The sequence below is a fragment of the Aythya fuligula genome, chromosome 5 (genome assembly GCF_009819795.1).
Source record: "Aythya fuligula isolate bAytFul2 chromosome 5, bAytFul2.pri, whole genome shotgun sequence".
In the NCBI taxonomy this organism is placed as follows: Eukaryota; Metazoa; Chordata; class Aves; order Anseriformes; family Anatidae; genus Aythya; species Aythya fuligula.
Window position 1 is genome coordinate 9184960 of NC_045563.1, and position 71371 is coordinate 9256330.

At 44.9% G+C, this 71371-nt stretch overlaps 1 protein-coding gene across 6 annotated transcripts; it reads right to left on the reverse strand.

The window, feature by feature from the left end:
- Positions 1–11249: 11249 nt before the first annotated feature.
- On the reverse strand, positions 11250–49813 carry INF2 (inverted formin 2). 6 transcript variants are annotated; one of them, XM_032187578.1, is made up of 23 exons: positions 49748–49813; positions 32432–32840; positions 30961–31076; positions 30265–30424; positions 29726–29759; positions 28567–28708; positions 28310–28451; positions 26897–27808; positions 25872–26017; positions 25726–25787; positions 24981–25083; positions 24810–24895; positions 24155–24255; positions 23021–23091; positions 22793–22900; positions 21696–21766; positions 20925–21045; positions 20213–20377; positions 19540–19642; positions 18405–18563; positions 17007–17732; positions 15730–15786; positions 11250–12526 (listed from the first exon to the last, which is right to left on the reverse strand). In XM_032187578.1, exons 2-22 carry the CDS (start codon positions 32826–32828, stop codon positions 15731–15733), a joined length of 3981 nt encoding a protein of 1326 aa, XP_032043469.1. In that variant the 5' UTR covers positions 32829–32840; positions 49748–49813; the 3' UTR covers positions 11250–12526; position 15730. The 6 variants fall into 6 exon arrangements, with proteins under 6 accessions (XP_032043469.1, XP_032043466.1, XP_032043468.1 ...); XM_032187575.1 differs by having other exon boundaries at positions 15730–15789; XM_032187577.1 differs by lacking the exon at positions 49748–49813 and adding an exon at positions 48363–48370 and having other exon boundaries at positions 15730–15789.
- Positions 49814–71371: the final 21558 nt, after the last annotated feature.

Here is a 71371-nt window from a genome sequence, read left to right on the forward strand (position 1 = left end):
TACTCCTGGATATCTTTCACTGCTTTCTGCAAAACTAAGGCTAAACCTGACATCTCTCCTCCCACTGAGAGGTATTTATGGCTATCTCAGAGAGTTTTACCCCAGATCGTTGCCTGTAACTTTGGCAGACAACATGTCTTTGAAATGAATCCAGTCTGCTCTGCTTTGGGCTCTGGAGAGCTCAGCTCTGGGCAGTGACCAGTGCTGACAGAGGCAGCACCCAGCTACAGAGCAGCCCCATCCATCACCTCGCTGATCCCACAACCACTTACTGCTCTCAGGAGAGCTTAACCACTGCCCAGGGAATCAGAGAAAGTAGATAGCAGCTGGATTAGGTTATTCACAGCTCTTCACCACTGGAAAGCAGAGTTCACAATGGAAAAAGTTTTAAAAATCCCTCAGGTTGATTATGATTTATTCTTAACATAAAGGAACTTCTAGGCTCAGTTTCTTTTCGAAGCCCTTGTAACTTGGTCATTGCACAAAAAGGCAAAGACAAAGCAGAAAATCCATCTTCATCCTACAGTGGTTTCATGCAATCTGAAAACAAAGATATTTTGCTAAAATTTAATACAGATTCTTTTATTCTGCTTCATTTCATTCCTCTGTAAGGCCTGTGACTTAGCAGATTCCCGTTTGCTTAATTATAGAAACCATTTCCTATTTATAATAAAAAATAAAAATATATATATGATTTTGGACCTGAACTCCTTGAGACATCTCCTAAAATTTAGTAATTGGGAACATCCAATCAGGAATCTTCACTAACAGTTCCTGCCAGGAATTAATGTTTGTATCAATAACACCAAATAAAGAGATGCTTCTCTGTGATTTTGTTAATATTGACTATTTAGGAATTAGTGAAGTTCTGTTTTAGGTTCAATGCCAGTTTGAGACATGGTGTTACTTGTCTGGAAAGAGACTGCCACATCTCTCTCTTTTTTTTTTTTTTTTTTTAAATGCTGACTCCTTGCTAAAGAGAGATAGAGGTTAGACAATATTCCTGTTAAATCTATTTTATGTAATATCTGAAAAACACATTCATCAAATGAATACACTGATCTCCAAATCTTACCACTTAAATTGCTTCAGAAATATACTCAGGAGGAGGCTTTTCTTTGGACCTATGAATGTGATCTGTCAAAAACAAACAAACAAACAAAACCAGAAAAATAAAGTAATTTGCTTTAATTTTAACCAAAATTTTAAAGAATTTGTTGGGCCAGATTTATTCTTCTGTAGTAATAACATTATTAACACTCTTAACTGATCAAACTCACAGCAATTTACAAAAGCATATGTAATAAGATCTATTTGAGAAATGTTTAACATCCACAAATACATACAGAAGGGAGATGATTTGTTTAGAATATTCTAATTTTTAAGAATTAGTACTGTAATTCCCAAGTCCTCCCCTTCTAATGTTAAGCATTAGAAGATGTTAATGTTAATGTTAAGCAGCATCCTCAGCAGCATTGCTTCACCAAGTTTAATGCTAAACCTCTCCTATATCATTTTAAGGTGGTATTAGTCAAAGGGTAGCAAAATATCCCAGACTTTATACCTTATTATAAAAGGCTGCCAACAATAAAAAGTGAACAATCTTTTCACATACAATAATTTTGTCAGGATCTACAAAAAGTGAGCAGTCTCAGTACCTCTTTTGACTTCTTTTTTGGCCTTGTTTTCTCCTTGGGTGGTGTTGGTGGGACACAGAAAAGCATCTCCAAGCTTGCGTAGTCAGGCTCTATGAGCTCCTTGCTGCCACTTGGTACAACGGCCCACATGGAATGGCTTTCTAGAAGAGAACCACTCTTCAAGATGGGCTACAGAGAGAGGAGCACTTTCAAGGCAGCGTGATTTGTGGAAAGAAACTTTCCACACAAAACCACTTCAGAAGGTGAATCAAATATGACCCTGAAGGTATTTAAGAGATGTGGATGTGGCACTAAGGGACATGGTTTAGTGATGGGACTTGGTAGGTCATGTTGATGGTTGGACTCAAAGACCTTGAAGGTCTCATCCAACCTAGATGATTCTATGATGCTCATTAGTTCTGGACTAATGTTAATTATTGAAGAGTGGCAGATCCCAGAGACAACATTCCTGAGTTCTGAAGGCTAATTAAATCTGGAAGATCATCTCCACGTGTGAAACTCTGAACTGGATGTAGCAGATGAATCCAAGGGGCTGCTCTAAATTCTTGTTACTATTGCTGATTGGCTAATCAATGCAGAATTGTGGGATCCACACAGGGGATGTACTGTCCAATTAGATAAATGTCTCCCCTTGCAGGAAGGACTCCCAAGCCCTGCATTACTGCCAGAATCATCAGAAGCCATCTGAATAACACACAGTACTTAAAAGTACGAACTGATCTACAACACCAGAATCTTTAACAAAGGGTCTCACCTCCTTTTCTTCAGAGGAGATTGCGATAGTGTCACTGAAGTCATTGGGGTTGTCTGGATTTGCAGCACTGTCCGAGAAAGTAGGCTGTGCCCCAAACAGTTTTTAGCATGTGTATTTATGTATTTTATCATAGCAGCAAATCCTTACCTCCCTGCTGTCTCCCTTTCTGTGTGATAAGGACAATGGAGCAATTTTACAAGATGTCTTGTATGACATGAACTTTAAACCTGCAGCATAAATGGGAACTGAGTTCACACTCTGCTTGCTGAAGGCTGAACAGGCCATGCAAACCCCTTTGGCAGACCATGTTAACCACAGATCTTAGTGTTACTTTTTGTGGAAAAAAAAAATAAAATATTATGTAGCCATGGTCAGTACACAATGAATACGGAGGCTACATCCTGCCTTGAGCATACATGTTCCCCAGCCCCTACTGACAATGGTTTTCAGCCTTAGATCTTGGCTGATGCATGATCTGGCTGTGCAAGAAGGGGGGGGAGAAAACAAAATTGCTTCAGCTGAGAAGACACTCCCGTATAGTGTGCCAGGAGTTCATTAGAAAGAACCTCAGGGCATCGCATTTCCACACGTCTTTACACCTAATATACTTCAGAGTGTTTTGTAAAACATTAAGTGATCTTTTAAATGTTAAGCTAATTAAGGTCTACAACATCACTTAGTGATGACTAAGAGAAATTAAAAGTTAAATTTTAGTGGCCACAGAGCCACAGTTCAGTGCTTTACTCAAACGATTATTTCCTCCATTTATTAGCAAATATTCTGGCTTTCCATATTTGTTTGTGATTACTGATTTTTATTTTTTATAGAAGTGAGGGTAAGAAATGGGTCTTCCTGTGTGACCTGACTTAATGAGCCAAGGCCTAGTTCCCCAGCATTTTTTTTTTAGATGTGAGGGAATTGGACCGATCAGCTTGGTCTTTACAAACAGGCACGTACGTCTCACCACATCAGAGGGGAGCTTCTGCCAGTGAAACACCTTCATCCTCAATGTTGGTGTCTTCTGTAGGTTGGGCTGCCCTCTGTATCCACAGGTGAGATGGTTGCACGCAGGATTACCGCATGGTGGAGGCGGTGGGAGCGATGGGGCATACATGCCAGGCACAGGAAGGGGTGTGAGAGGTACCTTATGCCCAGGAGGAAGGGACGGAGGGGGTGGCAGCAGTGGTAGCAGAGCTGGCACAGCAGGCTGTCCTTGGGAGGATGAGGAAATACCTTGCTGGGATGGTGATGTGTTCCCTAGACATTGCTGAGGCTTCTTAGAAAGGCAGGTTGTTGGAGAAAGTCTTAGATCTGCACTGGAGTTCTCCTCTTCCAAGTCTAGGTCAACCTGAATACATTTGTTTGCCTTCTGGACAGATCTTCTGGATGATGATTTGCGATGATTCAAGCACTGCCTGGTTGGTAGCAGGTTCTCTGTGGTTTCCCCTGGTCCCCTGTTGCTGCTCTACAAGACAATGAGGAGGTGCATGAGTTAGCAAGGTTCCCCATAGCTGCTGGCTACTGCTAACTCCCACAGAAAAATGCAGAAATAACAGCCACCTTCCCATTTAGATAAAAATGTTTTTGCTGTTAATCTGCTTCACAAGTGACATTTTCCAGTGTCTTTAGCTGTGTTATTCAGGAGCAAGGCAGTACTACTGGCCATAAGACTCATTCAAATATTTTTTTCCTTCTACCTCCTTGTTGTAGCATATAAAGGAAGGGCAAATTCTATCAGCATTATAAATCTCTACCTGATTGCTTTTTTGCTCCTGTTGCTCAGCCATTCAGTAGGATTTCTCTTTTGAAGAGATAGATGAATTCTTCCTATGACAGTAGCTGCAGATTCTATATGCAGGGGACTTCTCAAGCAGCAGGGACACAGTCACTCATTCCTGAGAAACCACATCTTACATCAAATGCAGAAGGGTGGGGGTTTTAAGAGAAACGCCAGCCTAATAAATTAAACAAGCTGCAGCTGAGGATGACTTGAGCTGAACTGCTTAGGGACTTGTGACCACCCAGGGAAATGACTTATAAGCAAAAGTATGAGTAAGATGGTCTTGCTTTGTCCTTTCACCAAATTTTAATCTAGAACAAATCTTTATTTTTGCCCTGAGGCTGTAGAATTTCTTTAAAACCTTCTTGCAAAACGGCATGCAGATGTCCCCGTTTGGATTTATGCTCAATTTTAAACATGGAACTGGACCTACCAAAGTCAACCAGAGATAGTCAGTCCTGGCTGGCTCAGGACTTGGTCTTAATTGCTTGACTGAATGAAGCTTTCTTTTGTAAACAGTTATTTTTTTTTATGGATGAACTGTGTCCTAGGACACTGAGACCCAGTATCTCTAGTTAGCTTGCGACTCTTAACTTGCGTTAAGACACCAAATGTTGAACAGGGAATGAGGAGCGAACTATCAATGTTCCAGAAGCAGAGCCGTCAGGGATTGCATGTAGACAGAAAACAAGGCTCCCATTATCCCAGCCTTTGCATGAGTCTTTAATAAAGCATATATCAATAGCACATGTGGTTCTCATGGAGTTAACTGGATGAATACTTTCATTTTTGTGTTTAGCACAGCATCAGAGACTTGTTGTATATATACTATGTTTATGTTCCCAAAGGACCAGATTAATATTTACGAATGACCATTTTTCCTGTAGCACAGCAATTTTAAGTAATGACTTGCACAAACAAAACTCTTTAAGGGAACCATATTAAAACCTTCCACTGAGGCATCATCATTCTATAGTGTTCCTCTACAGCAGTTTCTAATTTGAAATAGTTTGTCTTTAAAACCTTGCTGTTTGTACTAATGACAGTGTCCAGATCTAATGACAGCCTCAGTAAAATTGTGAGCCAGGGAATCCAATGCAAAAGAAAGGCATAAATGTTTTGATTCATGTTTTAATCACAATTTAGTAAGAAATTACTTACATTAAAAGACACTAAATTTTAAATAAAATCTTTATTTACATATAAAATGGAAGCAGTTAAAATAGCTAAGTTGAAGACATATAATAGAAAATGAATATTAAATATATTTGCTGTTTACTTGAATTAATTTTTGGTTGCCTTTCATATTTTTTTTTTTTTTTTTCCACAGATAAGCACTAACACATTCCCAAAGGCAAAGTAGACTTACTTTAATTTATGTAAATGACTTAATGTATCCCCTTTAGGATCTCCCAGTCTTTGTGATGAACTTGTACAGATGTTTGTAATTACCTTAGCGGGACAAGAAAGGGATTTGGCACTGTGAAAGAACCTAATGAGGAGTAATCTATTTTCTGCTAGAAATATTAGGAGTAAAATAAGCTGATAAAAAGTCTTATTAGAAATAATCAAGTTAAAATTCTGATGCTTATTTATGTTAATTAAGCTATTGAAAGAGTCGGTAAAACACTATTAATTAGGAAGCTCCTTTTTCTTTTCTTCTTTTTCCCCTGCCTAATCAGATAGCTCTTCTAAATTGCTACAGGGCTTGTATACAGGAAGGGTTTTGTTTTTTTTTTTAAAACCTAATAAAATACGAATATTACACAAGAAACATCTAATATACTTTGAAAGATAAATAGGTTTATAATAATATAAATCCAAAGATTATACTTTTGAGACTGCGTAGAGAGCTCCATGCTGTTAGGAAGATAAGAGCTTCAGTATAACTTCAAGATAGCTGTAACTTAAATTACTGATACTGTTCAAATAAGCTTGTGGGTATATTTAAGAAAAATCTCTGCATGAAATTTCTTCTGGGAAAAATACAAACATCTACCTCTGGTAAATATATGCACGTATCTCAGTGCAACCAAGCAAAGACTGGCTTGCTCATGAAAACAAGCTAATTTGCTGGTACCATTTAGGCAAGTCAGGGAATGGAGATTGATTTAATGCACCAGCTCAACTCTGATGATCAATTGAAATCAATTAATTTGCAATTAACTTTGAAGTTGTTTTTAGTACTTTGCTATTCTACCTTTTGTTTTATTGGAAAAGCTACTGATATTTGAGGTCTGCCACAGTACATGTTTTTGTTTTTATCTGCCTACTGATGCACAGAAAGTATGTTTCTCGTTAGCCTGGAAAGGTGAGTTGTATTTTGATGGCATGGAATATAGATTTAAAGTTAGATCCCCAAAACATCTTATTTCTATGTCTTGGGCTGTGTAAGCATTCTCTCTCTCTCTCTCTCTTTTTTTTTTTTTTTTTTTTTTCTTTTCTTCCTCACTTCTAGCATTGCTTTGGGGCTGATACAGGGCTATGTTATCAAGTAAGACTCAACTTTCTTTGTATTTAGAAATTCGTTTAGTAGTCATTATTATATTGATGGCAGAGATTTTATTGACTACTTCAGAAAACCTGGTATTTCCTCTTTTGTATTATATTCTCAAATGTTTATTTTTATTTTTTTTCAAGTTGCTTAAAAACAGTATTCTTACAAACATTTAAGGTAACCGCTAAGAGTGACAGCGCAGGAATCAATTTCTGTAGTGTGAGATATCTTAGAGGCAAGAAGATGTGCTTGCAAAATAGTTAGAACTGAACCACAGTTTGTATAACCCAGATGGGAATAGTGCTAATTGCTCAGTTATGCAGTTAAGGCCCTACAGAGTTATTGTTCACTGTCTCCCAATGGGACACGCTTGCTGTGGTTTGGATTCAGGGTCCTGCTTGCATTAAGAGGTTTGTTACGCGGTACCCTTCACTGCTGACTTTTCAACAGATGTGATTTATCCCTGGTATTTACCATTCCTGCAAGAACAAAAATAAAAAGTTGAAGAAATCAGAGATCATAATCCTTTATTGAACAAGCGATGTTTATTTATTTTCTTGTTATCATAAGATTTATCCTCTTCCTTTCACCTACATTCCTAGGATTTTCAGAGATTTTCTGCAGAAAGGTCTTAGGGGAACAATAGCACTCTGAAAACTACAGTCTTCCTTTCGTTTTGACTCTATTATAACAACATGTGTTTTGATGTTACTGATATTATTTGCTTATTATTGAAATTATTTATTTTGTTGGGTTTTTCATCAACTGTTTTCAAAGTGTTTCAGGGGATACTATTGCAACTGTTTTATGGGTGGGGAAATTCAGGCACTAATATGGTCATGGCTGCAAAGTCTACGTGCTTGATGCTTGTAGGCTTGATCCTAGTGATGGAATTAACAACAACAAAAAAAGTTCTTTAAGGGAACTGGCTGCACTTTTTGGCAGCTGTCAGGAAGGCAGGAGCGTTGGGATCTGCTGCAGGTGGATCCCGGGCCGGCAGCAGCTGTAGATGACTAAAACTGGGTGAAGATATTATGAAGACCCCTGAGCTGCTCCTTGTGCTCTGTGACAGGGCAGTGAGGCACTTCAACCAAGGAAATGTGTGGTGGTGTATATAAATGGTGGGAAAGGTGTGAGAAGATGTATTGTAGGATTAACAGGATTTGGTGGAGAGTAGGGATTAACTTTTCAAAATGAAAAATAATTTTAGCAGTTGCTTTAGTATCAGAAGAGATTATTGTCAGGGCATAATAAATTTAACCTTGAGAGGTTTGCTAGGTTTGGGATAGGGGTCATGGTTCAGAAGACATTACCATGTTAGCTGTCAATAGATCTAGATGCTGTTGTATTGTGGCCTGTACCCAGACCTCTGCAGGTATCTAGACCTTTGCAGGTAGGTGTCACAGAACCTGGCTTGTAGAGGTAAGGGTTTCTCCTTTATCCTCCAAACTTCTGCAAGAAAAGTAGAGCCAATGACAGTAACTGAATGGACAAAAATCTTTCTTTTGTTCTCTTTGGACTCTTTCCAATTATGCTGGTATTTTAGAGAAACAAACCCTTTGTTCCATACTGTCTGGGATTCAGTATAGCTTGTGAACTGCTGATACAGTGAATGTAATGCTATTTTGGAGGTATATCATTCCAAGCATTATCACACTGTTTCACCAAGGAGGATTAAAGTACAGACCACCTGAAAGGGTTTCTAGGTGACTCCTCTTCCTCCTCTCTTTTCCTGAAGTACTGTATTTCTCATATCTAGTTCTTGCTAAACCAATAATTTTACAAATTTCTTTTTTGGGGCTACACTGAACATCATTTGTCAATGCTCTCATTCAAAGGACTATCACTACCACCACTGTAGACCAAATCAGCTCTGGTTTTTAATAGTTGAGCAATGAAAACATTGAAGAATGGAGGTTACAAAATATTGCAAAGTGTATAAGAAAGGTTGGTTGACCTTACAGAATAGCTCTCAAAAATCATTCTATAATGGGCTTCATTTAGATTACAAAATAGACTTGTGGGTTCCAAATGATCACGGCAGCAGCAGATGTAGTAAGTCTGTTGCTCTTTTTGCTTTTGCAGCTCCTCCTTTGGGCAAAATCTTTCTGTCTATTCTCCATCTATTCTGACTGCTGGATTTGGTAATTACTTGTCGCCAACTCATGGCAGATTATGTACTATGAAGCTGCTTAAGTACTGAACAAACACATCAGGTTCTGCATGCCGAGAACTAGGCAAACCAACTCTAACAGTGATGTGGGTGTCATCAGCAGACTGTTGATGCTAGGAAAGAACCTGCTTTGACAGGCTGGGAATCTATCTAAACTGACTTGATAGGAGCTGACTGTCACAGACTGATCCTTCATGACTTTGAGCAATGTATGCCGAGTCTGCTTAAGGTCTCTATTAGGGAAGAGCAGAGGTCCTGCTAATTCCTACTGACACCTGGCTATGTGTGAGTTGTCACACTGAATTCCTGCAGAAGTCATTCATGCCACAGCAAAGCTAGTGTTAGAGAGTCCTTAATGTGAATTAAGTGCTGGTTCAGCATGGATGACAGTGAGTTGTACTTACAGTGCTGAATATGCTGATTAACTTGCAGTGATCAAATTCTCCACAGGCATTTAAAGTCTGGTACCTGCTCTACATTAAATAGTTGGAAATCATTTTATTTGCACTCACATTATCGTTTGCAGGATTTGCAGTGGCATAGATATTCTGCAAGATTGTCACTATATCATAATTAGAAATAATCACTAATAAGAAGGGACCTAGATTTGACCTATCACTATCAGTGCCCAGTTTTTAACCCTCTGTAACCAAGTTTCTAAACATTGTAAAGCTCTTTTTCATATCCTGCCCATACCTTAGTCATGGGGTGAGTAAAAAAACATGGTTCATGATGGAGTTTGTTCATGATTGTATTCATTTTTGGATGCATTAGGTGAACATAACCCCATGATTAACATGTTCACTCATATGTCATGGTTGTTACTACTACCACATATACAGATAGGGTGCTGGCTTTTATTATCAGAAAGCTTCTATATTGAACTTTGTATGTTGGATGAATTCTGGTGAATGATAAGCTCCTCCCACCCCCATAGAAGAAAAGAGACTTGTCAAGTACTTTGACTTCTTTTATTCTAAATTTTGAAATATTTTCAGTATTGAAATTAAAAAACAATCAAACCCTGAAGTTCCATCCCCTTTAACATATCCAAATTCTGACGCGAAGTACTTAGAAAAAACTTCTGCTGATTTCTTCCATAGCTTCATTTTCATCATGTAGCCAATGCCTATTTAAGGAATATGCAGTTATTTGACAGCTAGAAACCACAAGTTTCTAGAATGGTAAAACATTCACAGGCTGGTTTAGATAATGGACTCTGTCCAGTTGCTGCAATATACCATACAAATTCTTTTTTTGAGATCCAAACTTACCGTTGGCTTAAATGAGCACAGACCTGTTGAAATGGCTGCAAAAGTAAATGCTTTTATCAGCATTTAATTTGGCCTTGCAAACACTGAGAAAAATCTTCAGGATCAAGAACTCTATTTAAAAGTCACAACTGGAACAAAACTGCAAGTGCCAGTCAAACATCTTTCTTTGACCTGTTCTGACTCCATCCCCCTGTTCTTGTTAAATAATCACTGTAATGGTAACAGAGCTGCTCTGCAGTAATACATTATAAATGCTGCACTTTGTCCTGTTTTTATTGGGATCTGATTGTGTAGATAATTTTATATAATTTTCACGGATGACTACAGAACAAAGGACAAGCAGTGGCTCAAAATAACCAATTTCTCTGTAAAATCTTGAGGAGAGTGGAAAGGTAATGCCAAATGTCCTCTCCTTGAAGGTCCTCTTTTGAATGCTCTCTCTTTCTATTCAGAGCAATAAAAACTCTGTGTGATACGTTTTTCTCTCTGGGTGGAAATGGGGGTAGCTGAAAGACCCAGATGAAGGAGTGGATGAATACTGCAGTATCTGAAGAAATAAGCCTGCCAGGGGTATCAGCAGATAATGTTCCCTAAGTAACACCAAGAAAGCTTGTTTGCTCCCAAATCCTGAATATCAGTGATTTTTTTTTTTTTCCCTATTGATAAAACAACAAGGTGGGGGCTGGAGGAGGCTGGCTGCTCACTGCCAGCCTGGGCTGCAGGCTCCTGCTGGAAACTTGGAGGTTGCAAAGGTGCTTGAGAAAATCTGAGATACTCAGATTTTTGTAGGCTGGGGTCTAATCTGAGAGCAGAGAAATTGGATTAATGAGAGCAAGAAAGACTGACATGGGTGACGTGCTCTGAGACTAGAAGGGGGAGGAAGGGAAGAGAGAACTGTAAATGTGACAGTCACGCAAGTTATAGCTGGGGCGGGTTAGCCAGTTTTGCAGGAAAGGGTGGAGGAGTTCAGCCTGCTTCTGCCAGCCGCGAACCGGATTTGAGCTGCAACACGGTTGTGCTGCTCCATGGGGCTTCCTGACCTGAGTCTGCCCATGCATCTACTCTAAATTCACCTTTGCTTTTGTTAACTGTTTTCCAGTAACAATGCTTAGATTAAAATAAACAAGTGATTTAATTCTTGGCGTAACTTCTAAATTAGTCCAGCAAAGTGTTCAGTATTACAAGGATGTTACAAGTCCTATTCAGCAAAGCATAATAAGCTTTAGCCTGAACATTAGTCTAAACACAGTGGTTACCATACAAAGGCATAGTTCTTAAATGTAACAATCTCTTCCACTTGATTCATGTTTCAGCACGCTATCACATCATAAATTCAATAAACATCGATAATTTTAAATCGACAGCTATGTACAAAACTATGATACAATGTTATTACAAAACTTAAGAAATAAAGCTCTGACTCTTTAAAACACAATACTGCACATTCCCAGTTTCAAAGCAAAAGTAACATGAACGCACATGTTCTGCAGCTCGAATGCGAAGGCTTCTGAGTGCAAGCAGCTGACAACAGTATTAAAACCTGGAGATTTACTAAATAAGCTTAAAATACATCTAACCAAGCACCCTGAAAAAACTCTTTCTGTTGCTTTAATAACAGGAGCTTGAGCCCTGATTCTCCGAAAATTTATGCACGTACCTGTGTGTGTGAGAAGACTACTGCAAGGCTACAGATGTGCTTCAACTTCATTGCACATAAGCACTATCTGGGAGCCAGACACTGTTTATATGGACGTTTACTAAAATGCATTTTTCGTTTTGTTCCTATAACTGATTTTCCTTGCTTTAAATGATTGAGAGTGCAAATGCATATGTCTGATCTGGGTTTTGGATCTAGTCGAATATAAATTGACAGTAGGCAATGAGAAGGGGGAGTAACACGCTTCTCCCTGTGAGGGTACTGCCACTGCTGAATTTATACCCTTCATTTAGTCGAGGCACTGCTATTTTTAAAATTCCTCCGAGGGCTGAACGATGCAGTCCTTTCTTGGGCCACACTCAGCTGGCACATCAAGAAGAGTTTGGCCTAAGAGCAGGCAGGGGAATTTGGCTTTGGGGATGGAGGCCGAGAGACCCGTGCCTTCCCCACCGCCGCGCATCGACCAGGCCCGTGTCCCTGCAGGTGCCAGGGCGCAGCGCAGGTCGTGTAAGGCACGGGCTGAATGTGCTGATGTCTCCGGGGCAGCTTGTTGGGTCTTCGGGCAAAGGGTGGAAGGCAGCTTGAGGGGGAGCATGACATCTGGTCAGGGCAGAGGTGGCTGTGGGAGGCGTTTCAGTGACACAGAGCCTGGCTTCCGAACGGCTGGCAGTGCTCTGGGGACGAGCTAGCACGTGTCCAGGCCTCCGTTATTTCTTCTGCCTTGCTGTGACGCCTGCAGGAGGAGGGGAAGATGAGAAATGTTTGCAACTTGAAAATGAGAGAGATCTAGGGAAACTGGTTTCATGTCCCTTGGATAACTTAAACTGGTCATGCTAAAACTTTATGTACATGATAAAAGCCTCTCTTATATTTCTAGAACTGGCACTGATGTTCAAGGGTCTGGGCAACTCTGCTTTTAAGCTAGGTACTGGTTTGGTCCAACAATGTGAGTTTTGTGTTTTCCAAGCAGAATAGTGGATATGCTTCTAGATATTAAATTGTTGAACTAATAAATCTGGGGACTCACCTTTTTTGTCCAAAGGACATTTTGTCCAGTACTTTAGTCCTGGGCTCCACTGTCAAACTGTTGTGAAACAAAGTCTGTGTCTGGCATTTCATGCAGATGAAGGATCTCCCACCTTGTGTGAGGGGTGCTAACGGGGACCAGAGCTGCGTCCTGGCCATGAGGAGGGGCACTCAGAGGGCGCGAACGTAATTTTTGTCAGAGCACGATGCAGCAAAACGTGTATGCTCCCTGACCTGCAGGCAGGCTCCCATCTAATCAGAGGTGTTTCTTGAGGGCGTTTGGGCTGTCAGAAGGACAGAGCTGTGCACTGTCATTTTTAAGCACACGTCCCACTCAGGGACTGAAGAATTTGTAACATGAAGGAAAATGTAATACAGGAAAACAACCATTAGCTTAATTATACTATTCTGGTTCCATACAAGGAAACCCAAATGGCTCTGAGTCCAGGCCTTTGTACAGCATCCTCTGACTGTCAGTTTTTGTAAAATGTGCCTTCTTCAAATTCTTTTTCAAATGTGGTTGGAAACGAGTTCAGATGTTACCAGTACACGCACAAACACAGGGTGATCACCAGTACCTTGATCCCATGGGAAATGGGCTAAACTATTTCCTTCAGGAATATGGAGATAGCATGAGATGCCACTCTTTGGCTGTGAAAGCTGACATTTAAAGAGTAATGATGGTAATACAGAAACTGCTGTATAACAAGTTATAGTCAAAAGGCAAGAGCTGAATAGCTGATTACAGCTGTCCTTTTACAGCTCTGAAGTATTACTTCATAGAGTCACAGGCTGTTCCTGGTAGGCCCTTTCTCTGATGTTACAGAAGCTGTGAAGATTTAGGGAAAAAGGAGACTGAGTCTTGATCACTACAACTGGATCTGCACAAGAAGGAAGATTCCTGCAGCTTCACTTCAACCCGGCAAGTTCCAGCTCCAGCAAGTCAGCCAGAGAAATATCCTGTACCAAGAGAACTGGTGCTGTGACCTGAACAGACTGTGTGTTTGGGCCAAGAGATCAAAGGTGATCTGAACAAAGATAGGTAGGGTTAAAAATCAGGTGATCACCCTGGGAAAAAATATTTAATTTCTTTTCCTGGGTTTCCCTATCACTTGATGGGGAGCACTTCAGTTTTGCTGAGGCTGTCATATCAAGAGGCAGACTTAAGTTGCATTTGGGGGAGGACACACTGCAGCTGGAGACTAAGAGAAGCAAATGGAGTTTGTTTCTAATAACCTTGCCAAATGACATAACAATGGGAGGAGGGGAAAAGGGAAATTACAGGTTTTAAGGTGCTGCTTGCTACTGCCTTTGCAGCAGCAAGCACTTGCGGTTGCTGTTGGCCTTTTGAGGAAGTACTTGAACAGTTGCCTGACTTGGTCACTTCCTAAAGGTGCTGGTTTTCCATGCCTTCCTCTATATTGCTTTCCTACATCTTCAAAGGAGACTACAAAGCTGTCTGCATATCCTTTTTTTTTTTTTTTTTTTTTTTTTAATATGACTTTTTTAAGCCTGTGTGCTGGAGTACCTGTGTTTAAAACATACATGTACATAATCTGAGTTACACAGCTCCTGGTTTCAGCTGCCCTCCCTGTGCAGCAAAACCAGTGGTCCTCTCGTGTTTCTTACCCAAGCCTCACTGCTACTATTTCTTGCTCTTGCTGTAAATCTTCATTAGGACTCTTAAACTTACAGTGCTACTTCCCTTTTGCCCTTGATATAATCCAGTGGTGCAGTACAGAAGGGGACAAGAGGAGTGGGCAGGAATAGTCAGGAGTGTAACTACACCAATATATGTCTCATTTTCTCTTGTTTGCAGCGATGCTTCAGGTGCAGAAACAAAAGTAACCATATGTGGAAATCCCGCAGAGCTTCCTCTGTTCCATGCCCCTGGGGCCTTGGGCTGGGCAGGAGCAGGGCTCCCAGCCCCCCAGGCACAGGGGATGCTGAAGAATAAACACATTTCTTTCAAGAAATGAGAGAGTGAGATTTGGCATCATTGATTCAGTTTATAAGAGACACTCATCAGCACGGAAACGACAACAAGTAACTATGCAATTTCAGTACAAGGCATGTTTTGACTGCTCCTTTTTCTGGCATTTCTTTCTACCTGCTATAAAAACAGGCAAACTTTCACAAATGAAAGTCTCAGTCTGAAGTTTTCTTATAATGAGCAACTGTGCTGACAGTATCAGTGAAAGATGCAGGGAACTTGGTTTGCATTTTTGTTAGAAATAGGGTTTACCTGTGTTACTTTTTTTTTTTAGTGACAAAAGCCAAATTACCTCCTCCCAGAAAGATGCATGAATGCACACGAGAAGTATGCACGGTCTGTTTGCTCCAATGCACTACTTCGTGTGCAGTATCATGAGGAATTGAACTTGGCTTTGAGTTGGAGCTGGTATCTTGTTCCAATGAGAATTTTTCCCTGGGTTCAGTGTTTTATTCTTTAATAGAGGCCTGTATGTAAATGGTGCTATATAAAGTGGCTACCTACAAGCAACCTAAATGTTGTTCTTTTGCAGAAGGTAGGTACTGAAATTGCATTTTTACTATTTTTGAGAAAATTACGGGATCAAAGCAAGGACTGTTTATCACATGAAGCTGGATTTACTTGGTTAGAATACTGACTTTTAATTATCTGCAGGGAAAGGTGGATTGGCTGCTGTTGACACAGAGGACAGACATGTGGGATGTGACCCTGTGTTGTGGGGAGATCAGCACTGACTCCACTCAACACAAGATCAACACCCTGAAGAGTAAAAATCAGAGTAGCAAATTTATTTTAAATGTATTTGTGATTAGACACAAAGACAAAAAGCTGAGCTGATATGCTGAATACTGATTAGGTCTGTAAAGTCCCAATGCTAGGGTTAGTTCACAGAAAAACGCCTTTGCGAGTTTACATACCTCATTGTACCACACAACCTAGTTTTGTTTTATTATCTCCAGTATCAGTCTCAACCTCTGCTTTTAAACAAAAGAGACACACTAAATATATCTGATCATAGCAAGGCAAATGAAAACATTGTCTAGTAGCAGAGAGGTTCCTAGGATGCCATCTCTAGATTCCTATGGCTTTTGTGGGGGATTAATGTCTTAAGCTAGAAATACTCATTACAGACACTACGAAAGCATGGTGATGGCTGGGAGCTCCCTTTGCTGCAGCTCCTCCTGCTGCCTCCTGGGAGACAAGTTTGGAAACCACTGTGCTGGGAAAACACTTCTGTTTCATGCCTTGTTCTTAGCTAGGGGACAGTGGCATGTTAGAAACATAAATAATTAAAGCCCCAGGTCACACTGTCACTAAAAGGGTAAGTTCCTCTGCAGTAGATGGTCAGCCCTCCCTGCCTCTCTCAGCAGTGGGTATTCAAACTCTTCTTTTGCCTCCACTTTCCTTAAAAGCAAAAATATTCAACACTGATAAAGAGAAGCTTTGACCACTGTCCTGTCCATCTGCTTGACCCCGAGATCTAGCAGAAAACAAGCTTTGGACAACATATTGTATCTTTCTGAAGGCTGACAGACCCGAGTGTCTTCCCTATGAGGTGCCTCTAATTTGGGATTCAAGTATTCACCCAAAGGTGGCTCCAGCTCTGTACGTCTGAGGGACTTGGATCGATGGAGCCAACTCAAGTACACCTGGGGTAGGTTTTCAAGTTACTGCAGGCAAAGTGCTCTTGTGAGAAGGCTTAGGAGAGAAAAAAAGCCACCACAGCAGTGCTGTTGTTGTTGGCTTTATGCATTTATAAGTAGTTGAGCGGGAGTGATCACTGATTAAGTACCCAGTATTAACTGCTCTTAATCACAGCTCTGGAGTCTAATGGAGCTCTTGTTTGCACATAACCGTGCCTTGTAGCTGTCTTTAGTACACTTGACAGATGTGCTTATTGCCATCTTTACTGCATATGTGTAATGGGCTTTTTAATTATTGATTCATCATTACCCCTTTATAAAGTGCTTATAAATGTCAAGAGAATGAACAATGCTCATGTTTTTCTTTTTACATCTTTTTTCAGGTTAATAAAAATAACAGCTCTATTAAAAATAGGGACAAGGGACCAACTATGGACAGCATCAGACCTTGGATGGGGGAGGAACAGATCTATACAAATATACTAGTAAGCCCCCCGCCCCCCATCCCATTCCCCCAATTTAACTCAATCCCCAAGTGCCATATAGCCTACCTGAGTAGCTTTTGCTGTGTCTTTTCTTCCTCCGTTTTCCAGATGTCCTCTGCTTTTCCCTGTCTGTGTGACTTTGCCCTGGGGGCAGTGTTGCTGAACAAGAGGAGTCGGTGGCTGGCTCCTCCGAGAAGGACTTCTCTTGGGAGGTGTCCAACAGTGAGTCTGTACCAGGGTCTTCGTTCTCCTTTGCCATCTCTTTTGACTCTGCCTGGTGAGCCTTGTCACAGGGAGCAGATGGAGGCTCGACCCCGTCCTGGCTCAGCTGGGTGTCCTGCTCCTGTGCCAGCCTGCAGCTCTCCAAGCCATTCCCTGGGCGTTCATTGTCCTGCTCCTCTGAGACAGACCCATTGAGCTGCTCTCTCAGAGTAGCACCTGAAATGCCGTTCACAAACTTTATCCCAGCACCTATGTTAGTGGAAGAGAAGGCAATGGAGCTGCTCTTTGTGCTTGGCTGGAGGTTTGCCATCTCTGCACCTTGCTCAGGCTGACTGGTCCCATCAGCTTCCACCAGGTGGCCTTCTGTCCGGGACCCTGGTGGCAAATTTACTCCAGTGTTGTTTTCAGGTAATGCCTGGTTTAGAGCTGAGGCATCTGTAACATCTTTACCCATCTCTGGGAGAGCCATGTTTGAGGTGGGGGTGCTTTCTGAGGGATGACCATCACTGTTTTGCTTGGCCTTATCATCGATCTGCATTCCTCCTGCTTGTGGATCCTTAATGCTCTTCCCTTTAAACAAAAAGCATGAGATCAGCCACACATGCAGAACTGTAGCTGAGATCAGCCAAGGTGTTTCTGGCACTGGGGGAGGCTACAAGCTCACAGCTGCCTGTAGAGGGTGCACTGCCCCTAAAGTAGCCATACATAGCCAGAACCAGTTTGTCCTACAGCCGAGGATAAGCTGCTTCTTTTGACCTCCCTTCCATAAAACCATGGCCTGTCTCCTAAAAAACACCCGAAAGACTTGGGTACTTCTGCAGATAGGTCATTCTAGTCCTATTTTATGGGCTGCTTTAGACTCCCAAATGTCGACTGAGACGGGGTTCGCCAGTCTCTAAGGCAGTGACAAGTTGTGCTAATGAGACTTGGTGGCACGGGGGGGCACTCGTGTGGAGGTGACACCAATGCCCCAGCAGCATGGCGCTGTGGCTGAGCCATGGGTTGTGACTCTCAGAGGGTTTATCAGTGCAGGCACAAGGCCATGCTGTCCTGAATCGCTGCTGATTCAGGGGCAGAGTTTCAGGCCGATCTCCTCCTCTTCCCCACAGCACTGGCTGTAGAGCCTCCTTAAATAAGATACCTCAAATGCTGGAAAGCTTCTCACTTGTGTGCTTTGCTCAGGCTCAGAGGCAGATGGAAACAGCTGCAGGTACTGTAAGACTGTCAGGTCTGTGTCCTTACCAGCCTGGTTCTCCTCCGGGCTCTCCACGGGCAAGGTTTTAGGAGGTGCATCCGACTCGTGTCTGTTCTTCGTCTTTCTCAGTGTGAACCCTTTCCTTATGTCAGCCAGCAGCGCATCAATGACGCACACCTCCTCCTGCTTCACCACCCCCTTCTTAACTGGGATAGAGAGAGACAGGTGTTAAATCTGCCCATGAGAAGGGACAAAAGGACACACATGGGCAGGCACAGTGGTCCCGTCATTTGGGGCTGGTACCTGGTGCAAACCAGGCAAAAGCAAGATACTGATGCCAGGCGTGGGAGCAGCCTGTGCTCTGTACCCTTCTCTGACCCCAACCCTCCACTCATGAGATGGGGCCGTGGATCCTGCAGGAAAAACCAAGACCAACCTCCAGGGCTCAGAAGACCCAGAGAACTCCTGGGCTCTGTCCCTTACCGAAGCTCAGGGCATGGCACAGCACCTGCTGCAGCTTGGTGAAGTCAAAGGGTCTACCCCAAAGTCTGCATGCTACAGGCTCCGTGCCTGCTGATGGCTGTTGTGTTAAGACCTTAAAATGCCTTCTGTTTGCTACCCGTGTTAGTACGGGCTTTTTATTTTTTGAATGGAAGGAAAGCGATCTTGATTTTTCTTTCCTCTTAGCTTCAGTCCAATTGTACTTTTCAGATATGCCTTTTATTTTCAACCACAAAAAGGCAGGTTTACGTTACCTGCAAGACTTTTGAGATGTCTGCAGCCTGTGCTAAACTGGGGTGAGACTATTCAACTGCATGTGAGGATCTGGGGAAAGGGGGAAGGTCAAATATCTGTTGTTAGATTTAGGATTCAAGATTTTTATTTAGAAAGTTAAAAATTTGAAATAACTGAAATGTTTCAATTTGATTTTTTCTTTCCCCTGCTGTTCAGTTAGCAAACCTAAAATTAACTTCTCTGCCCAGCTGCAACTGTGAAGTCAGTTTTTAGCTATGGCTAATAAGACACCTAAAAGCCTTTAGTCAGCCAGCACTTGGAAACCCACAAAATAAATGACCACTACTGGTCATTAAAGCTGGACCAGAAAAGAGCTCTTACCAGCTCTCCAGTCAATTTGGGAGTGCAAGAGCATCTCTGTTTTATGAAGCCCTGTCAGATACTCACTGACTTTTCCATTTTCTCCCTTCTGTCTCTTCCCCTCTTCTTCCTCCAGCTGTTTCTTCCTCTTCTCTGCTTTTGCAGCTTGCTCCTTTCTGTCCTTGTTTTCCTGCAGTTAGGTAACAGGGGCATGAGAAGTTTGGCTAAGTATCTGCTAGGAAAGCCAATGAAGAGAAAGATGATCTGCAGATGGTTGCAAAGGAGGAAGAGAAATCCTCTGCAATAAATAAAATGGGTTTGGGGGTTAAGGGCTGTCTTGCCAAGAGACTGAAAGGGAGACTGCTGGTTTGTGCAGGACTTCACCCAGTCCCCACAGAAGAGGCAGCAGTGATTTGATTAACACAGCTACCAGTGTAAGAAGGATTAGGTTTCATAAGCCCATTCTTCTAAAATGTATGCACTTGACTCCAAAATATCTTTGTGTATCTGCAGCTAAAGTTACACCAAAATCCCACGTCACCAATGTTTGGGTCAGGCCAGGAGAACCAGCACTACATGAGGACAAAACGGAGCAGGGATCAGGCATGCATTCACCAGATGACCTCATGCCAAGTGCTAAAAGAAGGGGCCTATAACCAGCACTGTCCATCACAAACACTGTGCCTGTCCCACCACTCTGTTGGAGCAGAGGCATGCACCACTACAAGGGCTGCTCAGCATCGTGAGCACAGTCACTGACCTTCAGGGCTCGAATGAAGAGATCTCTGAAGGTCTTCATGGTGCTAAATATGTCCTCTAAGGACAACTTGCTTGGGTCTTCACAGAGATAATTTGCAAGCTCTTCTCTTTTCCTGTCGATGGTTTCAAATTCTTCTTCCAGCTTTCTGGCGGCATCAATGCTATCCTGAAATTATTTAATGTTCACAGAAAAACATAACAAGTGAAGCACGCTTAAAGCAAAAGGATGTCAACATAAGAAGTGTAGCAGAGCTTTGGGGCCTTGGTGTTTAACTGTAGCAGAGCTTTTGGAGCAGGAACAAACAGGGAATTGTCCATGGTCTTTGACTTTGACTTGACGTTGACTGTGTTGTGCCAGTTTATGGGGATAGCTTTAGCAAGACATGGAAACTCAATGCAAAGCCTAATCCCAAGAGAAGGGGATTACTTTGGTGATCTACCCAGAGAAAGAACATGACTCAGACATAGTGAGGCTTTGCAGGGCAGAGAGAGAACCACCAGGGCAGGGGCTTTGAGAATAATCATGGTTTGGGGTAGAAGTGGCAAACAAACAGCAGTGGGTTTTGTGGCATCACAGCCTACTTTAAAATCTGAGAATGTGTTTTGTGGCAATATTTTTCACCATCTTGTGAACCTCCTCAGCTGAGCCTCCAATGCAGCACACTGGCTTTGTGTGTGTAAGGTGAAAAATACCAGGGAACTCCATTACCAACCTGGATAGGCTTCTCATACTGTTGTTTCACATCGTCATTTGATGATGAGACCTTTCGTTGAAGCTCCAGCAACTTCTTTAGATTGGTACTGGACTCAGAGCGTATAATATCAAGATTAATTCTGAAATCACATAGATGCCCCATGTTAATTCACGTTATGGTATCCTGTGCTGACCAAAGAGAGGGCAAGTCTGATCTGGTGGGTTGGTTGTCCTGCTGCTTCCCACTTTGATGAACTGAAACCTGAGCCCTGAACTCTGTGTAGTCTGATCTCATGAAAAACTGCCTTCTTTCATGGCACTTATGGAAAGGTGCCCAAGTCTACCTAAAGTAGTACATAAAGTACATAAACACAACTTTATGTACTGAGAAAATAAATGCCCCAGAAATCCACCCATTCAAAGGACTATTTCCACCCCTCAGTGCTCAGCATTAGCTCACTTTCTCTGGTTAAAAGCATTTCAGAAATGCTTCTGAGTAGTTGGCCTTCCAAAGCTTGTGTTACTGCAAATACAGTGCAGATTTTGGGTGAGGCAGTATTAATTCAATGTGCTGCAAATGGCAGCCCTAAGTGGTGCCAGCTGTAGTAGAGCTATCATATATTGAAGGGGTTTCAGCATTCATCAACCAAATCTTCTGGTAAAAACTAAGTAAGATGCCATCTTGTTAATATGCTGCACCAGCTGTGTGTGTCCTAATTTCTGGTACATTGTTGATGTGCATGGGATTTATTTTTATTTTTAATTTGAAGGAAGTGACACGCAATTTTACCCTGCTGCTTTTGAAACGTATTCAAGATCTTCTGGCAGTTCCAGTAGGTCTGTGTGGCTGTTTTCTACTTCCTGAAGCAGAAAAGAGAAATAAGTGTTATTTACTGTGCGGCACAAACTGGGAGAGGAAGCTGGAAGGAAAGAGCAATGGGCAGAGCTGCTCAGGAAGGATGACTGCGCTAGATCTTGCTGCTGGCCCCTTTTCTGCAGTCTGCTTTGACTTGCAGAGCCAGAGAAGGATTCAAAACATGACTGCATGTTCAGAGAGCAAAGCGATTGCTCCTAGGCTATACAAGCATAGAGAGATGAATGTTTAGAAGTGCTTATGGTTCAAAGCAAAGCTGACCCACTGCTGAGCCTTATCTTACAGGGAATTTCTTTTACCCTCTTCTGAGACGCTTACTATTGGCCGTGGGAGGAGGAAGGACTGTGGTTTGATGCAGTCTGATACTTCAAACAGTCCCAGGAGGGCATTAAAAGGGCTTGAATCTTATTTGCCTAATTTCTTTCATGGCTGTGCTTGCTGAAGCTACTGTGAACTAAAGACGGGCTTAACTATACATAACTGGAACTGAGAGACTTTGAGGTCTGCCTCATGGCAGGGCAAAGCATGGAGAAAAAAGAAAAAAAATAACAAAAAACAAACAAACAAACAAACAAACAAAAAAAACAGCAATACAAGAAATAAGAAAGCCATGGGGACTTGGGAGTATGAAAAGCTCAAGCATAGCCTGGTGGAAAAAGGAGAGGCCATGAAAAGGCAGAAGGGATGAATGGGTATAGACCAGCAGTTTGCAGTTGATCATGTGTGGAGATTGCACAAATATGAAAAAAGGAAGTTCCAGCAATTGTGGGTAAAGATGCTGGAGGAAAGCAGGACAACAGTTCTTAAAAGGAGTTCCCTGAGAGCCAAGTAGTGCCCACAAGTAGCCTCCACCAGCCTAAGTGAACCAACACTTTCAACTTGCAACACCACAGCTAGCTGAGGAGGATATGAGTAAGAACGTGTTATGTTAACTGAAACTAGAGCAGGAGAGATGGTTCACCCATAATAAAAGCCTTCCCCCTTCCCTGTTGCCCAGAATTTGGCAGTGGTACCTCCAGAATATGGTGGAGCAGCGTAATGCGGGTTTGGTTGGCTTTGGTTTCTGTTAGTTTGAGTAAAGTGCTGATTTTAAACCCATCAGCGTCACCCGTGTGGCTTCCCTACAAGATAAAAAGAAGGCAGATGTAACTCTTGTGTCCATCCAAATTACAGCCCTAAATATGAAGATCATCCATATATTCTAATGACTGGGTGCAGGACAAGCCAAACCGAGTCCTTACGTAGTTCAGAAAGTTTCCAACTTTAAGAATCAGTTGACAGAAGAGCGGCAGGCGATGACTGTTCAGAAGATCTGAAAAACATAAAGGGCTTTTAAGCAAAAAGCTCTATTAAAGTAGAATATTTTCTAAATTGGATAACCACTGGGATCCTAAATTCCTTCAAACTAAATCTGATTTTTCAGGTGTGCAGTACAAAGGCCCATCCCACAGAGAAGCTGATTCTAAATAGAACCCATCGCACTAGCTGGGCTCAATAAGTTTTTGCTTACCTATATTTCTTTCTTTCTTTACATCTGGTCTCTCATTCTTAATAGAAAATAATGTGGAGCTAGACTCTTCTCACTCACTGTCTTCTGTGGAAGTACCCAGATTTAACCTGGTGTGGGCGAGGGTAAGTGGGCTGTAATTTTAATCTTACAGACTCCACTCAGCTGTGCAGTGAAGCCAGTTCTGACAGGGCTGCAACTATCTGCCAGCTGCAAAAGCCAGACACACTCCCCCTGTTCTTGGTCTCGCATGGTGGAGGTGATTATCGGGGCATAAAGGGTACAGTCCCTGTCCTTGCCCTTGTGACAGGGTGCTGCAGCGGTGTGCTCTCTGAAGCACTCAGCGCTGAGGCAGGAACAGCTTTAAAAGGACAAGTGGACTGCAAGGAAGAAACTTTTTATGAGGAACTTCAGTTTATCACAGCAGGCAGCTGTAATTCCAGCTGGAGAAACCCCCGGCAGGAACTGGCTCTTTAGGACAGGAGGCACTTGACAGCGCTGAGAAGTACTTTCCCCAGAGTGGGACCTGAGGTTTCTCCCACAGGAAGCAGAGACCTACTGCGTAATTCCTCCACATATTCACAAAATTAGGCATCAGCAATTAAGAACACAAAATAAACTTTCTCTTCTGGTTATGTTTTTAGGCAGGGGAAAAAATACAGAAGTGGTACTTTCTGCGGGAAGTTTGGGGTTAAGCTTTTCTGGAAGCAGAGAAAACTGCTGTGTGGAGATCTTAATGTGGCAAATAATGCCGACGAATTAGCTGTAATTCTGCTGTTTAATTTCAGTCCCTCTGGAAGGTCTGACAAGCTTCACTTTACAGCTTATGGCCTTAAATAAGAGCCAGAATTGAGGCCAAGTCATTTACCTTCGCAGGCTCTCCGGATGGCTCCAGCTTTTGGCTGAATCATGTCCAGCACAACGGTGGTCTCCTCGCAGATCAGCATACATTCAATCCGCAGCTGGTAGCTAGGGATGGAGATGGATTAGAAGCTTAAAGGCACCACAGTCTTAGCCCATGCAGCAGCCCTCTTCCAACATCACCACTAAGCCTGGCGACCCTGCAATGCTGCCAACCACGTCCACATCAAACCAGTGATTGTGGTGGGTGGTGGAGGGCTGCCACTCTCCACTGCAACCTGTCCTTGGCCATGTGGGGATGTAGTTTCTGCTGATGCACTGAGATCATCAATGGGAAGACTGACCATGGTGTGAGATATGGGTTCTCCCTTCCTAGCATTGTACAGGGCTTCCCAAGTGCCTTTCAGTAAGTTACATGGCCTCCTTCGGCAGCTCTGACCCTGGGTCTGGTCCAGATTCTGCTGCTTCAGAGGGAGAAAAGGTGCTGGTGCAGCAATAGCCTTTCATCCAAGGTAAGGGGGAAGGGATGGCTAGGGCAGAAGGGGGGATCCATCAGCTGTATCCATTAATATCTGTCTGTGAGACTCCTATATAGAAACTTAAATTTCCCATAGAAAAACCTCCAAAAAGATTGGTTTGAAGTTCATGATGATCATCCTTACCTGGGAATCTGAAGGAGGAGAAGATAAAACTGATCTGCGTTTGCTAGCTTTGATTTCTCTTCTTTGAAGGCCTTCAGGTTTTCTATCTAACGAGAAATAAAGAACAAAAACTGTAGGACTCCACTGCCCAGTCAGCTCTGTGAATTAAGGGTATCACTTTTCCCTTCTGACCTCATGCTTTTCAGGCAGCAGCTTCAGCAACTGCTTCAGGACCTCAACATCAAACTTGGTCCGGTCCCCGTTCTGGACCATGGCAGCCACCTCTTCATTGGAGCTGCAGGGAGGAGGACAAGCAGAGTAAGCAGTCACCCAAAGCTCTTCTTCCACAATCACACGCTACCGAGGCATATACCCGTGTAAGTGGCTGTGCTTTCCCTACTGAGGGCCACTGTAATCCAAAAGGAAAGGTACTTCCCAGTGATTAACTCAGAATTGAGACCTGTTAGATCCAGGTTCAAATCCTCACTATGCCCCAAATTTTGTTTCTGGCCCTAGTCAAATGACCAAAAAGGTCAATCTTGCAACTCAGATGTCCACTTCTGGGTATGCGACTACCTTAAAAAAAATAATTTCTAATTTCCCTTAATTTTCTCTCCCTGCTTTCAGGAAGAGTTTGACCTCTAGAGGTGTCCCACAGCCTAAGTCACCCTAAGAGTATATGCCATAACTTCACCTGTAACAACGAGACACTAATGCTGTTTCCAACTTACAGAAATGCTGTATGCAAAAACTCAACTAAACTCCCAAACCCAGTACTTTAAAGAGAGTATATGGCAAGTGGAAAATATTCAGATATTTTAGTAACACGGGCCACAAAAACACATTTGCTAAAATAGATTTCTTGAGGACCTTACAAATACTACACAAAACCTGCTCAAAGTTTTGTCAATTGTCATGAAAATTGGTCATATCTTACCATTTAAATTGCTTCAAAAATATGTTCAAATTGAGACTTTTCTTGGAGTCCAAAAATGTGATCTTCATTAAAGAAAAAGAAGATATCTCATATTAGGTGAGCTGTCTGCAGTGATCTTTACTCGAAAGAACGAGTGACCCCCTCACCTCCTTCGGTTCTGCTTTCACCGGGGCAGCCGTTTTCTCCTTGGGGGTTGGCTGTGGAAAGCAAAACAGCTGCTCTATGCTTGTATAATTGGGCTCTATACTTTCCTCGCTGCTGCTGCTGACTGAAGCCCACATTGAGTGACTTTCTGTAAAAAAAAAACACAACACAAAGTATTCAGACTGGCTACAGAGACAGCTGAGAGCTTCGGGCTTTTGGGTCAATGTAAGTTGCTAGATGGGAAACTCCTCAGAAGGTGAATGAAACAAGAGACATATTTTGGTTCTTTAATCATCTCCTTGTGTTAATGCTGGCTATAGGCCTACCTGAATTAACCCCCACTGCACTTTCTTAAACATCTTTTTTTTCAAAAAAAAATCACCTGAACTTGGCTGTAGAAATCTTTACTGAAATAATCCCAACAACTAAATGCCCTTGTGATCAAAACTGTGCCTTATTTAGACTTCACCTATGCCAACTTCCATGCACCAGATGGCTTGCTTGACTAGGCCAAAACTGACCTCACCTGTCCTTGCTGCTTCTCACATTTCATGCTCCATTTTGGATCCATTAGGAGAGGGAAATGTGACCCAAAAATCAAGAAACAAGTCAATATTTCTCATGTCTCTCCAACTTTTTCAATGTCCTTCTTGAACTGTGAACTGATCCTGACCTGTACTCTTACTTATGACTTTTATATACCCAGATCAGAGCCTGTTGAGAATTCAAGCATAAGGCATGCCAAGGTGTATTAGAGGAATCTTCTCATCCTCCCCCCTTCTTTTAATTTCAAATTATTTTATTTATAAACAAGCTATTCAAAACTACTGATTTAGTTGGAATGGTTTTTATATATTAGTGGCTTCATCCTGCTTTTATTTATTTAAGCTTTGAAGGTGGGATGCAATGGAAATCAGGGAAGTTCTGTATCTAAATGGAGTCAACCAGATCTGACAACCTCAGAAATAGTGGGTTTTCCCTTGGATCACCCACAAAATAGCAGTACCTTTATGCCAGAAGCACCCACCTCTCACCACGTTGGAGGGCAGCTTCTGCCAGTTCAGCTTCTTCATCTTCAATGTTGGCGTCTTCACCATCTTGCGGGGAGGCCTGGCTGAGCCAAGAGGGCAGCCGAATTGAGAGGCCACGACGGCTTCTATATGTTCTCCTGCCATGCCGGGCAGGAGGGGTGGCGGTGGAGGGATGCCCCCCATGCCAGGCAGTGGTGGTGGTGGAGGGATGCCCCCCATGCCGGGCAATGGGGGTGGAGGAGGAATGCCCCCCATGCCAGGCAATGGTGGAGGAGGAGGGATGCCCCCTATGCAGGGCAATGGTGGTGGTGGAGGGATGCCCCCCATACCAGGCAATGGGGGTGGAGGAGGGATGCCCCCCATACCAGGCAGTGGGGGTGGTGGTGGAGGGATGCCCCCTAGGACAGGCAATGGAGGTGGTGGAGGGATGCCACCCAAGCCAGGCAATGGAGGTGGAGGTGGAGGAATGCCCCCCATGTTGGACACTGGGGGAGGAGGGATGCCAGGGAGTGGAGGGGCTGGAGGCGTATTCATCATGGGGGATGTGGGGGGCACAGCTGCCATGCCAGAGGGCAGGGGTGGAGGTGGTGGGGGTGGAGGTGGTGGGGCAGGAGCAGCGTTGGGTGGCGGGTTAGGTGTCTGTGGTAAAGCGGAGCAGGCTGAGAGCTGGCAGGATGAGATCTTCTCTTCATTGGCAGGAGGCCCTGAGGGAGGTGCTGGTGCCTTGGAGGGGTTTGCTGATCCCACCAGGCTCTGAACTGCACTTGCGCATGGTTCTAGTTCTACTTCGGTATGGATGCCTCTGTTTGCATTCCCAGAAAGACGGTTTTCAGCTCTCTTTTGCTTGTTTGGTTGCTTCTTGACAGATAACAGCCTCTCAATGACTTCTTCCACTGTGTTTCCTTGGACTAGAGAAATGGGTCAGGGTCAGAGAAGGGGATGGGGCCCCATGGTTTGTTCGTGCTATTCAGCTCCCACAGTTAGCAGACCTGGAGCTACAAAACCCACTCTCTTGAGTCACTTTACCCAATTGCACTTTTAACTTCCAAGCAATTTCCTTCCCATGGTTCTGGCCCATACACACTGCTTCGAGCATGCCTGCCAGCAAGGCTAGCCAGCACCAGCGGCAGGATGACAATGGAAATAGATTCCCCCTGACTCCCACAACCCGAAGCTCAATGCAACACCAGGATTTAACCATCAGCAAGATGATGGCTCCCAAGCCCACTGATAAACATGGCCAGCTCTCGCTGGCATCTGCATGGCTGGGGCTTCACGTTATGACTTGACCCTATACAGCTGGTGTAGTTTTGTCCCTGCTTCCTTTGCAGGGAAGGACTTTTGTGGGCACTGGGTGGGATAAGGGGAAAAAAAGACTGACTACGAGGCTGGATGTATGTCTTTCTTACTGTCATTTGCAAGCAAAAGGGCTCTGTTCACTACTGCATCCAAGGACTCCCACAGCAGGAGGTTGGAGTGATGAGACGGTTCCAAGTGGAGCAAGCTCTGGAGAATGGACAGCAGCTGGATGGAGACTGGAGAGCGGCTCACCTGGAAGACATGGCGGCTTTCAATCACAGCAAGGCTGTGAACCAGGCTGGTTTGAAGCAAAGTCTGTTAACTCTGCCATGGCATGGCTGTGCAACCCGCATGAGGGCCTACTTACTTTATTGAAGAGAGATGAAAAGACCTCATGGTGATCGTTCATGTTTATTCCATCACATATCTTCAATAATTCCTCATCATCTTCTATCTTGAACTCCTCAAATGTATCACACTGGATAAGCAGATCCTCCTCCTCTATGTCTCTGCAATATTACAGCACTCATTTTCACTGGAGAGCTCCTCACTGATTTTCAGATAATTATCTTTGCTTAAATGGCTTTTATCTCTTTGGCTTTCTCACTCAGCCAGTTCATGCTGAAAAGTACCCAACTCTACCTTATTGATAAAGGATCAAATGCCACCAGTGTATCCTCTCTTGAACTGAACGTATCTCTTTCTACAGTCAACATGTGGAAATGAATAGGACTTTTCATGGCATAATCTGGCCCAGGGTATGCTTTGTATGGACTTCTTGGAGCTATAACAACAGAGTGTCATTTACACATTTTTGAAAGCAGGCTGCCACCTTCTTTTATTTTTTAAAGTAAGACAAACTGAAAATATTCCAGTGATATTCTGCTTGAAAAACTTCCTTATATGCTGCTCAAAACTTGATTAAAAAAAAATAAAAATACAACACCCTAAAGGCAAGTTTTTCAGCACTATTGAGAGACTCAGTGTGGGAGCTCTACTCTTGCTAGTTGGCAGTGTCGACAGGCCTTCTCTTCCCTCATGTTAAAGGATTTAGATGGAGCAATTCCAATTACACGGATAACTGCAACTCATATATAAGCATTCTAGGATTTATCCTGGGTGCTTCTGACAGAACATCATTTTAAAATTAATACCTGTGAAGACAGGTATTTCCAAATATACATTAGAAAAATGTTTTAGCTGGATGCTCTGGGACAAACACCATCAGTAAGAGAGTAAGACAGCAAATGCTCAGTGAGCCCACAACATCACTTCAGGTTCAGTCTGAAATGCAGCTCTGAGCCGTGTTCCATCTGTGCCCAGAGCCTCTGCCAATGCCACCTGGAACAGCAGTCCCCACGACGCTGTGGTTGATGAGAGAGCTTTATCATTGGCCTAATGTCTTTGTTCCCATGTAATGGGTACACACCAGTGTGGTCCACTCCACGTGGGCACGTTTCACAGTTTCCATAGCTCTGTTGCTGTAAAGCTCATTTGTAAATGAAAATTTAAGCAGTGATCCTTACCTTAGCTTGTCTAAAATATCCAACAGCTGAAGCCCTGGGAGAACAAAAAATATATATATATTGGCATTATGACCTACTTGGCACTGATCTATTATGATCTTTATATAATGTTATTCTCATAAACACTTTCTGCAGTGATAAAAAATGAAAATATCTTAAGATGGATCTGCCAAACCAGGTAGGTTCATTCGACAAATGAAGAGGCCTGCAGCACACACATCTGCAGCTGAGTGAGCCAGAGTTACGGAGGGACACATCTGGGACACAATTCATCTCACTCAAAATCAAATGTCTAAAATAAGTCAGATGAACTGTGTAGTCCAACGTCCCTTTCTCTTGACTAAAGAAAGGTTGCTGAAGGGAAAAGAGAACAGACAGAAAAAAAGAAAGTCTGGCTTTAATATTTGCAGTTTTCCTCCCTAGCCCTCTTTAATCACCTTATGGATTGCCTAAAAATAAAGCCATAAAACTGCCCTGTGCTTAGCAACTGATTTTTTTTTTTTTTTTCTGAAAAAACTTGGTGCAACAAATATCCTTACCTATGAACTCATTTCGTATTTGTGTTCTTGTTCTTAGGTCTTCTTTCCCCAGTATGATGGCATTGATAGCACTCAGCAGTGTCACCATATACGGCACATTATCCGTGTTGGAGAGCTCATTCATTATGACACTGAATCGATACTGCTGGTTCTTCACACTCTGTTAATAACACAAGCAACATTTCTGCTCAGACAGTTCAGAAATGTCTGCCTTTTTAATGCAGGCTCTCAAATAGAATTAGCATCTTAAAACCTCTCTCAATTTACGCTGCTGAGTACAAGACAGGGAGATATAGGTAAAAGCAGCACTCCCATCACTTACCCATCAGGGTAAGGTCAGCAGAAGAAGTCTGTGAGACTCTTCCTGCATACCTTTATGCTTTTTGCTAACTAGGCTTGTGGCCAGTGAAACTGATGGATGTGGCACTATCTAATTGCTAATCTGGTAGTGCTTTTTTCATGCTGAAAAATAACTTTGTGTTGGAAGTCATCTGCCTAGAGAGAAGTTGTCGAGCAGCCCTGTGGTCTTCTGGGGATCAGGCCAAAATTCCTCCAGATTTCACCTCATGAATCCCTGCCTCTCTTACCAAAATGATACAAAATGACATTCATTCCCAGTCCTTTTCTGAGGTACATGGACCTGCCTGCATGGGTCAGAGCAGAGCAGAGTACCTCCTACTGCAGCTTAAGACTTGCCTTGTAATGGTCCAGGGCATCCAAAGCCAAAGTGTGGCCATCTGATGAGTAAATGCACAGTGCAGCCAGGAGCTCAAATACTTGCTTTTTCACCATGACATTAGTTGTGTCAAGTGCTGGAGGAAAAAAAAAAAAAAAAAAAGGCTTTATAATAACACTGTAGTATTCTGAATCTCACTGTCTTCTGCTGTGTGGCTTGTGGCCAGTGGTAGAAAAAAGACTGAAGGAACACAGCCAATAGATGGAAGATGGGAAGAAAAATATCCCAATTTACAGATGCCTGATCTCAACAGCAGTATGTAGTAGTAACCTCTAGTTGGAACAGTAAATGCTAGTTCAAGTACCCTATTGTCATTTTGGTGCTCCTTGTAGCTGTTCACTTCCTCCTAGTGCCAGTGGAAGTGCTAAAACGGCAGCCAAGATCTCAGCACTTGCAGTCACATATTTTATTTCCAGTTTTCAGTTATGAGTGTTTTCTAGAACAGCAGATAAACCATTTTCCCCAATTAATGAGTCTTATTTTTAGTGCAGAAGCGCCCAATTTGCATTTCAAATAAACCAATTGTTCTCACCAGTCCTCTTGTATTTCCTTTTCTTCCATTACACTCTTTGTGAGTCCTGGGAGGTGGGAGGGAGTGGATTAGATTATTTTATTTTCCCTTGTAATGCACGAAGATGCTAGACTACTGAAAAGCCCAGGGTGTCCCCCTGTCTTGCACAGTACAAAAATGCCAGTTCTGTATTTCATGCTGGTTAAGAAAATACAGGGCTGAGGGAAAGAAAGAGGACTGTAGAGGGGAGCAAGCCAGCTTTCAGATTAAATGCATTTGGAAGAGCTATTAATAAAGGTTTCCAGGCGCAGCTGTGATCTCAGCTCCACGGAGCAGCACAGAAGTTATACTCCCAGCCCCACTGTCATTAAGTGCTCTACAAGCAAGTCCTAGGAGATGCCCCAATGAGTTTCTGACCTAATGAGGAGCCAAGTGAATGGCAGGAGAAAGCAAATGGAGTTATCTGCCACTTCCTAGAAGGAAAAGACTAAGCAGCACAGAGAATGGGCTCTCTTGAGTCTAAACCATTCCACCCTCCCATCTCTCTACAGGCTACCAGTCTCCAAGCTTTTTATTCCTCTCCTTCTCTTGGGCCTCACAAAGACTAAAATAGCAAATGTCTGCTGAGAAGCTGGGTCATGGACTTCTTATGCCAATGTACAGCTAAGGCAGAGTTTATCCCCACCTTTTAATGCACTATGAGGACATTGGTGTGGAAACGAGCCCAGCTAAATGACATTGATTGGCAAAGGTAATGTCACTTCAGAGCAGTCTTATTTTAAAAAGGAAAATGATCTCTTTCACTCATCAGATGCAATCAACAACTGCCAAGAAGCCTGATGCAGGACAGGAGGACAAGCACCAGCAAAGCCCCCCTCCACACTGCATGTGATGGGTGAAGCAGGAAGACATTTCCTCACCTTGGAAGAGTTTTCTGACGTAACCCTCATTGCTCACGATGTACTCAATGCCTTTGTGGGAGTTCATGACCGCTCGCACACAGTTAATGCAGGTGAGCTGAAGCAAGGCATCAGAAATCCTGGCCACCCCTCTCCCAGACAGCCTGTCCAGGGCCTCCAGGAGGAGGTCCAGCCCACACAGCTCCAGGAACTGGACCATCCAAGCATCATCACTGTTCTCCAGCCGCTTCTTCAGCCCAGAGTAATTCACCACTGACGGCATTTGCAGGAGACGGATACACAGCTCTGGCTCCGCATTTTCCAGGTTGGCCTCCGACTGGTCGGTCTCCTGGGGCCCGAGTTTCTCCTTCAGGGCAGCCCATTTCTTGTGGGCACCTTCCTTTTTGATTGACATCATGAAAAGCTTGTCCTGAAAGGGAAAGAAGAGACAAAGTGAGAGGTTGATTTAGACTGCCCACCACCCTGTGGCAGCCCCGTTTTTTTTCTCCTAGGGCTCAGGACGTTAAACATAACCACAGAAGGTCCCTGCTCCTTGGCCAGCTCTCCAGCATGCCAGGCACACACTGGAACCAGTCCTCTGTTGAAGAAACTAAATATATGCCCTCCTTAAAAACACACATTACATTCAGGCCCTGAAAACTCTGTAAAGAGACTCTTAGCACATCTAAGCCAGCAAATACAGCTTTAAAAGTAGCCAATTTACACCAGTCAATAGCTACTACCTATTTTCATGCAGTGAAAGGATAAGGTTGGAAGTGGCATTATCAGCTCTGAACTCCTTATGTCCATTAAACCACTTAAAAATCTCACTGCAGTGGAAAGACTGCAGTTTCTAAGTATTTGTAATGGGACGTAGAGGCCATTTTGAGCATATCCTGCTCATAACAGCATCCGATTGCCCTGTTATTTTTTGCTTTTGTTTCTTTTGAATGATGCAGAGGTTAATTTTATAGCACTCACTTAATCTCTTCCTGTCTGCTGTAATCGCAAATATGTTTGCAAAATGCGGTGCTTGTGTGTGATAATGCGCGAGCCCAACAGGTTGCACGCAGAGGGACTGCAGCAGGAGGCTATTAAAACAGCAGTGCATCTTTTAGGAGATACAGCACATCTTTCCAAGGTCCGTCTCCCATGGTCTGTCTCAGCCACGCCGTTAGCAGCAAAGAGGGTGAGGAGCTGATTCAGCACAGAGAACTACCAAAGCCAAGCCAAATTAACCCAACTTTATGTTTGAGGCAGGATCCTCATTTTTCAGATATGCAATGATTTTAGTTAGTTATACAACACAAGTCTTTTTCAAAGCTGAATGCAATCATTTTAAGGATCAATTGCTCCCAGACAGGACCCACAGAGAGAGGATAAACCCGGGGCTGGCCTCTGTGCCCTGAGGCCAGCCACCAAAACTACCTCCTCTCCCTGCCATGTCACCAGCATCTCTGCTTCCCTGGGCTGCTGAGCCTGCATGGAGATCAGAATAACCTGGTGGCTGTTTGGCCCCCCAAACCTAGCACTGGGTGGATTGAAGGGATGATAAGAAAATCTTGCCTTCCATCACCAACTCCAGCACTGGGGTTTCTAACCCTCATGTCAAACAGTTTGCTTATTAATTTGCAGTAGGCATTGAGGGCATGATATTATGGGCCTAAACCTGCCTTTGGGATGGATACCAAGAGTGGTGGGATGGGACATTCAAGGTATCTCAAACAGTTCCCCCAGGGCAAGGTGATGGGTGGGACTTTTTGGCAGGGGCACTCAAAAAATCACAGCATTAAAAGCTGTGTTGAGTATGGATCAGAAGGGGTGATGGAATTAGCTGTGTATGGTCACAGAAAATCCTAACACACTTCTAGAGAGCTCTGGAGAAACCCTTTTGCAGAGGGGAAAGAAGTTCTTGGCCAAGTGCCCAGCTGGTGATGGTCATGATCGAAAAACGTGAAGCTGCAAATATACCCTCTGAGAACACACTGTACAGCTAAGAAGTAATAAAAAGGGCCATAAAACAAAAACAAACAAACAAAAACCTTCCTGCCAAAGTATAGGCTAGAGTTTCTAAGATTTGTCATCAGTGCCTGCAACTCAGAACCTACTCACTCTTGGCAAGTCTCACTGGAGTTAGTCACCCCCAGCTGCTCCTCTGTACCCGAGCTCAGGAATTTGGGCTGGGCACAACACACAGAACAGAAATCCTCCCTGCCCAGAGGGAGGGAAGCAAAAGTGTCCAGCCCCATGGTCACAGCCTAGGCTTTGCAGCAGCATCCCATGCCCCTGGCCACAGCAGACTTATGGTCCCATGCTGCAGAGGTGCTCCTAAGGAGCTGTGGTCAAACCCTGCCCTGTGTTTTGCATTGAGCCCAGGAGTCTTCTTCCAGTGTCTGCTGGTCAAGGCTGGACCTGAGGAGCATCCACACAGGGGGCAGCACAGATCGTCCTGCCCATAGCCTCCTTCGGTGGCTTCCCCAAAAGCCAAGATCCCTTGTCCTCCTGCTGACCCAGGTAAATGGGAGTCCTGGAGTTTTTATTCCTGTGCAGAGAATTCGCACAAAACCAAGCATGTGTCAGTGCTGAGCCCACGCTCTTGGCACCTGATGCACTGGCTGGGACCTGTCCCTCCTCCTGGCTCTCCTGGAGCCCAGGCCCTTTGCTCTTAACGAACTGGAAGTGAGCACCAGGCACAGAAGCCAGTTTCGCAGCTGCCCTTAACCCCATGGGGGAACAAAGGAGCCCCCTGCAGCCCCCAGTGGGGGCACAGAGGAGCCCTGTGCTCCTGCCCGGTGCTGCTGAACCGAGGGGCTGCAGGAGTGGCTGCTGACTGCAGGCTCCCTCTCTCTTTTGGTGACTTCTTGTTACACTCATTAAATCACCTTTGTATTTGCATATGACTAAACCTTTCTTATCAAACCAGATAACATAGCGGGCTGGCTTTTTTCTTCCTGTAGGACAAATACATCTTTACATATAGTATCAGTTAAAGGAAGTCAGAGAGATTATAATAGGATTATTGACCTTAAATTTAGCTGATTTCTGAAAACTAAACTAAACCACTGCAACAGGAGACAGGAAATACTGACAGAGCATCCTGTTTACCAGTGGATTTGTTCTAAATTATCCTTTCCTCCCCACCTGCTCCATACAGATGTGAACAGATGAGAAACAAACCCAGGCAGGTAAATCTCAAAACAGTAATGGCTTGTGCTGTTATGCACTAAGCTGAACAAATTTGGTTGATTAAACATGCTTTCCCACAGAGAGCGTGCCCTTTTTTGTGGGGAAGAAAAAAAAAAAAGACTACTCATGTATGTAACCACAAAAAGTGAATAAAATAAATAGGAGCTGTACTATATAAATGGAAAGGAAATAAATATGGAGACCGCAGCACAATTCTGCAGATGGTGTGATAAATCTGTTTACAAACAGAGATATGAGTGATATATTATGAATGCAGCATCTTTGCCTGTTTTCCATGAAGCACAGTGCTGTGACGCCGCTCAGCTATATCCTTACAGGGCTGCTGGTTTCACCTTTTATCTCTGACCACAGGAGCTTATTAGCAGGTAGGTGATCACAGCAGAGTGAGCCAGATAAGAGATTAAAATGGAGAGCATCTATTTGGCTGTGTCAGGGAGGCAATTTAGATTGTGCTGGCTGAGGAAAGTAAAGCCCCCTAACAAAAGAGACAAGGGCTAGACCCAAATACAATGAATACACCTTGCCTCCTGCCTACAGAGGGGCATGAGGAGCTTTTTGAGCTGCTACTGAGGCCGCAGGGGAGGCTGCAGCGGTGGAAGCGATGCGCTCAGCCTGTGTCTGGCCATGCTTGCAGCACCCAAGCCCTCCCCAGCTACATCCTGAGCATGGGTGCTGGGTGTTGCTCCCTTGGACACGTCCTGATGCTGAACCTGTGCTTCCTGCAGTGGGGACACCCACCACTCACAACAGCCACTGGGATATTGGGTTCGCAAAGCTGTGATGCTCTCTGCACCCATCCAGCCCAGACTTTTAAACTTTCCTCCTCCTTTCTTTTTGAATCAGATGCTTCCCTGCAGCATTGCGTGCCCCTCTTTCCTCCGAGTAGAAGCAGCTCCTAGGGAGATGACATCTGTAGGGGATAAATCAGGGCACGTCAATACTTTCTCCATCCTTTGAAGTTGCGGAGCACAGAGCTGCACAGCACAGCTTTCTGTCTCAATTATTACGTGCCTCCAGGGTGACGTGGATCACAGCAAGGACCTGGGAGACGTGACAAGGGGAATTTCTTTGGGCAGCTCTGTATAACTGGATGAAAAGGAAAGGGACAAAAATTATGGTCAAAGCCACTCTGATTTTTTGGCAGCAGACCCAGTGCCCATGCTGCTGGACAGAAGGACGCAAGGAGGGTCAGCAGCTGCCTGCTGCTCTTTGAGGAGGGTTGAGCCAACCCAACCCCATGTACTGCCTTCGTTGCCTTGCAGCCCTTCACTTCTCTCAATGAGGCTGCTGCTGCACACCCTCGGCCCCTAAGAAAAGCTTTTTTAGGGCTGCTCAGCCCCTCCCTCCCTTCTGTGCCTGTTCCTGGCACTGGGAAGGCTGATCTGCTTGGCTGCCTGCTAATGATAGGTTTTGCTTCTGGGTACTTCCAGTTTTCACTCTGCTGCTGGGAATGTGCAGAGCCTTTGTATTTTGCAACATGTCAGACTGCTCAGTCAGTAAAAAGAAACAACATCCTGGCTTTGCGCTTTCCAAAAACACTTCAGAAAACCTGAAGGGTTTGTTCCTCCTCTCTTCTTGCTTTCATTTCCACTGCTGTGTTTTCCCGTGCAGTGTCTGAACAGCTCGGCACACGCAGACTAATGAGATCACCCTCCCACACACCCAAAGAGGGGGGCAACTCCATTTTAGACACCAATCTGACCCTCATGTGAGCCCACTGCTGTTGGCAGGAACCAAGGGTGGGCTCACACGAGGGTCAGATTGGTGTCTAAATTAAGCATTCTGGTGGGAAACTGAGACAGAGGCAAGGTTTGCCCAACAGAGCACAGCAAAACTTGCTGAGACCCAGGCTGGGCACTCCAACCACCCACTGCTGGTTATGGCTAGAAAAGGACAGAGCAGCCTCAGCTGCCTTCAGATCTACACATTCCTTATCCCCACCTGTATCAGAGGCATGAATGAGTGATTTATGATAAAAATAATGAAAAGGGTTTGGAATGAGTACCCAGTCCTTCTCTGCCCTACTGAAGAAGTTAACGGGCAGGAGTGGGGCCACGCATCAGCTGGAGGTGGCACAAAGGTTGCAGTGGCTTTTTCCATCAGCAAACACCCAGAGATGGATTTCAGAGCATAAACAAAAAGGACTGGGTTCATACTGGTATAAATATGTATGTATTATGCTAGCATAGCTTATTCTTGCACATCGAAAGAGCGTGTTGTACTCATTCAGTCTCACCCACCAACATTAGGATGCTGTGTACCAGTGCAGCTTCTCTCTCCTGGGCAAATATAAGAAATGATATTGTGTGACATCTCATACAAGTGGTAAATCTGTCCATTCCGAATGTTTTGGCAGTGGTGGGGTTAAACCAGGATTAACTACACTGGTAAAAATAATCACCTGTGCCTTTTTCCTCCCCAGTAAACAAACAAGTAAATAAATCATTAGGCTGCTGCAGGAACCACATACAAATCAATCTAAAGTGAGATGCTCAAGGATGTTTATGTTAGGATCTTCAGTGTGATCTAAAACCTTATTTATATTTAAAGATTTTTCTAGCTTAGCTTTAAATGGGTTTAAAAACCCTCTTACTTACAACAGTAACACTGCGTGAAGACACTTGATAAAGGATTTTCCCTAACCCGGTAAGCCAGGTTTAAATGAAATCAGTGCATAAATCAGACCCTCACATCAGAAATGACTGCTGCCACCGAGGAAACATGGCCAAAAGCAACATGTGAGTCTCCCCTATCTGCCAAACCGATTTAAAAAGATTTCTACAGCAGATGAGAGCCATGCAGCACCCTTGCACAGTACCACAGGTCCTTGGAGGAGCCACAGATTTAGGGTCAGAGGGCTGCCACGTGTTAGCCAGCACTCATCCCACACACAGAAGATGTCAGCTCCCGCCTGCACTAGGTAAAAACCACAGCACAGAACCACCGCCAGCTAAAGGGACTGTAAATCCCGTACCCTGGTCTTATTGGGCTTCCTCATGGTATCCCAACTGCAGTCCAGGTCCCACAGAAACCCTAACGGGACGTACCACAGGTCTGTGGCTGCCTGCTCCAGCACATGCACTACGGCAGGGGCAGCACCTCCACACACCCCCGCAGCTGTGGTGCCAGCATCGTTTGGCATTTTTGGATGCAATTTATGAGGGTGATTTGGGGGGGGGGGGGGGGTCACATGAGAACCAGAAACTGTTACCCAGTAACATGGAAAGTGCGGTAGTAACTTTCTAAGATTCTCACAGTTCCCTCGCAGTGGGAAGCTGTCACGCAAACAGATACTACAAGAGCCAAAAAGCTTCTTTTATTGCCTTTTTTTTTTTTTTTTTTCCTAAACACCTCCACAGGAAGCCAAGAGGACAGAAAAAATGAATCCCTACCTTGGAGCTGAAGCCAAATTATTCTCCCGTCTCCCTCGCACAGAAGAATCCTCTCCAAATAGCCGTGCGAGTGCTCACTTCCCAATCCAGCTCATTTTCTCCTTCTCTGCCAAGCAACCCTCAGTCAATAAAGTCCAAATCCCTGAACGAGTCACTGTCTGCAAATCTTATGCTACAAGAAGTTCAACAGGTTGTCAGCATTTAATAATATGCAAACACCAGCCTTCTGAATGGTGTAAGCAAATAACTTTTCTGTAGCCACCAGGGAAGGCATTTGCATGTCATTTGTCACCCACTTCATTCACCCTGTGCTGGCCACTGCTAGGGCACTACGTATGGGAAGGTGGGAGGCTCGTGCATCTACCAGTGGCCGCAGTCCCCGGGCTCTTAACAAAACAGCCCTGATGTGGGGTGACTCAGAGCAGGGAAATGATCTGGCAAAGGAAACGGAGCAAACAAACCAAAAAAAAAAAAAAGAACAAAAAAGGCAAGAAAACTAAAAAAGAGGAAGAAAGTTGGCTAGGGTGGGATGGAGAGGGTGGGGGCGGCACCTTGCCTCAGCCCTGCTGTTTTTTTTGGCTTCAAGGCCTTGTAGCACCAGGCTTTACACTGCAAGCTTTCCAAGCTGTCTGAAATGCTGGCAGGGCCAGGATTGCTTAAAACACTTTAAACAAGGGCAATGTCAGACAGGGCTGCACACTTAGGTCAGCAGCTCGGAGAAGGGCACCACAGCAAAAAAGGGGTCTCCATGGCAGGATGCAATTTCAGGAATCCTGGGCATCCCTAGGTCCCCCTGCACCTTATCCCAGCCTGGCCTTTAGGGGCCAAGAAGGCTGTGAGGATTTTAAAAGATCCTTTAAACAGAAAACATCTTTGTGCTTTTCTGTTTTTCTTGGGGAGACTAGCTTGTGAAGCACGGCTGTGAAATGGCTCCATTCGTCCTCTTGGGAGGTGCTAACTCAAAGTCAGCTATTACCAAATTGTGAATATTTCAACAGGGCCCATGTTGGCAGAGACCTCCTACCTGGCTCATGACAGCCATTAGACCTCGAATGCTGTTTTTTTTCTTGCTGCACAAGGCCTCCAACCTGAATAAATCACAAGCTGGAGCTTGCAGTAAGAAGTTTACTGCCTTAATGGGGAAACTCAATACTTGAGTACATGAGCATCAATTCTGACTGCACCAGAAATACACTGATCTGCTTGTCCTTTGGCCCCAAATTCAGTTAGCTTTTAAGAGAAGGATTTGCCCCTGTGCTTTCTAACTAAGGCAGTTTTATAATGATAGAATCATAAAATCATTTAGGTTGCAACAGATCTCTCAGATCACCTGGTCCAACCATTAACCCATCACTGCCAAGCCTACCACTAAACCATGTCACTAAGCACCAATCTACACGTTTCTGAAGACCTCCAGGGATGGTGACTCAACCATTTCCCTGGGCAGCATATTCCAATACTTCACAACCCTTTCAGTGAAGAAATTTCTCCTAAGATCCAACCTAAACCTACCCTGGTGCAACTTGAGTCCATTTCCCCTCATCTTATCACTTGGTGTTTGGGAGATGAGACAGACCCCTGCCTTGCTATTGCCTCCTTTAAGGTAATCGTAAAGTTTGATAAGGTCTCCTCTGAGCCTCCTCTTCTCCAGACTAAACAACCCTGGTTCCCTCAGCTGCTCCTCACAGGACTTGTGGTCCAGGCCCTCCACCAGCTTCGTAGCCCTTCTCTGGATATGCTCCATGGCCTCGATGTCCTTGTAGTGAGTGAGGGGTATGAGTTTCACCATAACAATTCAATGCTGAGGGAAATGACTGCACAGTTCTCCGTCCTGCTGTAGAAAGCACTATGATCTGAGGTAAACTTTCATTTATGGTGGATTTTACATCAGCAAACAAATTTCACTTTGCTGTGTACTCCTGAAGTGTAATTCCCAAGGCCTCAGAAGACCGGTTGCTAACCTGGTTCTTGGAGCAGGTTTGGGGGGAAATAAGAGAATCAAGAGAAAAAAAATACTGCAAATAAAGGATTGTTGACGTTGCAAATTCCAGTTCTGGCAGCAAGTGGAAGGAATTTAAAGGGCTATCGGCTCCCATCAGGTTTTATCTGAACCCAGGATCTGCGAGATATGCCAGAAATGTTTGTGGTCTTGGACAGGCTGCATCATCTCCCACATTAAAAAAAAAAAAAAAAAAAAAAAGAGAAAAAGAGAAAAAATGAAAAAAAAAGAGCAGAAGCATTGAAATCAGGCTAAAAAGCACAAAAACAGCTCCAGGGCTGCAATGTCTCTCTGCAGGCCTATCAGCACGTGAACAGATGAGAAAAATGAGCAGGTTTGGATGGTGGCTCCTGCTTCCAGCTTATGCATCACGAGATCAGGAGGAGATGAGGGCATCTTCAGGGGCTTCTCTGCTCGCACAATGGGTCCATGAAGCACAGGAATCCAATTAAATAGAAAATAACACACCCCACTTGCCCCTTAGAAATTGATTATTCCTCCGTATAGCAACCAGTGTCTTCTCACTGCTCCATACTCATGTGACCAACCAGTTCTTGTGCCAGCAACTTTTCTTGGAAGTTGTTTCAAGGATTTTTGGAATGTGGATATGCAGCTCATTTCTGGAGGTTTGCTGCGATAGTTCCTTTTAGTTGATCCTGGCTGGAGCTTATAATCCACTAGGCAATCACTAACTGCCCACACAGCCAGCAGTCACGGTGCAATATTCACTTCTACTGCTCGCTGGGTAGTGCGGCCCCTGTGGAGCCAGTGAAGGCAGGTGAACGAGCACATGGATATGGGATCTGCAGGGAAAAGCTAGGGTACCAGGTTAAATTATCCAGACTTCTTCAACAGTCCTTCATTCATCTGAGAACAGAACTGTGGGTTAAGCAACCAGAGTGACTGATGTCAAAGCGCTGAAAGTGCATGTAAGGGGGTCTTGCCATGTGAGGACATACAAATTTACAAGGAGAGCCCAATCTTACCCCTGCCCACAGGGAAAGGAAGGGCCTGTCCTATGCACAATGCTCCCATGCCAAGGGGCAGGCAGGAAGGTCCAGAAGAGCTATGGGGAGTGGACGGGGTGGAACGGTGATGTTCTTCCCATGTAAACCCAGGGCTTTGCTCCCTCCTTTGGGAGCAAGAACCCTCAGGAAGTCGTGGGGAGCTGCAAATCTGCCTGATGGCTCTTCTGCTTGCTTAATTTTTTTTCATCAGAGAATGAGGAGGAGATTTTACCTATAGAAGTTTCTGACACTCCCCAGCCCTCTTGTCACAGACCTCTGACTGCCTTTCTGCTAAATACATTCACTGAAGTTGATGCTGGGGGAGAGAAAAAAAAGGCCTTTTGAAGTAGTCTTTATCTGATGGATGCTTTGGATAATGAAAATAAAAGACGCTGCTCCTGCCAGCTCTTGCATATTTCCTGGAACATTGTATTTAATGGGGGCAGATCTGCTTTAAACATCTAAAGCATTAAATCCACAGCTCTTTTGGTAGGAAGTTTCTATAACAAAAAACATCCTGTTTTGGGGAGGGTGCTTCCAGCCAGGGAAGAACCATGAACAGCTACGAAATATCTGCTTTCACTGGACAAGAGATGACAACATTTTCTGGAAAAAAAAACACAACTCAAAAATCCCCCCACACCAAAAAGCCCTGCATCAGCAGTTCTACCCAGAGCAAAGGGTACAACCTCACGCATGGGTCTCTAAAGGATGTATGTGCTCTCACTGGCTCTCTATTGAGTTTATTTATCTTGCATACCTGCATTACGCTGTGCCAGGAGGCGTACTCGCATGAGGAAGAAGGTCTGCAGGCAGGGAAGAGCTCTTCCAGAAGAGCTGGTATAAAGCAAGAGGTCCACAGAGGAAAGGGTTGGATGCAGAAGGCTGCACGTACTGCTAAGCTAAAGAGCTATGGCAAGGTTTGAGGACAGCCCTGATGAAGAAAGCTACTGGGACAGCAGAAGGGTTCTTTAGGAGGCAGCCTTCTTCCAGCTGCTCCCCAAATAGGCTGCAAACCCAACTCCCTCCTATTGAGATTAGCTTTTCCATTGCAGCTGCTGATGAACCATTTAGCTGGCATCGTACGGAGAGAACAGCCGGAGAGAACAGCCCGAGAGCAAACATCCTGAACGCTATTGTTCAGATAAGGCTGGCGGTAGCCAGGACTCCTAATGGCACAGGCAAGTGCTTATCGCACACATTAAGGAGATCGGACCCAGATACTTGGCTGGGAGCTGGTACGACTCTGGATGTTACTAAGAGCAACCAGAGAACAGGCCTGATTGTTAATTCAAAAAGTTAAGCATTTGAGGCATTTAAAATAAATTCTTGCAGAGAGCAAAGGACTGGCTTAGCATTATTTCAAAACTAATCCACTCCAAAGATGCCTTCAGACTATTTTCTCCACCGCTGAGTGAAAAAGTTTGACGTCCCTCTTTTATAATGCAATAATCCCAGCACATTGAGTGGCTTAACCCTTTGCTTTGCTACAGCATCAGCTGAGGAACTAATGCTGTCACTCCTAAAAACTCTTATTCCAACTCTAACCCACAGTCTTATAATTAATGTGAAGGGATTTTAATATGCTACAACCACCTGGAGGTTTACAGTGAGATATCCTCATGCTGGGGACAAAATGGCCCCACCATGTATTTTAACGTAATAACATAAGCAGTTTTAATATAAAAGCAGGGTATCTTAACATTTTCATATCTTTTAGCTTTTCTCACACAATAACCTGAAACACTTCAGAAACAAGGTGTTGATACTGTTTTTCTTTCTTCACGAAGAAATCAGTGGTTCAGTCATACCCGTGAGTTTGCAGTCCAAGGAGCTGCACTGCTTCACATCAGCTGAGAACGGGGCTGTCACTGACTTTCAAGAGAAAAATCACTGTATTTATCTTGTAACTAAATATAAAACTAATATTAGGATATCATTTTATATGTGATTCATCTCTACACATATGGTTTGCTCCAGCACTTGCTTACAAGTATTATCAGAGCAGGGGTTTGGGAAACGTAGGCTTGTAAAACAATTCAGCTTTGTGCTAGTCCTTTCTCTGACCTTTCTCCCAGCTAAACAGAGGCCACGTTTAGGGCCTGGAATTGGTTGTGTAGGGTCAGTGCATTTCCAGTAACAGAAATTATAAAAAAAAACAAAAACCAAAACCCAGAATTTATCCCCAGGCTTCTGAAAGATGCCTCAGAACTGGATAAACACAAAATAACTCATGAATATTGGACAGCTTGTTCTGAAATTTGGAACTACTGTGCATAAACAGCACACAGAGCCAAGCAGGCTGGGAAGCAGCCGGCAGAGGAAGCAGCCCAGCAGCTCGGCCAGGCTTCGGGTGCAGGCTACTTGGGGAGCTGAGTGCCACATCGCCGTGATGTAAAGCAGAGGGGAAACAAGTCATTAAAACACAGCAGGGAATAGAAATATTTGCTCCCCAGCTCACCTTCATGGCAGGTTCAACTTTGCACTGTTTGTCACAAAAGTCAAGAACAAGACATACTCACGAACACTTTATAAATCGCAGAGCCCGCTGCTGGGTAAATTCTGCAACCCCCATTTGCTTTTTCCATGCAAACATTTTTGCTCAGGCTAGGCGTATATTTGCTTTACTGCAATGTGCATGTGGATGAAAGTTTGAAAGTTAAGCTGACCAACCCCAAAGGATTTTTTTTTAAATAGCTGAAGTAATTAATCTCCTTCAGGGAATGAACCAGCCCTTCCTGAGCTAGAGGTGCACAAAGGAGATCGCAGCCACCTCCCAGGGCAGGAGGAAGGGTTACATACTCCGACATCGTGGCGGCAGCAGGACTCACAGCTGTGCTGGGCAAAGGGGGCAAAACCCCAGAGCAATCCCTTCCCATGCACAGCAGCTGCTGCTGCCCCTCATCGTGAGCCCTTTTGTAGCAAGAACCATCCTTTCATCTGGGTGAAATACCTTGAGCTGGGCCAGGTGGTGGGAAAGGAGTTGATCCACCATGGCTTGGATTCTGGGAGGGCTGCAGGAGGAAAACTATCGTTCCCAAAAAGCAGCGACCTCATGCTGTGGGGACTTCTGTTTCCAGCCAGAGCTTCCATCAGAAGATAACGCTAATGCTTTGCTCGCTGCTTGCAGCAAACACGGCGCGATGACTTAACGGAAAGGCAGGATGATGAGACGCAGACAGTTGCCAGATAGAAGAAACCAGCACAACAGAAGCAGCGCAGAGATAGCTGCCTTATTAAAAATAATGCGATTTAACTGACATCGTGGAGGGTAACAGCTATTCCTTAGCTGCGTCAACACAAACAGACCTAAAGACCAAAGCTGACAATAAATAAAGAGAAACAATGCCATCCTCTTCCACTGCCTCGGGCAGGGGATGCAGGGCTGCTGCAGCCTCCCTGTCTGTATCCCCAATGCTGGCTGGGGATTTGCTCACTATGTGCCCTAAAACAGGGCATGTCCCTGCCACAGAGCTGGGCAGGGAGCAGACCCCACGACCCTCCAAGCCTCCCCGGGGCTGGGAGGACAGGCGCCTCTCCCCCTGCTGCGTCGGACCCACACACGGTTAAAATTGTAAATGTTTTCCATTTTAAAGAAGGACTAAATTTAGAGATTTTATGGTTTCATGGTGCCTCCTTTCCCACACTTTCCTGGAGCTATCCCAGCACGCTGCAAATTCCCCTGCTGTCCCTGCTTGTTAAAACGTGACTCAGCTCTCCCAGCTGGAAGCGTGATGAGCCACGCAGCACCAAGGTGGCCATTGACAGGGTCCTGCTTTGATTTCAGCATTCACCATCATTTCAGGACAGCAGAGGCAACAGAAGGCTTTGGATGTTGGATGTGGGGAGAAATCAGTGCCACTGAAGCCATGGGTGTGCTGCGAGCAGCTATACAACCTATCGACTGGAGTTTCTCCTAGCACAAAGGATTGACTAAGGATACCTGCACAACAGGCTCTAATGGAGCTGCAGTGCAAAGAGCAAATTCTCCCTCTGTCTTTAAACGTTTCCCTGAATTAGTACCTTTTACACTTCAGCCAAGGCAAAATAATGGTCATGGTAAGAAAAAGAAATGGGATGTCAATGCAAAATAGCACCACCTTGTGACATATAACCATAACCAGACTATAACCATACCAAATTGAACATTGCACCCTCCCAACAAGATTTGGCAGTTATTAATCTGCCTTATTTTTTTATTTATTTTTTTTATTGGACACAGTGCTGGAACAAAGTCCCTTCTGAACTGAGATGCTACTTTTAGGGCATTTAAAACATTTTGGAATCAGCTGAGTGACTCAAATTCTGGGACTAAAATTCCAACCACTGAATCTCAGTCCCTCCTGCCGGCTTTGCCAGGTCTCCTTTATCAGCTCAGGAGGTTTCCCAGAGCACCTTGAAAATGCTCAGAGCCTTCTGCAAACATTATTGCTTGCTTAAGGTTTTCATTGATCTGTGGCTTCAGTATTTCCAGCACTTTGAAATGTCAGCATGGGTATCAAACTACTAGAAACAGCTGAATCCATGAATGACACCGGCTGGTTACATCAAATAGAAAAAATCATCACGCTGTTTAATATGGACCTTCTCTCAAAGCTTGCTGCAGATGCGAAAGGTTGTGTTGACAAAACTGCAGCAAACATACACCTGCCACACTGTACAAACACTTACTTTTAACTGCAGCAACTCCTGCACATCACAGGCTATGACTCAGTGGCTCATGAATTCCACACACCCTCTGCCTATTTGTTTCTACATTCAATTCCACAAAATCAGCTCCTTGTCTACCACTGACGACATCTGGTAGCAATTATAAGGCTTGTCTGTTGCTCACTGGTGATTTTTTCCTAGGAAAGGAGAACCAGGTGATACACAGCCTTGGCTAAGATCCTTACTGAGAAGTGCCACGAACGTAATGACCCCGCACCTAGGCTTGCAGCAGCCCTATCAGCAAGAAACCAGCCTCTGTTCCTAACAAAACAAAGCCAAAGCTTTGGACAAAGCCAAGGCTCAAAATCTGACCTAGTTTTCTTCCTTCTCCCAATTTGGTCTTAGCATCTTGGTTGAGAGCCTGGGGCTGAAGAGCTTTTGGCGAAATGAAATAGGGAACTGCTTGCCTGCTCTGTTGCAGTACTTTTGCTCCCACTGCTGCATGTGCAATGCTGAGAAACTGGAACAATCTTGGTGGATAATGCCGAAAGGATTATAACGTATTAGGTCCGAAGCACCTAGTCACTCTCACGCCGACACACTGAGCTTACTGGGGAACCTCCCTCCTGCACACAGGGCATCGTGGTGCAAGGCTGTACCGAGCTCCTGCTAAATACTTGGCTCATTTTCACCTAGTTAGATAAAAAGCAATGCACAATGTTAACACAGGGAACAGGGATAACTCCTTATGATGTCCTATCTACCCGCTACGGCATTTTGCACTGAGCGGAGCTGGATTTGTTCCGAGCCACTGCATGATCCTACAAGTTGACTTTGTTGATTCAGTGGGTGCTGCTTTCTCTGAATCATTATTGATAGACATTATTGCAAACACTAAGAGCAAGGATATTCGACTGGGAGTTAAATCTGAGCTCCGATACGAGCCTGGAGTTTGACTGAAGTTCCCCCAGCTGCTTCAGCTCTATAAATATTGTTCACTGCCTGATCACTGCATTGTGTTGCCACCCACTGCCCAGTTACTCCCATCTTCTACTCGTGGCTGGTTACGGTACAATGGCAGGATTAAAAACCCCTCATCAACGGAATAATTGCTGCAGGAAAAAAATAATTGAAGACGTAGAAGTAAATGGTGGGGAAAGAGGGACAAAATGCAACTTAGTTTGCTTTGATAAGGACAATTTTCTACTCGGTCGCTTCGAGAAATCTACCAGGCATATCAGGTACACAGAAAGGGGTAGAGTTCAGCTTTCAGCACCTCTGAAGCACAGCCGCTTGCTGCACAGCTCGCAGTGAAACGGGAGGCAAGCCACAGAGGATGAAAATCTGTAATAAATAGGGTACAGGTCTAAAAGGAGAGGACTACTCACATGGATGAAGGGATCAGTCCGAGTTTGGCGGGGTCACTACTGGGAGTGAGGAAGACCCTGTCCCACCCCACATCTCCTTTCGTGACACTTCCACAGGAAGAAGCAAGTGAGAGAAAGCTGGGAGGAGACTGCACCAGCACAGAGCATGGGGATGTGATGTAAAAGTGGGATTAATGGGAGGGGAGGGTAAAATCAGCTCTGACAGCAGAATACAGAGGTCGGGTGGGCACTCAGCAATGAAACACCCTGTTTCCCACTCCCATCACAGGACAGTAAGAGCCCAAGGAGGAGGTTTATTGCAATGCCTACCAGGTGAGGGATCTATTTCTTGGTGAGGAGTCGAAGCAGAAGAGTCACCCGACAGCTCTGCTCAACCATGGGGTAGCCGGTGAGCAGACACGTGGCACAGGACTGCTGGGGATCAGCAGGAGCTGGAGCCTGCTTTACGAAAGCAGACGGCAAGTTCTGGCCTGCTTGGCATTGCGCAGCAGAGAGAAAAGCAAGCAACTGCTGTTTCTACATGGGTATGAAGAAAAATGAGAACAAGAGAGAGAGAACTGAGCAACTGAGCTCAAATATGAAGTTAGGGAAGGATGGATATTGGAAGAAATTGTATAATATCTGTTCATCAAGTTCAGAAACTTCCCCTTCTTGGGAGATGGGGAACAAATGAATTACGGCAGCGTGCAATAAGGCGTCATATCGTTGAGCATGTAGATTTGCTGACCTGCCAGGTCCCTTCTTGTCCCACATTAAGATGATCTCTTTACACAATGGGCCCCGTACACTGCTTGCATTTTTGAAGCAAAAATTCTTGGCCAGCAGCCTAGAGCAGGATTATTAACTTATAACAGCACACACACAAAAAATTACAAGGGCTCATAGCTGCCGGCAACTCCCCTCCGCCACCTCAACTTTGGCAGCCGCTGAGTGGAAAAACCAAGCTGAAGTGGCTGGGGGAGAAATGGGATTTCTGGCCAGCTGCCCTAAATCCCAAGCAAGTTCAGTAGGACAAGAGCAACCTTCCTGCAGCTCTGCTGACTCCAACTTTTCTTTTTCACTGACTTAGGCCAGAAGTTTCCTTGCAGGCTGCCCGGGTGCGTTTCACAGCCTGCAGGGTGTTTACTCGGAGAAATTCCCCAGCCTGAGGAATCTGAGGAAGGCAATGTGCGGGGAGGGAGGGGGTCACAACCTCCAGTTTTGGGGTACTTGGGCAGGATCAGTGCACCCAAGCCCTCCTCTCCCGACCCCAAGCCCTGGAATTCAGCCCCCGGTACTGATGTCGCGAGAAGCCCCTCCATCACCGCGGAGCCACCGAGCAAAAAAAAGGGGGGATGAGGGACGGGAGGAGCACGCAAGAAAACCGGGAAGGACTCGGGACACCTCCTCCAAAACCAGGAGAAGGCTGCAAAAATACAAACCCTGCACGCTCGGCCGGCAGCTCCCAGCACGGCGAGCCCGCAGCCCCCCACCCTCCACCAGCCGCCCCCCCCATCCCTCTTTACACGCCCCCGCCCCGTCCCACGGTGTCCCGCATCCCTTATCCCGCATCCCTCATCCCATGTCCCGCATCCCGCATCCCACCTGCCCGCCGCCCTGTCGCACCCGCAGCCCGCAGCGGCGCCCACGCGTGTCCCCCCCCCGCCTCCCTCGGCAGCCTCCGCAGCCTCCCCCCCGCCTTCCCCCGGCCTCACCGCGGCCGCGGAGCCTCCAGCGGAGCCCGCAGCCTCCGGGCTCTGCCCGCCCGAGGCTGCCGCGCCCCGTTCCGGGGCGGGGCGGGGGCGGTGGCGGTGGGGAAGGGAAGGGAAAGCGGGGGGGAAGTTTCTGAGCTCTGAGCATCCTCCCCCCGAGCCCAGCCCAGCTTCAGGAGGGGCTGGGGTTGGGGTTTTGGGGGGAGTGGGGTCCCCTCGGGCAGGGGATGCGCGCTGCGGTCCATGTCACTGAAGGGCTCTGATTGGGTTGGGTGGAAAGAGGGGATGGGGGGGTTATTTGTTACAGAGAGGTTTGGCTTTAGGGGTAGAGGGTGAAACTGTGGAGCTAAGCCTCCTGTTAGCAGCCGGGTGGGGACAGTTCGGTGGAAAAGTTTGTTTCCCATTGCGGGTCGGGGTGCTCTCCCCTCCGGTCACTCCCCTCCGTGTTCAGGCAGAGCCCTGCTGCCGTGCTGGGCTTGGCCATCCGAGGAGAAAAACCAGCAGGAAAAATCCTGGAAGGGGGGAGAAGGGGAGAGCTAACGTGGAAATCCTGCTAAAGTGTTTTTGCAAGGGCTGCTGCGAGCTGAGAGCCGAGCCTCACGCCGCTGAGTGCGATTACGGGAGACTGGAGGGTAGTTACAGGGTAGGAACACGGCGATGAGCATCTCAGAGGCTTCAAATTGGAAAATGAGACCTGAGATTTTACTGGTTGCTCGTAAAACACTGCTTTGTTTCTAGTGAGAGAGGAGAGAAATGGGAGAAGACGGCGTCTGTCAGGGATGGCAGCTAACCGGCACGGCTCCTCAGTTGTTCTTCTACTCAAAAGAAATGTTTCTAACCGGTGTCTTATGCAATACCCAGATGGGTACATAATTTGTTGTACAAATCTACGTGGCAGGAAAAATGGATGTGTCCCCTGCAATCTCTCTCTGAGGATATAAACCTGATTTTGAAAGATCTATCTGTTGTTTAGGAAATACTCAGTGTCTTCTGCTGCTGTTGTTGTTTTTGCTTCAGCCAATTTCCCTTCTCTGCATGTTTTTGCTACTTCAGTGTGAGAAGAGGCACAGGGAAGCCAAATCTTTCATACTCAAGCCCACTTTTCATTTCTTTTGCCTCTGTTCCTCCCAGGACTGCCCTGGAACATGAGCGGGGTTGGCCGCATGGGAGGCAGCAGGGAAGCCTCTGTGCTGTATGCAGGAGACGTGCTGCTCACCATGGCCTTGTACCCTGGGTGGGTAAAAGACAAGGGGCATTGTTCCCCTTCCTCCATGCGTCACTGCTTTACTCATCCTTGCTCTCATGCTTGACACTTGACAGTCATGCTTCCTTGTTTGAGCACGGGGGGACAATGTTCATGGCACTAAAAATCGATTACGGATGATAAATTAAAACCACGGAGCCTCTCACCATCACGTAGAAGTGAAGAGCAAAGGCAAGAGAAGGAGAGAAAATGAATTTCTGTGGAAATGCCCCTTGTTTCCACCACAATCACTTTTGACCAAAGCAGATATGAGTGTGGGGGCGAGCAGCAGGCACACAAATGCTCCTTTGTTGGGATAAAGCCGTGCTGTGCATGTGTGTCCGGGGGTGCAGATGTGGTGGGGATGTGGGACCTGTGCCTGCACTGTGTTTTCAAGAAACCTCACATCCTCAAAAAGCAAGCTGAGATTTCCCTGGGCTCCTTATCTCCTGCTTGGAGAAGGTGTGAGCAGCAAAGGTGCTGTTGTATATCTCTATTGCTGCTTTCATTTGGTCTTATTGCTGCCAATTATATACCAAACATGCAAAGTCCACCACATGGACCAAGTTCCCCTTTGGTTACACCAAAGATGCTCCATGACCATTGTTCCCTTCTAATTCTGGCTGTTTTTTCTTTTTCTTCTTCTTTTTTTTTTCCCTTTGGCTTGGGTGAAAAAGCTGATGGCACACACCTGGTCCTGGCAGGGAGGGAAGCCCTGGCTGGGTGCCTCCACTGTGGGGCTACCCCTTGTTTCTCTGTCCCACAGCAAAAAGGATTGGAAGGATCAAGAGAAATGCTGCAGCAGCTGGAAGGCTCAGGGGGATTGTTGCCCTGGATGGACTGAGCTCTTAAAAATCATTTTTTTCAGTGGAGCAAAGTACCGCCCAAACTCTCTCAGCCTTTACTGCTCTGTATTTGCATTATCTTCATTAACATTTGGATGACTTTTTTTGTTATTATTATTATTTTTCCTTTCTCTTGATCTGTTTCTTCCTACTGTTCTGGGATCCACGTCATCTTCCTGGTATATTACTTAGTGCCCTGCCCCTCAGGAGTGCTGAAACATTTGGGGTTTCTGATCTGAAGGCAGGATTGCAGAAGAGCTCAGGAATGCATGTGAGACGTGAATGTTTGTGCAGACATTCCTCTTCCTAACAATTAGCTGGGGTTTAGATAGAGATCTGCCATGCCGAGAATGTCATTACTGCACAGCTGCAGGAATTGTAGTCCCAAGGTCTCATGACAAGAGCTGTTTTTGTGTTTGTCCCTGCTTGGATTAAAGCAGAACTCATTTCCAGCAGCAGTCGAGGTTAAGAGCATGTGCTGCACAGAAGCGTTTTTGGATCTATTTGTTCCTTCACTTCAGCCCTTTGCAATGCTTACAGCGAAGGTCACAGCGCAGAAGAAAAGGGCTTTCTGGTTTTGAGTTGCAAAGCGGTAGCAGCGGTTGAATTTTCCTGAGGGAGGGGCCCCAGGAGAGTTTCGAGACTCAAAGATGATGATATTATCTGCAATATCAAGCACACAATAATCTTTGTGTTTTAGTGTTCCCGGAGCCACAGGAGATTAAGTAAGGAGACTGGGGAGCAATCTAGCGTTGGTAAGTCAATAACAGTGCATACATACATGAGGATTTAGGCACACATTTTCAGAGGTTGTAATGGGAGGAAGATTAAAAAAAAGAACATTTAGGAAGCCTAGAAACACAGAATGGGTGAAATGCCTCAGATTGGGTAATTTAGATAACAATCTGATGATGTCCCATTATATAACACAGCTAAGCACAGACAATTTTTCTAAGGTGTTTTCAGTCACTCTGCCTGATATTTTGTTTTGTTAGACGTGGTGCTTGGAGAATGAGAGAGCCCTTTGTTTCATAAGGGCTCATTTGCTCCCATTGCCTCGTCCCCACTTGATAGGATTTTTTTTTTCTTTATGTGCCATCATGTTTATTTCCACAGCAACAGTGATTGCATCTCAAACGTGGTATCAAAGGGGCTAAAAGCTTCCAGAACAGAGGTCCACTGCAGTTAAAGAAGAGGCTAAAGCCTCCTTCTCCTCACCCCCCGATTTCCACATAACACATGTAATCTCAGTTTAGTGCATTATATGGGATTAATGAATGTGTTTTCTGATTAATGGAATTTTTAAAGCGCTGTAGTCCTGGTGCTGATGTATTCAGGCACACTGATCTCCTCAAAGCATGGACAAACAGGTCACCATTTTTTAACTGATACAGCTCTGGCTGCCCTATAAATCTGCCTTACTCAGGGTGCCTGATGCTCCTTTAGGTACAGCAAAACCACTTTCTGTCACTTGCCTTGGACAAGGGACTGGTTACAAACTCAGGAGAGAACATTTACAGGCAGTTTACCCACATATCTTGTTCACTGATGGGATGCCCATTTGTCAGCCAAACTGTGGGTACAGGTGATGTGTCCCTGCCCCTACCTCATAGCCAGGCTGCGTGAAGATTTATCGGCCTGCCAGAGCTTGGAAATGTTTCCTGTTCTGGTAGGAAAGCCTTCTGCTTTTATGTCTGGCTGGCTGGAGTGCTGGTTCTCGCTGCTAATAACTCAGCCAGGAGCGTCCTTTGAAATGCTGCAGGTAATTCTCTCTAAATTCCAGAATGGGGAATTTAAAGTGGAACAAATGCTGAGAAGGGGAATGACGGTGGTGTTTTACAGCATGAGATTAAAAGACCTTGGCTGATAGAGTGTAACAAAATGAGGGCTGAGAGGGGATGTGATCATCTCAAAGCGTTTCAGGAGAGGTGTCAGTGCCACGCAGGAACAAAATCCCCCCAGCTGTTCAAGCCTGTGAACTGCACTGGCACGAGAACAAATGGGTGTTAATGAGAAACGAACGCATTTACACTGGAGATGGGAAGAGGTTCTTTAATGGTCAGAAAAGTGATATTTCTGTCAGGAGATGAAAGGCCAAAAATCCTAGGCTGAGTTAAAAGGGAGTTTCATTGCTGTATGAAAAGCAATTGATGAGGGGGTTGCCTGCAGTAGCAGAAGCCAGTTTCAGCAACCACTGAGGGTTTTGGTCCTAAATCCTCCTTTCCTTTTACTTACAAATCTTTCTGTATCCTGCAGGAATGAAGAAAGGCTATGATATACATGTACATTTTTTGCCCTCTCATTTTGGGTGGTGACCGAGGAGAGCTGCTCTTACCACATGGGGTGGGGTGCTTTTCCATAGGTCTCCCATCCTACGGTTCCCTCCTTGTTCCTCAATAACACGTTGGGATGAGCCTACATCTCATGTCTTTGTTGTGGTTCGCCGGTGGCTTCCTTTCTCCCTTTGTATACTGTCTTCATGGTGTAGTTCATGCACGTTGAGACAGAAGGTGGTTGGTCCTTTGGAGGAGCAAACTGCAGCCATAGGGAGAAAGAGCATCCACCTTAAAATGTGTGTTACAACAGCTACCTATAGCCAAGTTACTACATTAATGACACAGCTCCAGTCTCTTTGCACTCCCCAGAATACTGGAGCTGCAGATTTGGCAAAAAGAATTTTATGTTTCTGGGAAAAGATTTTTTCAAAGGGTTGGGCCCTACATGTTGTTGGGCTGGATCCAGCACAGCGCAGTACAGTTATTTAGCGTCTTCTCCAGCAAAAGAGTTCAGAATCTCAGAGAAACCTAGTAGAAGAGACGTTCAAGACAGGTGATAACTGGAGATTATTCTCCACATAGCATGACATTAAGCAGTGAAATGCCTTGCTGCAGGATGTTGCAGATGTCAAAACTCATTGAAGACCAATTCACAGAAGAAAAACAGACTGAGGATTATTAAGATACAACCTGTGGCTCTGGAAGTCTCTAAGCTGCAAAATGCTGGAGGCTGGAGAGGTATTTTGGGCGGGTATCATTATATGCTGTACTTAGACAGGACTAGCAAGTGTGAGGCATCTGGTTTGGCTACTTGCAGAGGCTAAATGTGGGGCTAGTTGGATGGAAAGTTTGGTGTGGCCCAGTACAGCTCCTTTTATTTCTCTGAGCTTTCTTCCAGCCTGCTCAGCATGGGTGGAAGTAGCCCTCCACCATCTGCAGGGCCTGTCTCACTATCCAATCTTCAATATAATGTCTGCAAAAGGCTGTTTTACTGCTTCCCTCAAAGGTCTTTCTTCTGGTTTTGAGCAAGGCATGGGATTTTGTTGTTGTTGTTGTGAGGGACAGTTTGGTGCTAGCAGTGACTTAGCTGGGTTGCCTGAGCTGGTGGAAGGATGTGCCATGGCAGGGGAAGGCATGGCAAGTCCTAAAGGAGAAGGAACCCCAGCCTCACTGTTCCCACTATCCTAGCTTTCTGAGAAGCAGCATGTTCTGTATGTAAAGTATCAACATGGTACTGAATTTCATGCTCAGTTTTGATAAATAAAATCTGTGTTCTAAGCAAAGGCACCTAGACAGAGCCCCTTTGTGAGAGGGAGACTTAGGCCTAGTGTGTGTTTTTGGGAGAAATGCAGAATTCATTTTGGGGAGGGAAACTGATACAAACAGCAGGCCATTTTCCTTTACAAAGGCTCTCTTTCAAAGCTGGTGCACACAGCAGAACAACGGCTGACTCCATAATCTGTACTCAACAATAGCTTAGAATATTTGTTAATTTGGCTATTGTACATGCATACATCATGCCTGGGTGTAAATAAAAAGGGCCATGGTTGGATCCGGTGTGCAGATACAGTCAGGCTGTTTCCTGTTGCCATCCTGACTGCAAGGAAATGCTAATTTTGTGTCTGCCTTCTCCTGAGCAAGCTGTCCACCTAGCTACTGAGGCCAAAGTGTTTCAGTTTCAAGCCCAGCAGCAACGAAACAACAACAACAAAAGGCATCATTTTAGAGGAAAATTCTTTATTGATTCCAAACTTGTCTTTCCTATCCCTGTAGGAAATTCCTTGGCAGAATTCCTGTGCTGTTTATAACCAACAGGCAAGCAGTCCAAGAAGAACTTGGTCTTCACGGGTAACTTGAACTCCATGCTACAGTAAATTTAGAGACTAACTTTTACACTTCTGTTCCCTGTGTAAAAGGGGGAAAATGCAACTTCCAAAGCCCATCCTTAGATGCCTGAGATGTTCCAACAACAGAACAGCAGCATCTGCTTAAGTACATGGGGCAGTGTGGTCTGCAGATTAGTTCTTGCTAAGTTGTCAACAAAGCTCTGTAGGAATGTAAAACATATTTGCTCAGTTTGTTTTGTGGTTACGCTTATAATGCAAAGAAAATTTGGGTTGCTGTACTGGAAACACAGAAAATTGCTGGCTTAAGGCACAATGTGTTTGTAATGTAAACATCTGAGCCTTTGTTCAAATAACTGGATGTAACTGAGAACAAAGCAACCAGAGTGAGACTCTTGCAAATCATCAGTTGTTTTACTGGGTGATTTTTTTTTTTTGCTTGGACATTTTGATCACTTTCAGTCCTTTGATTGGCATTAAGCAAGAGCTTTTGCAATGGTAGTTGTCAGAGCTTGGCGTGAATGACTTGTCTTCTATGTAAATCACACAGCATAATGACACATAAACGTTCTCTAATAACTTAAAGTTTTGGTATGTTTCAGCATTCAGGCCAAGTACAGAGGTCTGTTCCAACAGGAGAGCTGGTGACATATATGACTCAGTACACTGCATCACCTCTAAGTACATAAACACTTGACTACCATCAGCATTTACTCTGAGGCATTGTAGTGCTTCTATAAATTGACTGTTTTTTTGGAGGACTCACCAGCCAAGTCTTTCAGGATGGGGATATGAATGTGTAGGCTTCAAACTGTCCTGGAAAAAATGGTACACAAAAATAACAGAGGAATAAAGTAGTGGTCAAAGGTTCAAATATAAAAAAAGGAACAATCACGCAACCTATAAAAGGAAACCACTTTCATGTATTAATAACAGGTTAAAACACAGGAAGAAAAAAGTTTTCACAACTTTCAGTTGTTGAACTAATAAACTTCTATAGATATATATGCTGGGTTCCTTTTCAGTGTATTCATAAATGATCTGGAAGAGGAGTGAGTAAAGAAGTGACAGCACTTCCTGATGATACAGAGTTTACTGAGAATAATAAAAATTAAAACTGACAGTAGAGAATAACAGAAGGATCTTGTAATGCTTATTGGCTGAATGGTAAAATAGCAGATGCAATTCATGTACTTAAGGAAAAAAACAATCCTAACCATGCACAGTGGTGAGGTCTAAAATTAGCTACTGCCACTCGGAAAGAAGAGCTTAGACTCATCACGTATAACCCTATGAAAATGTCAACTCAATGTTCAGAAGAGAGAAAATGGCAAATCAGATGTTAGGTATTGTTCAAACAGGAAGAAAGCTCAAAAGCGAAAACATAATAAGCTACTCTAGAAACATTTTTCACTCACACCTGTGAAGCTGCACACCCAGAGCAGCGCATGCAGTTCTTAACTCTGTTACTGAAAATAATTAAGTTGAAGTAGAAAGGATATGGAGAAAGGCAACAACAATGGCAAAATGAATAAGACTGTTTCTACATGAGAAGACCTTGTTCTGATTAGGAAGAAGGATTATTAAAAAGGTCTGTGGTAGAGCTTGCTATATCAAGAGTGCAATGGAGAAGGTGAATAGAGAACAAAATTGTATATATATATATATATATATTTTTTTTTTTCCTCTCTCTCAAATGAGAACCTGGGGTCTTAAAATGATATTTTTTTCCAATAGTCCATTTTTTAAACAAACAGAACAAAGTACTTCTTTACACAGTCTTGCATTAAACTGCAGAGCTCACTGCTCTGTTGTAGTTGCTGATGAATAAATGGATTCAGAAAGTGACTGGACAAATTCAAGGGAGAAAAGTCCATTGGGGATATGAATTGTGAAGATCCAATACAAACATATTATGCAATATGGGACATACATGGTCCTGTGGTAAGTGTTCTCATCTTCTCCCCCAGGTTGAAAAAAGATTGGTAAATTGGGTGCAAAGTTTCTCTTAAAACCTGACTGATTGGGGCTCAACCTTGAAACTCCATTTTTTCCAAGGTTACAGGGGGAGATTGCAACAGTCTGCAAGTGCTCTTAGATCTGCTGTGTCCCCAGGGGATTAAGTATCATGGGACCTGCCGAGCCAGTCCCCCTTCCCACATGCAGTTCTGCTTCTGTTCTTTGCAATTAAGGTACCATTTAATCAGTTGCTAACATTTTCAAAACATGTATTCACTTCCACTGACAAGTTTTGAACTAATTGTGGTATAGAGAAGCTGTTTTTTCTGAAACATCTGAAAACGGCAGTCATAAAGCTGATGTGACAGGGAGTTTCCATAGCTTGCTCTTGCTGCACAAAGGTTTGCTTTTTATGACTCAGCCACTGATGTAACTTGGTTACTCATCAGAAAACTACTTGAAGAAAAGACTAATTCCAAGCTGAATTTGATTAAACTCTGAATGGGGGAGCTGAGACAGAAGCTCAGAGCTCAGCTGTCTGGGTTACCCCAGCTGTAGGTTGGAATAAGGGGGACCAACAGCTTTCCCCATCACACTGCTTAGTGCTGTGCCAGCCTCCTCTTTCATAACAAACCCTTTCATCCTTCCAGCCCTGGAGCAGCTGCATGTAGCCCAGGGGAGATTTATTCACCTCAGGATGCAGCATATGTAACCTGTGACATCTGGCTCAAGGCACATGCATGTCTGAACTTTGGGCAGCCTGGAGACTTGCATGTCCCCTCCTGCAGTCAGGTGGGTGGCATGGGGAATGGGCCACATTTCTATCCCAAGTTAGTACCTTCCAATCCCAGGGTTGGCCAAGGCAGCTGAGCCAGCATGAGAAGAGTTCTCATTGCACATTGCCACAGGTCAGCAGTAAGTGCTTCTGTTGACTGCAGGAGGAAACTAGAAAGGGAGTGTTTCATGGTAAAACTCTGAGTCATAAAGCTTGAAAGAATTGTTTTAGGGCTGGGCAGGATATACCTAGCTTGTTGGTGACTCTTCAAGTCACTATCTAGCTCTCATTTACCTGCTATTTGCTGTCTATGCTGCTACATGCTTCTTTCATTTTACTATATTGTTTTGCCCTTCACCCAACTGTTTTGATAAACATTGAAGATCATGGTTGTGGCCCTGGCTTTGTGCAGTTAATTGCATCAGGGCTGGGCAAATCAGTCCTCTCCCCACAAAGCCAGACCCAAGATGAAAGATGGTTCATTGCAGCTGGCTTTTATTGGCAGCTGAAAAGCCAAAGCAGCACTGGTCCTTACCTGGTCAAGGTCTGGCCTGCCTCTTCTCTTCTTAGTAAAGTTTCAGGTGCTTCCTTTCTCCTGAATGTCCAGAGGAAAAGGATAGAGGGGATATGAAGCTGGTGAAAACAGGAGGGAGACGTGCACCTGCAGAGGTTAAAGAAGCTTTGCTCTGTTCCTCACCAGTTTCAGAAACTGGCCCAAGCAGGAAAGCTTGGCAGGGTATTTCCAGCATCATCTTTCTGCATTTAGATCTCACGCAGATTTCAGAGGAATCACACATGCTGAAAGACCACAACTTGGGTGGGTTAGTAGCACCAACACCTGCTTTGGCTCAATAAGGCTTCTTGGTTGTGTTGGAAAAAACACTAAAGATGTCTCATTTCAGGCTGCCAAATCTTAAGGGTGAGCAGTCCTTCTTGTGCATCATGGTTGCTCAGCACGGACGCTATAAACCACAGTAGTGCTGGATGCTCTTGGCTTCACACCTGTATCCCAAAGTCTATCCCATAGGAGGTCAGACCAGAGTCTGAAAATGTTGAACACTGTTGTGAACTCCCTGAACACTCGCGTAGCAAAAGTGATGCTGTAAGGATATAAGTATCATGAGATAAAAAGGGATATATATATATATATATATATACAATTTATTATATTTATTTTTTTTAGTTGTTATGTATACTAAATTTAGGTTTTGTTTATTTATTAAAATATTTACAAAGAGCTTTGGAAAAATGGTCTTTAAAAGACAAACCCAAAAGCTTTGGCATGGCATTATCTGACAGATTTGTAAGACAAAATCTGGGGAGATGTGTAGGTGCTGAGCAATGTTTTCCAGCACCACGAATGGAGCTGAAAATGAAAGGGGAACACACAGCTCACATCTCCAAATTGCACCAAGAGCTCTGCTGGGAAAGGGCCTTCTTTCCCACAGAACTCACCCTGCTGTTTGCATCTGTGTGAGAAACTATCAAATCAGAACAGCAGATTTGTCACATCTCACATGCAGGGCATGAGATTTATCATTTGACTTCTTTCCATTCCCTCCCTGAATATACAGCATGCTCATGGGGAGTCTTGTACTGTGATAGCCCTCTGGGATCCCATGTGCATATTGCATCTGCCCTACTTGGGCTGTGAATTATCCATCAAACATGAAAATATTCTCCCAGATGGGAGAATGGAGGAAGGGTCCCTTGCATTCATCTTTCACTCCAGAAGGTCCGGACCAGTAATGCATCAGCCTTGAAGTGGTTTCTTATAGAAACATCATGTTGTTTGCCCTGAAAATGAAGAACACTTTCTCATTTCCAGTAGCAGTTATGATAAATATTTTCATTTCAATATGTTTTTGGTTGGAAATCAGTTTAATTTAGCTTCTTATCACGGTGACTTGGGGGCTAAGAATAACTACAGTGAAGCAGCTTCGAGCTGGTGAGACACGTATTTTGAGAACTGAGTTCAAACTTGCATTACTCATAAGTAAAGAAGCAAAAACTGCTCCTGCTCTGAGCTCAGCTTCCTGTGGGCCTGAGAGAAAGAAGAGGAAGATCAATTCTATTTTACTTAATCAAAATTAGAACCATTAGGAACACACAAATACTCTAGTCTCTTTTCATGGATGGAGCTTGATAACAAGCAGGACACCGATGGCTGCCTTTGGTCTTCTGACGGGAAATAGCTGATTTTTCCCAGATAGCCACTGCTGGAGATACCCATGCAAAGCTCATTATGCTGGCTTTCATGCTGAAGGCTTGCAGAGATGCTCAGTGCACAAACCTCTGTGCATTCGAGTGCAAAGAAGCCCTTTGCCCTGATCCCCTGCTCAGGTGAGACAGCTGGAGCCTTCCCCAGCAAGGGGCTGCCTTGGTCCCTAGGGGAGCGACCACCCAGCTGCACAGCATCATACCAAGGTCACACCGGCCAGCTTCTATCATCTAGCAGTGGTCAAGAGAGCAGTGAAGACACGGTGGTACTGGCCACGTAGGCCAGATAACGTGTGGTATAGTGGAAGGACTGAAAGCAGCTTCTTCAGGGAGATGGAGAAACACTGAGGCAGGTTCCTGGGTTGAGGCCTCACCTCCATTTCACAGGGTTGAGCTCCAAGTTGGTGCTCTCTGTTGGTCTTGGAGGCTTTTTTTTTTTTTTTTTTTTTTTTTTTTTTTTTATCTTCTGATGTTTAGAGGAGACAGTAAGGGAAAAGCTTTTCCATTAGATGAGCTCAGCAGGGCTCCATGTGCTCTGCCTACCCTGCACAGCCACGGGCATTCAGCTGGGTTGTGTTACTTGGAGGTCCATAGTCCATCTGATCGCCAAGCCTCGGGAGTATGCATTTTGGAAGGTGAAGCAGAGCCTTGCCTTTCTCCTGGGAGCAGGTGAGGACTGCATGGAAAGGCCCAGGTCGCCTGTAGTGTGGGAGGTGTGAAGAAATGCTGAAGGAGTCAGGCCCTTGGAATGGGAGGGGGCAGATGGAGCCTGCTGGTCCTGCCCTGGGCTTGGGAGGCAGTGTGGGAGGGCTTGCTGCCACCCCAGGGTCGGGGGAACTGTGGAGGTCTTCTGTTTTCAGCTTGGCAACAGGATTGTGTGATCCTCCGTCCTTTTTGCCTTCTTCTATCCAGTCCTGAGAAATAAAAACAACCCAAATGAACAAGCAGCAAGAGAATACAGCAGAGAAGTTTCCATTTATTTATTTATTTATTTTTGCTGAAATCCACAGTTTTTTGAGAACAGGACATGGAAAAGAGATTGATTTGTGTCAAATGAGGAAAAGGAAGTGCAAGTTGAGATGCATGCTGAAGTTTCCGAAACCCATGAAGTGAAAAACCAGTTGCTGTTAGGAGTTACATCTGGGTAAAGGCAGTGTCGTTGCACTGAGGTTGGTGAGGTTTATTAGATTTCCCTGCTGCAGATATGAGATTACACCCCAAAAAAGCCAAAGAGGAAGCCGTGAACCTTGGCCACTTTTAGAATTACAAATCAGCGTGGAGGGAGGCATTTTGGGCTCTAATTAGAAACAGAGAACAGCAGAGCCTGAGGGAGCTGGGAATCGTGCAGAGCAACACAGCTGTGCACCATGGCGGTGGCCAGGTGATATGGGAGGGACAGGATGCTGCGGAAACCAGAGCATTGCCAGCAACCTCTCTGAGAGGGTACAGGAAGATGCTGATAGTGATCACAAGCAGTGAGGTGTATGAAGGTTTTCAAGGTTTTCACCCCACGGGGAGGAAGTGCCATCACACTGCCTCTAATAGAAGGCATTAATGTGGTGTGGACACCGGGGAAATGACTGAGGCAAGCAGGAGACCCAACATCTGGCCACACTTCTGCACCTGGATGGTGCTGCGACAGTTTTTCAGAGTCCAGTAGATGCGTGAATGCCTTTGGAGATCTGCCTCTTTGTTCCCATGCCCTTCCATCAGAGGTAGCCAGTTTGTTTGTGCTTAGTGCTTTGAGATTTGCTGGTGTGTTAAGCTCTGGGTTATGTTATGATTTCTGCCAGCTTCCCCATGGGATATGAAAAGGATTTGTTCACAGTGTGTGATTGTTCTGCTCAAACCATCAACGGTCCTGGGACAGTCTGGCATCCCTGCCAAACCCAGCACCAGGCATTGATGTAAAGATCACAGAGGGTGATGCACTTTGTCTGGACAAATGGCTGACTATTCTTTCCAGGAAGATATAAAAAGGTTGCTGGCTTTTGTCAAATAAATTGCTAAAATGTGCCAGACGTGCCAGGAGAACAATGCAACTGCCTGCCAGGCTTTTTCCTTCTTGGTGCCACCAAGCTGGTGGCCACAGAGCAGAAGGCATCGTCATAAGGGGAAGATAGAAGGAGGTGTTTTTGTGACTGGGACATGGCTCCGCAAGCAGAGATCCGTTCTGTTTTCCTTTTCACTGTGTTTCATTGTTGGTGCAGAGCAAGCCTCCTCTTGAACTTTGTCTTGATGGCTTAAGCCCTGAACCTCACATACCTGCAGGCCAACCCATCACCTCATCTGCCTCCTTATTTATTTTTATTTATTTATTTTTATTAAGCAAGGTGGTGAAATCACTCAATTGCCTCACAAAGGTCTGGAAGGCTAAAAAGCACAACTGGGGACCAATGAGGCAAATTTCCCCTCCCTTCCACAGTTTCCCTCTAGCACTCTGGCTGGGCAGCTGGGTATGTGCCACCAGCTTGGCTGTTGCTCAAAACATGTTCCAGTTACCACAGGGCAAATGTGGTTGGAAAGGACAACCATTTGCATAGCAAGAGAAGGTGTCTTAGAGATTCCTGTCTTTTATTTTTCCCTGCTAAAATCTGGCTGAGATTGGGCTCTTCACTCACACAGAGGCCTCTGGGGGATTTACCAAGATATTTCTTTCCAGAAGAAAACCCAAATAATTGTTAACTTTTTTTTTTTTCCTTTTTTCTCTGCAGTTCTCACAAGGTACCAGGGCCATGGGGTGGATGAAAGCCTCTGCTACTTTATACAGTGGGAGTCATTCTCCTTCTGACACTCTGAACTCTGGTACACAGAGCTCCCAAATCAGCCCCCTCTCTGCCAGAAGGTCAGGTATTTAAAATAACATCCTCTCAGAAAGTGAAAGACCTCACCCTAATTGAACCTGCTATGTGCTGTGTTTTCTACTCATTTACAAATTTATTTATGCAGTCTTACAGGATAGAGACGTGCTGCCAGCACCCAGCCTAGCATCCTCAGCTGCTCTTTGGCTGCAGGAGCTCTAGGGACATCTCAACCATCATCATGGTTGCGGTGCTGGAACCAGACACCTTCTTCTCATCTGCCTGCACTGCAGTGACCACAGACTGAGAGCTTTCTTTCTCTACTTCCTATTTTTGCACCTGTGGTCTGGTTGCTTATGCAGGGCACCTCTTGCTGGGGGCTACGGTTGCTCTGATGAGTTCTAGCTGTCATTTAGGAAGGGCACCTTGAGCCAGAGCTACAAGACACCATGCCTACATCCTTGGTGAGAAAGGGTTTGAGTCCCATCTCTCACCCTGGGGTTAAAGCTCTTCCTCCTCTGAAGATGAGGGTGAAGGATGGGGTATCTCAGACCTGAACAGGGACGACTGAGCCTTTGCCTGTGATGTGTGTGGTGTAACAGGCTCTTCTCCTTGGCCTGAGTAGAAATGTGCATTGATTTTCTCAGTAATATTACACAAACGAGGCAACTGATCTGCACGGAAAGGCTCAGACATTCAGCTGAATAAACAAGAGCTTGGGTCTGCCTCTGTGCTGCTAGTGGGTCAGAGTTGTTCCCCTGGAGTGATATGGAACAAACCAGCCAGAGCCCCATTTAATTTCTGCATTTTCTTGGAAAGAACCAAGCTAGATCCTTAACCCTAGGGCAACAGCTGAAAAAAAAAAATTAAAAAAAATCATTTTTTCAGTTTCTGGCCTGCTGGAGCAGCTCTGCTCAGCATGTTGAGTTTCATTTTGACCATCTTCCCCAACACAAGTGCAACATGGCAGTGTGGGTGCAGGGACACCTGAGAACCAGCAATGCCTGCACCCAGGCAGAGCAAGAGGATGCTACTTTCAGCAATGGGTGGGAAGACCACTTGACTCAAGAAGTCATGAGATCAGGGTCTAAACCATAATCTTTGTTGTATAGGACATGTATATAGGGCTCAGCTTCCAAGAGGAGGTTGTGTGCTCCATGGAGAAAGACAGTGTAGTGGGGGAGGTGGGAATTGTACCATTAGCAGTTTTTCTGTCATCAAGAAGCAGACCCACTTCCAAAATATTCATCCAGACCCTACAAGTTGCCTAAGTTCCTTTGTGGCACCTGAGTCAGTAGAAGGCATTGGCTTCAGCTTAACTTCAAGCTCATGCCTAATCAACATACTTGTAAGCTGGAGCATTTAGCTAGATGTAAGTAGAAATCAATTAAGCTTGCTTCTAAAAAAGTGAAAGTTTGGCACAAATTGTGACTTCTGGTAAACCTAGAATGGCCTAGATTGGAAGGGACCTCAAAGATCATTTAGTTCCAACCCCTCTGCTATCCCCTCCAGTGACTTTATCAAATAGACTTGAGAACAAAGACCTGCCACTATTAAATGCACCTCACCCTGCCCACCCATTCTCTTTGTCAAGACAGCACTCGTACCATCTTCTCCATGTCTGATGTCCCCAACGATGTAGTGCAGCTCTCTCCAGATGCCACACTGGAGTGCATCTTCCTCTCTCTCATTTGCAAAGATGTTATTTATTGCCCCCAGACTACAAGATGGTGAAATGGCTTGGGGCAGCCATGTAAATGGCTTACAGATCATTGATTGCCACAGATGAGAAGACAGCAATTACACTGTTTACACCACAGTTGTTTTGTTTTACAGCCTAATTCATGCTCATTCCCCTGTAACAAACTTGCAAAGAAAAAGCACCCTTTCTGTGGCGTTACTCATCTGTATAATTAAACAGTAAGTGCCTGATCTGTCAAATAGATGGAGGCTCATTCAGGTTTTACTTGTGAAGTATTTGCTTAGTGGAAGGGCGGAGCCCCTCAGCTTTGGCACTGCTCCACTAAAATCAGCCCTGTTAAAGTGATGAATGGAGGTCTAGAGAGTTACCCAGGCTGCTCTTGTAAGGGAGTGAGAGTGCTGATTTAAGACAACAAGGTGCTTTCTTAGGTTATGGGTTCTGTTAGCATCTTGTACCATCCCAGGTTGGGTGGGCTGAACATTCAAGCCACTTCAGGAGAAGAAACCAAATGTGACTCTCCCTTTCCAAGGCATTGGAGAGGAGGCGAGGTGAGGATGACCTCTTCCCTTCTTGAATCATAACTTGCTGCTTTCAAAATCAGAATATATCATAGCAGTTCTTTGCCTTCTCTGTCATTTACACCTGGCTTGTGCATGGGAAGTGAAAAGCACTGATCACACCAGATGGCACTGCTGTTTGATCTTCTGTTTCATATCTGACTTGTGTTTCCTAGCTGCCGTGTGCTCTTTGCTCTTTACATGAAAACAGCACAGTGGAACCATGTGGGCACAGCTCCAGATCACCCTGTCTGTGAGCTGTCTCTGTGGGAGAATGCATCATACTGTTCTGACCATGTCGTTGTGGCTTCCTTTGAATCCCAAGGAGATGCAGTCATGAGCCTCCAATGCTCATTAACCTGGCTTGCGTGAACTGATTTATTAGTGTTAGATGAGCTTTCCTTGCATGTGTTGCATTCCTTCAGTCAGTCTGCAATATTCAGTTTCTGCATCCCCAGCTGAGACCAAGATCTCTTTTAAGCAAGGCTTGTAACCCTTATTCTGCCTCATCTCAGGTCTTTGGTGTGCCAATGTATTCTCCACAACCATGGCAAGACCATAGACTTCTTGCAATGATCAGGGCAGTGCTCCTTTATGTTATTTTGTCCACCACTGCTGTCTGTGTCTATCTTTCCTGCACTTCATCTTGTTTCTGGATTTCACCAGACCAAATCACTGTCAGGGACACAAATAAGGCTGCACTAAGGAACATTTCCACTAGCTGAAGTCCAGACTTTCAGTGGAGGATGCTTTTACCAGCCTTTCAAGGAAGGCTTAAGAAACAGGCAATGTCTATCAGATAAAAGGACGTGTTTTTTATTGACAACCAGGACAGGAGCTGTGAATACTGCATTTGTCATTTTGCAGGTATCCAGGAATGCTAAATGAATATTCACTGAAACCCAGGCTTTTGGAAAATCAGCTTTCCCTCCAAGAATATTCCAGGTCTTCCCCAAAGAGTCCTCTTTTCTTGCTGCTCAAAGCTTTGGACTTTTGCATGTTTGGGCATTGTCAGTGCAAATGTCCTTTATACGGATGAAGTGAAAGGCTGCATCTCTGTGCAGGATCTGGCTCTGGGCCCCCCGTGTGAGCAGGTCTCATGGCCAACTTTTGTGTGAGTCAGCCTGGTGACAGCACTTCACCTCCCAGTTGCGTGGGTCTGCTTCCATGGTTCTGCATGGGCTTTTGTTTTGTTTGGTTCTGGTTTGGTTTTGAGATTCACATATTTAGTTCTGTGTTTTTGTATAGTTTTAGAGAAGTGATACCTTCATATCAAATGTTTTTCCTGTGCAGTGTGGTTGCAGAAAGCACTGGGGGCAATGGGCAGTGACTTGAAATGGGTATGAATCAAACCTGCTGTGCACTGCTGTGAATGTAGAAAAGAGGAACTGAATCTGAGATGGATCAGTCCTCCCTACATTACCCCTACACGTCCTCCAAGCATCTGGCCCCTTAGCACAGGCTGCTTACCATGGGTCCTGGTGGCAAGTCTCTAACTGTGCAGTTAGAGACTACTCATTGAAAGCTTGGCTTGGGTGGTCCAGCATGGCTGAGGGAGAGAGAGAAGCTGATTAGGACAGCATTCAAAGCCTAACGAGGGGATGTCCCCTCTACTCCTGTTTTCTCCTTGTCCCTCTGCAAGCAGCAGTGAAGTCAGCATAATTTAAGAACTGGCTAACCTGGATGGGTGGGACTGGGAAAACCCATGTTCATGACCCAAAAGTTACTCTTTAGTTCCAGATCTTGTTCCTAAACCAAGCAAGAAAGAAAATTTTGGTTTTTGCATGGGCAAAGCAACATTTCCTCCACCTTTGACTTGCTGTTGCTAAGAGCTAAATTCCTTTCTGCCGTGTTTCTGAAAGCCAGACTCAATGTCCAGTTGTTTGGTCTGTGTACACAGTAGATAAAACTCCAGCCCAAACAAGAGCTATCTGAAAAGTTGTAAGGAACTGAACCAAGGTTATCATAGAGTAACCTTCCTTGAACCAGTCCTACCAAACTGCTTCAGTCCAAAGCAAAGAACACTAACTGGTGTTCTTGCAGATAGGCACCAGTTCACTAACGTGATTAGATAGTCCATATCTGCAAATCCCACTATCTTTCCCTGGGTTTTTATCCCACTTGATTTAAGATGTGACAGCAGTGAAATAAGCCACCAGTGATTGACTTTCAACATAACTATCACTTCTGTACTGTGATTCTTGAGAAATCCTGACAAGAAGTTTACCTCCCTAAGAAAACACTTCCTCCATTATATGTATTTTTTTTTAAAAATTACAAGAAAGGAAGTAGAAATTAGGACTTTTATAGAATATACCATCTTTCTGATGATCTCTGTATTTTCTACTGTTGAGAAATTTAAAGCTGATTCAGTTCCCATGGAAAGCTCTGAAAAGTTTTCTGTTCACGTGAGGGGAATTTGATCCATATAGAAAATGAGACAAAACAGTCCAAAAGTCACCTTGTCACACACACACAAGTATTTTGTGTCTGTCTTAGAAGAGGCATATAAGGTTGCATTGACCTGGACTATTTCATTGCTCTGATGTTTTAGGCCACTAGTTCACACTTGCCCCCTGTTGCAGCTTGTCGTGGCCAATGCACTGATCGATGCACTTTTCCAGTGCACGCAGAGCACGATAGTAGAGGGAGGAGAGGGCTGGCCCCTGCCCACGTCCAGCTCTGATAGTGAACTGGGAGTGGCTGCAATCTGGGAGCTCCCAGATAGCTTAGCCTTATCCTAAAAGTTCATACACAGGTCAGTTACGGGACTGCACTGTTGGGCCCACACTGGAAATGCACCAATGCAAACATGCTGATTTGGGCACCTTAAAAGCTCCGCCAGAAAGCCGCCTTGCAGTAGCTCTGGAAGGGGACAGAGTATTACACTTGGTGCTGCCAAAACAGGGAGCTGTGACAGATTCGCCATCACTTGGGCTCCTTACACCATGGGAAGACCTGCTACAGCAATGACAGGTATTTTGGGTACTGTTATCTCTAGCAGTTCAGACATTTACAAGAATAATCAAGTCTTCTTCTCTGAAGGAACTTTGGGGCGCGAGTGATTTTGTTCAGACTATTCCCAAAGTGCACATTGCAGTCACAGCTCAACAAAGGGCTTTTTGGTGACCACATCCTTCCAAGTGCTCATGTCCCAAGCAAGACCAAGGGCTGGCTGCATTGCAGACACAAGAGCCACCTCAGAGCCCCAAGGGGGACAGAGATGGCCAGAGGAATGTGGCAGTGGGATGCTTTGCCAGCAGCAGGTGAGCAGTGCCCTGCTTGTACCTCTCCACTGGCTGTGTGCTGCAGAGTCCACTTCCCTCTCAGCATCTCCAGCAGAGATGAGGGGTTTCAGAGCAGGGAGCTGGACCAGACAGGGTGAGCAGCCTCCAGTAACCCCCAACCATAGCCATGCTCAGGCAGCTGTGCGTGCAGGTTGGGAAGGTGGGCAGTCAGCCTGCTCGTTCTGTCAGTGCACACAAGCAAGAGATTGTTTCTGAGTCTGTCTAGCAGAGCTGAGTGAAACGCTAGGTTTCTCAATCCTGACATGCCCAGGCACTGAGTCTGAGAGCCGGTGCCTTAGAAGTGTTAAAGAAGAAAGTCTGGCATGGCTGCAATCTGGGCGTTTCTGTGGCCAGGTAATAACTGAGAGGACTTGCTTGAGCTGTCACTTTGGCTCTGCAGCTTAAATCCTTTGTTGTATCTATTCCACGTTCTCTGACATGGTTCAGCTCCCTGTCCTTACTACGTGTTAATATGCACCATGCTTCTTAGAAGTGTGTTATTTTTACTTCATTATTTATCTCCTCTGACTAATTGCCTGAGCATTATTTCTGTTCCTTGCTTTTCCTCTCCTATTATAGTGTGATGACAGCACAGATACATCTGGTGTGAAAGTTTCTGTGAAAACAACTTCTCACCAGCTTTTGCAATGCTTCATGTGTGCCAACATCCAGGGAAAGTGTAAAGCTGGGGTAGCAAATGCTGCCACGCAGCCTTCCTTCGAAGGAAATCACATGAAGAAGGTTTAATTCCCAGGAAGGGCGTCACGGTAGATGTCCATAGCCACCTCTAGTTTAACCAGAATGTGCCAGGAGAATGTGATTCTTTAAAAGCAGTCACGATCGTTTATGAAACTTGGGATTTGTGTGTGTTAGCTGAACTTCACGCTTCCTTCCAAGCAGTGGGGGAAGAAATAGTTAGGCATGGTAATAAGACTAATGAGTCCAGCTGGTTCTGAAGAAGATTAGTTAACAGCTGCAGGATGTATATCAATCTCTGATTTCAACAAAAGGTGTTAAAGAAGGGTACAAACTACTCAAGTAGATCAGTAGCTCTTACTGGTCCTTCCCAGTAAGTTGCTACCTGAAACTCCAGTTCATCAGAGCTTCAGCCAGGCTTTTGCTCAGCGGATGCAAGAAGCAGCATCCAGTGTTTGTTTTTTCTCCAACCTACTGCTGAGTAATTGAATCATCCCAAGCAGCAAGCTAATGTTTTTTCTCCCTAGGAGAACATAATGTTACCAGGAAAAGGAGAGGAGGGAGGGAAAAAAAAAAAGGCAGCTGCAGGTGTTTACTCCAAATGCCATATAGTGTGTATCTGAAACCAGCAAAGAGTGTTTTCTTAGCTGAAGAAAATATTCAGAAAGCGAAATGAGCACGATGCTGAGTGGTGCTGAGCCCCTGTGGCCAGTGAGGCCCGGGAGGATACAGCAGACCTGGCTGATGGCATGTGCATGCAGATAGGCAAAGACGAAAGAGTAAGACCTGCCTTGTGGAGGATTTTTTTACCACTCCCAAGGAAGATAGCTGAATTATAGATGTTCAGAGCTGCCAGAGCAGCGGTTTAACAGGCTGACCATTTCCATGCAGCAAGTAAGATGCTCAGGGAGACAACCTGGGCTCATTTTGGTTGTTAGTGATTGCCCAAAGAACTGTCCATCTTCCCGTGGTGTGCGTGAGCTAATTACCATGGGCTGGGTCCTGCTGGTGAGTTTTTAATTCCTGGGCGTAGCACTGTCCTGCGGGCAGGCAGAGGCATTGGGCAGAGCCTGGCAAACTTATCACAACTGTTGCTGATATCACCTAATAGATGATGCAAAAATCTGGGCCGGGCAAGGAAACATACAGCTAGCAGCTGATTCCCTGGGACCTGCTGCAGGAGCTGCTGCTGTTGCACACCTCCACTGCTGACCTGGGTGTTGGTGCAAAGCAGACCGGCAGCGAGCCCCTGGCTGGCACCAGCCCAGGCACAGTGCGGGAGAGCTCTGCAGGGCAGGAGCTGGGTGGGCAGGGTGCACGTGAGCCACAGATCAGGTGGGCAGCGTGAGCGAGAGCAGAGCCAGCGTGGTTCTGGGCACGAGATCCAGGGGTGCTGTACCACACAGAGGCTTTTCTCGCCCT

Excerpts from the sequence above, each read along its gene's own strand:
- INF2 (XM_032187575.1), bottom strand. The coding sequence starts at position 32,828 with ATGATGTCAATCAAAAAGGAAGGTGCCCACAAGAAATGGGCTGCCCTG. Across the intron at positions 27,809-28,309 it reads CCTTTTGCTTGCAAATGACA|TCCAAGGAAACACAGTGGAA; the intron begins GTAAGAAAGACA and ends CCATTTCTCTAG. Across the intron at positions 18,564-19,539 it reads GGGAGAAAATGGAAAAGTCA|TTAAGAAGGGGGTGGTGAAG; the intron begins GTGAGTATCTGA and ends TCTCTATCCCAG.